Here is a 54,255-nt window from a genome sequence, read left to right on the forward strand (position 1 = left end):
GAGGTCAGAGTGAGCCCCATGCCTCACACCGGCCCCTCCCATGCTGAGAGAGGTCAGAGTGAGCCCCATGCCTCACACCGCCCCCTCCCACGGTGAGAGAGGTCAGCGTGAGCCCTTGCCTCACACCGGCCCCTCCCACGCTGAGAGAGGTCAGAGTGAGCCCCATGCCTCACACCAGCCCCTCCCACGCTGAGAGAGGTCAGAGTGAGCCCCATGCCTCACACCAGCCCCTCCCACGCTGAGAGAGGTCAGCGTGAGCCCTTGCCTCACACCGGCCCCTCCCACAGTGAGAGAGGTCAGAGTGAGCCCCATGCCTCACACCGGCCCCTCCCACGCTGAGAGAGGTCAGAGTGAGCCCCATGCCTCACACCGCCCCCTCCCACAGTGAGAGAGGTCAGCGTGAGCCCTTGCCTCACACCGGCCCCTCCCACGCTGAGAGAGGTCAGAGTGAGCCCCATGCCTCACACCGGCCCCTCCCACGCTGAGAGAGGTCAGCGTGAGCCCTTGCCTCACACCGGCCCCTCCCACGCTGAGAGAGGTCAGCGTGAGCCCCTTGCCTCGCACCGTCCCCTCCCTCGCTGACAGAGGTCAGCCTGAGCCCCTTGCCTCACACCGGCCCCTCCCTCGCTGACAGAGGTCAGCCTGAGCCCCTTGTGTCACACCGGCCCCTCCCACGCTGAGAGAGGTCAGCGTGAGCCCTTGCCTCACACCGGCCCCTCCCACGCTGAGAGAGGTCAGCGTGAGCCCCTTGCCTCACACCGGCCCCTCCCACGCTGAGAGAGGTCAGCGTGAGCCCTTGCCTCACACCGGCCCCTCCCACGCTGAGAGAGGTCAGCGTGAGCCCCTTGCCTCACACCGGCCCCTCCCACGCTGAGAGAGGTCAGCGTGAGCCCTTGCCTCACACCGGCCCCTCCCACGCTGAGAGAGGTCAGCGTGAGCCCCTTGCCTCACACCGGCCCCTCCCACGCTGAGAGAGGTCAGCGTGAGCCCTTGCCTCACACCGGCCCCTCCCACGCTGAGAGAGGTCAGCGTGAGCCCCTTGCCTCACACCGGCCCCTCCCACGCTGAGAGAGGTCAGTGTGAGCCCTTGCCTCACACCGGCCCCTCCCACGCTGAGAGAGGTCAGCGTGAGCCCCTGCCTCAACAGGCCACCGTGAGGGAGGAGCAGGGTCGCACGTGGGCTGCTGGGAGGCAGGCAGGGACTTGGGCCTGGGAGGTCGCGGTGGGGCGAGAGCTGGGCCTGGAGACACCCCTCTGAGGCAACAGCGGGGCCTACAGACTCTGTTCTCCAGCCGGAGCTGGGACTGTTCAGGTACTGGGAGGCGGGATGTGGGTCTGAAGAGCTTGGTTGCCGAAACTTCGGTGTCTACAAACGCAGGTGGGAACTGAGCCAAAAAAGCTTGTTTCCTGGGAGGTGGGAGATGCAGCCAAGAGAAACAGCTGTGCCTGCAGAGGCCGCCATGTGGGAGGCTGAGGCCGGGCCTCCTCAAATCGGCCTCTCCAGAGCCACTTGCAGCCTCCCGGCGTCCTCTCCGGGCCCAGCTCTTCCTCCCGGCTGTGTCTCCAGGCCTGACTCTGGCCTCCCAACAACGTCTTTGGACTCAGCTCCTGCCCAGCTCCCAGCGGCCCTGGTAGGCCCACCACTTCCCGAAGCCAAGCTCCCCAGGCCCAGCTCAGGCCTCACGGTGGCCTCTCCAGGCTCAGCTCCTGCCCTCCGATGGCAAGGTCGGTGGGCTCCTCTAGGCCCAGCTTGGGCCTCCCGGCGGCCTCTGCAGGCCCAAATCGTCCTGAAGTCGGCCTCTCCAGGCCCAGCTCCGGCCTCCCGGCGGCCTCTGCAGGCCCAAGTCGTCGTCAAGTCGGCCTGGAATTGGGCCTGGAAGAGCAGCAAGTCGGCCTTCCCGGGCCCAGCTCCGTCCTCTCGGCGGCCTCTCCAGGTGCAAAACTTCCTCGAGTCAGCCTCTCCAGGCCCAGCTCCTCCTGCCTCCCAGTGGCCTCTTTCAGCCCAGACCAGCTCATGGCTCTTGGCGGCCTTCCCAGGCCCCGCTTTTGACTTTTGGTGGCCTCTTCAGGCCCAGAACTTGACCTCCAGTGGGCCTTTGCAGGCCCGGCCTCCTGCCTCTCGAAGGCCTGCATGGGCCTGGACTCACAGCGGACTCACAGCGGACTCTCCATGCCCAGCTAGCCCTTGCCTCATTGCGGCCTCCCGAGTCCAAAGCTCCTGCCTCTCGGCCGCTTCGGCAGGCCCAGCTCCCGCCTGCCAGCGGCCTCTTTAGGCCCAGCTCATTCCTCACAACGGCCTTCCCAGGCCCCGTTTTTCCCTTCCGGCAGCCTCTTGGCCTCTAATTTGTTTATCTTTTGTGTATAAATCCCAAAATATTGAATTTTGGAATATTTCCACCATTATGTAAATATTTTGGTAGGTGATTTATTTGGGGTGAGTTTCTGCACCAAGCCCGAATTTTTTATTTTATTTTACTGATTATTTGGTGTTAAACAGGTTTAATGACGGTCATGGCAACTTTTTGGCACAATGAAAAATATCGCCCATGATCAACGTGTTCTGTTCTGGGGAAGGGGGCAAAGGCAGGGTGAATCACTTTCTTAAAAAGTATAGCTCAAGGTGGGAGTGCAGAGGGAATGGGGAGAAAACCCTCCCGCTGCCTGTGTCGAAGTGCAGGAGCCCCCACCCCCATACTCACCTGAGTCCAGCCCCCCTCTGCCCCCCGGGTGGCTCAGCCCAGCTCCTGCCTAGGAGAGCCTTAGTGTTGGGAGGGACCCTGATGACTGAGGAGCCTGGTAGCTCCAGGTTGCCCACACTTTCAGGTCTCTTGCCCCAGAAGGTGGCAGGATCCATTGGGAGGAAACAGGTCGCCTTGGAAGGCGTCCGTGGGTCCCCATCCCCAGGGGTAGGGGCCATAGGGGGCCCGCTCTGCTGCCTTGACCATACTCCTGGGCTTTGAAGGATCCTGGGCCCAGTAAGAAGGAGGTGGGTGCCAAGGTTGAGGAGGAAGCATCCGAGTATGTGTAGGGGGAGGACAGGGTGGGAGCATAGACTTTGCCAAAAGCTGCAGGTGGATCGGGGGACCCTGGGGGCTCAGGATCCAGCAAGGGGCGGCAGGAGTAAAGGAGGAAGGAATGACAGGTGCAAGTACCTTCCCACCAAAGCCCTTGTTGCCCTCTGGCTCCTCCCCAGAGTTGTCCCCACTCTCAAGTCAGTCACCCACTCCTTGAACTTGAGATCAGTGTCAGTGGTGCTAAAGCCATCATCAGCCATGACATCATCACCCCCTCCTCCTCATGGATGACCGTGTGCTCCTCGTCACTCGCCATGTCCTCACTGGCCATCTGCTGGGAATGAGCATCTCAAGTGGGCAGCAGCAGGGCTGCCCACTGGTCACCTCCCTCACCAGGGGCTGCAAAGTGGCCTGGAGCTCCATACTGAGTAGAAGGCTTTGGGCCAGAGTATGATGCAGTGCCAGACACCACCTGTGTCAGTTCCTGTAGTGCCTGACGGTCTATTTCCCTGCCGTCCAGGCTGTGTACCCCCCTGTGGGAGAAGGCTTGGGCCAGGCTGAGCCAGGTTCCCTGACTGTGTGCAGCCGTTCTGCCCCACAGAAGCTGCTCCTTGGTATCCGAGCTCTGGAGTGTTTAGGTTGCAACTGACAGGAGTTCAGAGGACACCCCAGGGGCAGTGGCAGTGCCCGTCTCTGATATGCTCCGCTCCCACGAGCCCTTGTTACACTCCTGCTAGCCCCTGGCTTGTGGGCTTGGCCTCTGAGCTGGACTTCTTTCGGTCCTTGTTGCAAGTGGGCCACCTTCACCTGGAAGGCCAGGTCGTGGTATTTCTGCGTCTCATTGGGCCCCAGGGTGTACCACCGCTCGCTCAGCATCTGGCTGACGGTCCGGATATCCTGGTTGGAGTGACCCTGGTGCGCCCTGCCAGGGCCTGGTGCCGCTTGCTGAAGATCAAGACCGCCACTCATGGGCCACCGGATGTGGTCCTTGTCCCATTTGTTGGGGCTGCGTCCATCCTTCTCAGAAGATGAGTCCTGTTCCTTGCGCAGGGCACTGAGGGACTGGGCCTGACATCATCTGAGTGGTAGAGGCAACTGGGTGTCAGGAGACATGATGGAGAGGAAAGCATCATCATGGTCATTCTCTGTCTCACTGTCCAGCAGGGACTCCCCTGAGGGGCCCAGGGCTCCTCCGTGGTGGGAGGTGAGCTTTCACCAGGTTCCACCACCCCCAAAGTGTGTGGGGTTGCGGGCCCTGGGCTTTCAGGGCAGGTGGCTCCAGGGGGCCGCCCAGGGTCAACACTCCCTGTCCCACCTGGTGGATGCTCATGAGCAACAGCTGCCAACTTGGCAGGTTGTTTTCTCTGGTTGGAGGCCACTGAGTGACTGGCAGGTTGCTGGGCCTCGTGCGGCTGCAGGGAGGGGTGAGGAAGGGGATGGAGTACCAGGGGAACATGGCCACAGAGTGACCTTCCACATTCCTCCACACGAACATGCTGACGCCACGGGAGGCCTCACTGAACGCAGGCCTGGGGGCCGAGTACTTGGTCCGGGCAGGGGGTTCCTGGCAGGGGCTCACAACTCGCCCCCTCCTTAGCCAAGGTGGCTTGGGCCCAGAGAAGGGGGGGTTGGAGAGGAGCAGAAGGCCAGCCCTCAAGTTTTGTTTTGTTTGTTTTGGTTTTTGTTTTTGAAATGTAGTTTGACTCTTGTCACCCAGGCTGGAGTGCAGTGGCACGATCTCAGTGGCCTTCATACCTGGCTAATTTTTTGTATTTTTACTGGAGGTGGGGTTTTGCCATGTTGGCCAGGCTGGTCTTGACCTCCCGACCTCAGGTGATCCACCCACCTCAGCCTCCCAAAATGGGATTACAGGCATGAGCCACTGCTCCCAACTTCATTCATTTTTACTTGAAAAACTCCGTTAAGTATTTTTTTAAGGTAGACCTAGTGGTCCTGAATGCCCTCAGCTTTGTTTGTCGAGGAAGCACGTTATTTGTTTTTTCTTTCTGAAGGACAGCTTTGTCAGACATAGTATTAGTTGCTGGCAGTTTTTTTCTTTCAGCACTTTGAATGTAGTATTCGATTCTGTCCTGACCTGCAAAGTTTCTTTAACTTTTGACTATTTGATTATATTGTGACTTGGTGAGTATCTATTTGGTTTGAACCTCTTTAGGAATCTTTAAGCTTCATGGATTTAGATGTCTAAATCTTTCCCATGATTTAGGCAGTTTTCAGCCATTCTTTAAATAAACTTTCTTCTCCTTTCTCTACTTTCCTTCCCAAACTCCCATAAACTGACAATGGTTTGCCTAATGGTGTCTTGTTGGCTTTCTTTTCTCTGTCTTTTTTTCCTTTCCTTTTCTTTTTTTTTTGAGACAGAGTCATGCTCTGTCACCCAGGCTGGAGTGCAATGTGTGGTCTCGGCTCACTAGGGTTAGGGTTAGGGTTAGGGTTAGGGTGAGGGGTTAGGGTTAGGGTTAGGGTTAGGGTTTTAAGGTTAGGGTTAGGGTTAGGGTTTTAGGGTTAGGGTTAGGGTTAGGGTTAGGGTGTTAGGGTTAGGGTGTTAGGGTTAGGGTTCGGGTTAGGGTTATTGGTTAGAGTTAGGGTTAGGGTTAGGGTTCGGGTTAGGGGTTAGGTGTTAGCGTTTAGGGTTAAGGTTAGGGTTATTGCTTAGGGTTAGGCTTCGGGTTTGGGTTCTGGTTGGGGTTGTGGTTTGGGTTCGGGTTAGGGGTTAGGGTTAGGGGTTACGGTTTAGGGTTAGGGTTAGGGTTTTTGGTTAGGGTTAGGGTTAGTGTTTAGGGTTAGGGTTAGGGTTAGGGGTTAGGGGTAGGGTTAGGGGTAGGGTTAGGGGTAGGGTTAGGGGTAGGGTTTGGTGTTAGTGTTAGGGGTTAGGGGTTAGGGTTAGTGTAGGGGTTAGGAGTTAGGGGTTAGGGTTAGGGTTTTGTGTTAGGTTTAGGGTTAGTGAACGGTTAGGGTTAGGGTTAAGGTTAGGGTTAAGACGTTAGGGTTAGGGTTAGATTACCATTTCTAACCTGTTTTATTTTGTTTTTTTTCTGAGACAGGGTCTCCCTCTGTTGTCCAAGGCTGGAGTGTAGTAATGCTATTGCAGCTGACTGCAGCCTCAACCTTCCAGGCTGAAGCGATCCTCCTACCTCAACCTCCCACGTGGCTGAGACTACAGGTGCTTGCCACTATGCCCAACTAATATTTGGAATTTTCATATACGTGGATTCCAGAGGGGTGACAGCGAACCGTGAGTAAGCATGGATTTTGGTATATGCAGAGATGGGGTGCTGGAACTAATTCTGTATACTGAGGGACGACGACTGTATATGTTTTTACAATTACGCTGTAGGATACATTCTGTTGCATAGCCTTGAAAATAATAATTTTTAACTGAGTGGAATAATAATAATAATATTGCTAAAAGTAGCAGCTGGCCAGGTGTGGTGGCTCACACTGGTCATCGCAACACTTTGGGAGGCTGAGGCAGGAGGATGGCTTGAGGCCAAGAGTTTGCGATAGGCCTTGGAAACGCAGGGGGAGTCACCATCCCTACAGAAAAACACATGAATTAGCCTAGTGTGGTGGCATGTTCCTGTAGACCCAGCTACTTGGGAGGCTGAGGTGGGAGGATCACTTGAGCCCAGGGAGGCTGAGACTGCAGTGAGTCATGATCAGGCCTCTGCACTCCAGCCTGGGTGACAGAGTGAGACCCTGTCTCAAAACAACAAAAAAGTAGCCACTAACATCAACTGAACTTTTATACCAGGTGCCTATTGATACCATAGTTTAATTTCTTAGAACTGTTTCTTATTTCACTTAGCAACTCTGTCTTCAGTTACTCCCAGATTTTTACTGTGTGTGTCCAGATGACCTTTTGTTTAGATTGAATTGTCTCCCCAGAAGTAAGATTACTGTGAGTCATGGTGAATGGACATTCTCATTACCCTTGATGTAAGTTGACAGGGTTTTGAGTGCCTCCCAGCTATAATCTTAGCACTTTGGGAGGCCAAGAGAGGAGGATTGCTTGAGGCCAAGAGTTGGAGGAGGCAGTATGGCAGTATGGTGAGACCCTGTCTCCACTATTTTAAAAAATTGACAGGCTTTACCCGGGAAGGCTTATACACAATTTAAACACCCCTCATAGTATAAGAAAGTGCCCATTTCACTGCACCTTTGCCAGCACAGGGTATTATAATTTAGTAAGTCATTTTTTGTTTGATTATTTTAAATAGATAAAAGACCTCATGTTACTTTACTTGTCACATTTCAACATCTTTCCTTAGCTTATTAGCTCTATCTCTTTTCTGTCTGTAAATGGTTGTTGTTGTTGTTTTGTTCTTTGAGACAGGGTCTTGCTCTGTCACCAGGCTGGACTGTAGCGGCATAATCATGCCTCGCTGCAGCCTTGACCTCCCAGGCTCAAACTTCAGCATTCCGAGTAGCTGGGACTACAAGTGTGCACCACCACTCCCAGCTAACTTTTTTCTTTTTTTTTGGATAGAGACAGGGTCTCGCTGTGTTGTCCAGACCGGTCTCTAGCTCCTGGCCTTAAGCAATCTTCCTGCATTAGCTTCTCAAATGGCTGGAATTTCAGGCATGAGCCACCATGCCTGGCCTGGGCTAGTCCCATATTCTCTAGAGTTCTCTTTACTTTGTGCTAGCCAATCTCTCATTGTGCTGTTCACCTGTTATAATGAATAATTCTCTGTATTAAATTTTACCACTTTAAACTTTTGAGTGGTTTATGCTTCCTGATTGGACTCTGACTAATATGTTAGGAAGGGTCCCAGGAGGTAAACCCACACAGATGGGATTTGGGCATAGGTTTGGTTTCCCAGGGGGCAGTGCTGAGCTCTTTGCCAGTGGGAAATGGGATGCTGGTGATTTCCAGTAGGTGACCTCACAGTGACTCAAGCTACCACTTACTGTTGATTGTGACAAAATGCCAGCTGAGGCACATGCCTTGGGAGCTAAGTGGTTTCTGCCCTTGACCACTGTGAAGACTGTTTTGGGAAGGGTCGCTTTGGATGCACTTGAGCAGGGGTCCCCAACCCCTGAGCCATGGAGTCGTAAGGAGCCACACAGCAGGAGGTGAGTGGTGTCGAGTGAGGGAGTGAGGGAAGCTTCGTCTGTATTTACAGGCACTCCCCTTTGCTCACATTCCCGCCTGAGCTCCGCCTTCTCAGATGAGCAGCAGCATTAGATTCTCATAGGAGAACGCACCCTGTTGTGAACCGTGCATGTGAGGGATCTAGGTTGCGCTGTCCTTATGAGAGTCTAATACCTATTGATCTGTCACTTTCTCCCATCACGCTCAGGTGGGACCATCCAGTTTCAGGAAAACAAGCTTAACACGCCCACTGATTTGACATTATGGTGAGTTCTATAATTATTTTATTATATATTACAGTGTAATAATGGAAATAAAGTGCCTAATAAATGTAAATGTGCTTACATCTTTTGGCCCAGCTCCTACCTCCCGGCAGCCTCTCCAGGCCCAGAACTTTCTCCAGTCAGTCTCTACAGACCAAGCTCATGACTCACAATGGCCTATTTAGGCCCATACCCTACGTCACGGCAGTCTCCGCAGATGAGGCTACTGCCTCACAACAGCCTCCACAGGCACAGCTCCATCGGATATTGGATATATCCAATATCCACAGCCCACAGCTTCCTCAAGCCAAGCTCCCCAGGCCCAGGTCAGGCCTCACGGTGGCCTCTCCAGGATGAGCTCCTGCCCTCCGATGGCACCTGCAGGCCCCAAATGGTCTCCGGTCGGTGGGCTCCTCCACGCCAAGCTTGGGCCTCCCGGCGACCTCTGCAGGCCCAAGTTGTCCTGAAGTTGGCATCTCCCGGCCGTGCCTCCCAGCAAGTAAGCAAGCTCTTTTGGCTCAACTCCTGCCCAGCTCCCAACCGCCTTTGTGGGCCCCGAACTTTCTCCAGCCAAGTTCTTTGGGCCTAATTCCTGCCGCCCGGTGGCCTGTACGGGCCCAGCAATGGTTGGAGAACAGCCTATGCAGGTCCCCGCTCTTGCCTCCCAGGGGCCTCTCCAGGCCCAGCTCTTGACCCCACGGCAGCCTCTCAGGGCCAAGTCCCTGCCTGCCTCCCAGCAGCCCGCGTGCGGCCCAGCTCCTCCCTCACGGTGGCCTGTTGATGCCCATGCCTCTGGCACCCTGCCCAGAGGCATGAGCCCCTGCCTCACACCGGCCCCTCCCACGCTGAGAGAGGTCAGCGTGAGCCCTTGCCTCACACCGGCCCCTCCCACGCTGAGAGAGGTCAGAGTGAGCCCCATGCCTCACACCGGCCCCTCCCACGCTGAGAGAGGTCAGCGTGAGCCCCTTGCCTCACACCGGCCCCTCCCACGCTGAGAGAGGTCAGAGTGAGCCCTTGCCTCACACCGGCCCCTCCCATGCTGAGAGAGGTCAGAGTGAGCCCTTGCCTCACACCGGCCCCTCCCACGCTGAGAGAGGTCAGAGTGAGCCCTTGCCTCACACCGGCCCCTCCCACGCTGAGAGAGGTCAGAGTGAGCCCTTGCCTCACACCGGCCCCTCCCACGCTGAGAGAGGTCAGCGTTAGCCCCTTGCCTCACACCGGCCCCTCCCACGCTGAGAGAGGTCGTGAGCCCTTGCCTCACACCGGCCCCTCCCATGCTGAGAGAGGTCAGAGTGAGCCCCTTGCCTCACACCGGCCCCTCCCACGCTGAGAGACGTCAGCCTGAGCCCTTGCCTCACACCGGCCCCTCCCACGCTGAGAGAGGTCAGCGTGAGCCCCTTGCCTCACACCGGCCCCTCCCACGCTGAGAGAGGTCAGCGTGAGCCCTTGCCTCACACCGGCCCCTCCCACGCTGAGAGAGGTCAGAGTGAGCCCCATGCCTCACACCGGCCCCTCCCACGCTGAGAGAGGTCAGCGTGAGCCCTTGCCTCACACCGGCCCCTCCCACGCTGAGAGAGGTCAGCGTGAGCCCTTGCCTCACACCGGCCCCTCCCACGCTGAGAGAGGTCAGCGTGAGCCCCTTGCCTCACACCGGCCCCTCCCACGCTGAGAGAGGTCAGCGTGAGCCCTTGCCTCACACCGGCCCCTCCCACGCTGAGAGAGGTCAGCGTGAGCCCTTGCCTCACACCGGCCCCTCCCACGCTGAGAGAGGTCAGAGTGAGCCCCATGCCTCACACCGGCCCCTCCCATGCTGAGAGAGGTCAGAGTGAGCCCCATGCCTCACACCGCCCCCTCCCACGGTGAGAGAGGTCAGCGTGAGCCCTTGCCTCACACCGGCCCCTCCCACAGTGAGAGAGGTCAGAGTGAGCCCCATGCCTCACACCGGCCCCTCCCACGCTGAGAGAGGTCAGAGTGAGCCCCATGCCTCACACCGCCCCCTCCCACAGTGAGAGAGGTCAGCGTGAGCCCTTGCCTCACACCGGCCCCTCCCACGCTGAGAGAGGTCAGAGTGAGCCCCATGCCTCACACCGGCCCCTCCCACGCTGAGAGAGGTCAGCGTGAGCCCTTGCCTCACACCGGCCCCTCCCACGCTGAGAGAGGTCAGCGTGAGCCCCTTGCCTCGCACCGTCCCCTCCCTCGCTGACAGAGGTCAGCCTGAGCCCCTTGCCTCACACCGGCCCCTCCCTCGCTGACAGAGGTCAGCCTGAGCCCCTTGTGTCACACCGGCCCCTCCCACGCTGAGAGAGGTCAGCGTGAGCCCTTGCCTCACACCGGCCCCTCCCACGCTGAGAGAGGTCAGCGTGAGCCCTTGCCTCACACCGGCCCCTCCCACGTTGAGAGAGGTCAGAGTGAGCCCCATGCCTCACACCGCCCCCTCCCACGCTGAGAGAGGTCAGCGTGAGCCCTTGCCTCACACCGGCCCCTCCCACACTGAGAGAGGTCAGAGTGAGCCCCATGCCTCACACCGGCCCCTCCCACGCTGAGAGAGGTCAGCGTGAGCCCTTGCCTCACACCGGCCCCTCCCACGCTGAGAGAGGTCAGCGTGAGCCCCTTGCCTCGCACCGTCCCCTCCCTCGCTGACAGAGGTCAGCCTGAGCCCCTTGCCTCACACCGGCCCCTCCCTCGCTGACAGATGTCAGCCTGAGCCCCTTGTGTCACACCGGCCCCTCCCACGCTGAGAGAGGTCAGCGTGAGCCCTTGCCTCACACCGGCCCCTCCCACGCTGAGAGAGGTCAGCGTGAGCCCCTTGCCTCACACCGGCCCCTCCCACGCTGAGAGAGGTCAGCGTGAGCCCTTGCCTCACACCGGCCCCTCCCACGCTGAGAGAGGTCAGCGTGAGCCCCTTGCCTCACACCGGCCCCTCCCACGCTGAGAGAGGTCAGCGTGAGCCCTTGCCTCACACCGGCCCCTCCCACGCTGAGAGAGGTCAGCGTGAGCCCCTTGCCTCACACCGGCCCCTCCCACGCTGAGAGAGGTCAGTGTGAGCCCTTGCCTCACACCGGCCCCTCCCATGCTGAGCGAGGTCAGCGTGAGCCCCTGCCTCAACAGGCCACCGTGAGGGAGGAGCAGGGTCGCACGTGGGCTGCTGGGAGGCAGGCAGGGACTTGGGCCTGGGAGGTCGCGGTGGGGCGAGAGCTGGGCCTGGAAACACCCCTCTGAGGCAACAGCGGGGCCTACAGACTCTGTTCTCCAGCCGGAGCTGGGACTGTTCAGGTACTGGGAGGCGGGATGTGGGTCTGAAGAGCTTGGTTGCCGAAACTTCGGTGTCTACAAACGCAGGTGGGAACTGAGCCAAAAAAGCTTGTTTCCTGGGAGGTGGGAGATGCAGCCAAGAGAAACAGCTGTGCCTGCAGAGGCCGCCATGTGGGAGGCTGAGGCCGGGCCTCCTCAAATCGGCCTCTCCAGAGCCACTTGCAGCCTCCCGGCGTCCTCTCCGGGCCCAGCTCTTCCTCCCGGCTGTGTCTCCAGGCCTGACTCTGGCCTCCCAACAACGTCTTTGGACTCAGCTCCTGCCCAGCTCCCAGCGGCCCTGGTAGGCCCACCACTTCCCGAAGCCAAGCTCCCCAGGCCCAGCTCAGGCCTCACGGTGGCCTCTCCAGGCTCAGCTCCTGCCCTCCGATGGCAAGGTCGGTGGGCTCCTCTAGGCCCAGCTTGGGCCTCCCGGCGGCCTCTGCAGGCCCAAATCGTCCTGAAGTCGGCCTCTCCAGGCCCAGCTCCGGCCTCCCGGCGGCCTCTGCAGGCCCAAGTCGTCGTCAAGTCGGCCTGGAATTGGGCCTGGAAGAGCAGCAAGTCGGCCTTCCCGGGCCCAGCTCCGTCCTCTCGGCGGCCTCTCCAGGTGCAAAACTTCCTCGAGTCAGCCTCTCCAGGCCCAGCTCCTCCTGCCTCCCAGTGGCCTCTTTCAGCCCAGACCAGCTCATGGCTCTTGGCGGCCTTCCCAGGCCCCGCTTTTGACTTTTGGTGGCCTCTTCAGGCCCAGAACTTGACCTCCAGTGGGCCTTTGCAGGCCCGGCCTCCTGCCTCTCGAAGGCCTGCATGGGCCTGGACTCACAGCGGACTCACAGCGGACTCTCCATGCCCAGCTAGCCCTTGCCTCATTGCGGCCTCCCGAGTCCAAAGCTCCTGCCTCTCGGCCGCTTCGGCAGGCCCAGCTCCCGCCTGCCAGCGGCCTCTTTAGGCCCAGCTCATTCCTCACAACGGCCTTCCCAGGCCCCGTTTTTCCCTTCCGGCAGCCTCTTGGCCTCTAATTTGTTTATCTTTTGTGTATAAATCCCAAAATATTGAATTTTGGAATATTTCCACCATTATGTAAATATTTTGGTAGGTGATTTATTTGGGGTGAGTTTCTGCACCAAGCCCGAATTTTTTATTTTATTTTACTGATTATTTGGTGTTAAACAGGTTTAATGACGGTCATGGCAACTTTTTGGCACAATGAAAAATATCGCCCATGATCAACGTGTTCTGTTCTGGGGAAGGGGGCAAAGGCAGGGTGAATCACTTTCTTAAAAAGTATAGCTCAAGGTGGGAGTGCAGAGGGAATGGGGAGAAAACCCTCCCGCTGCCTGTGTCGAAGTGCAGGAGCCCCCACCCCCATACTCACCTGAGTCCAGCCCCCCTCTGCCCCCCGGGTGGCTCAGCCCAGCTCCTGCCTAGGAGAGCCTTAGTGTTGGGAGGGACCCTGATGACTGAGGAGCCTGGTAGCTCCAGGTTGCCCACACTTTCAGGTCTCTTGCCCCAGAAGGTGGCAGGATCCATTGGGAGGAAACAGGTCGCCTTGGAAGGCGTCCGTGGGTCCCCATCCCCAGGGGTAGGGGCCATAGGGGGCCCGCTCTGCTGCCTTGACCATACTCCTGGGCTTTGAAGGATCCTGGGCCCAGTAAGAAGGAGGTGGGTGCCAAGGTTGAGGAGGAAGCATCCGAGTATGTGTAGGGGGAGGACAGGGTGGGAGCATAGACTTTGCCAAAAGCTGCAGGTGGATCGGGGGACCCTGGGGGCTCAGGATCCAGCAAGGGGCGGCAGGAGTAAAGGAGGAAGGAATGACAGGTGCAAGTACCTTCCCACCAAAGCCCTTGTTGCCCTCTGGCTCCTCCCCAGAGTTGTCCCCACTCTCAAGTCAGTCACCCACTCCTTGAACTTGAGATCAGTGTCAGTGGTGCTAAAGCCATCATCAGCCATGACATCATCACCCCCTCCTCCTCATGGATGACCGTGTGCTCCTCGTCACTCGCCATGTCCTCACTGGCCATCTGCTGGGAATGAGCATCTCAAGTGGGCAGCAGCAGGGCTGCCCACTGGTCACCTCCCTCACCAGGGGCTGCAAAGTGGCCTGGAGCTCCATACTGAGTAGAAGGCTTTGGGCCAGAGTATGATGCAGTGCCAGACACCACCTGTGTCAGTTCCTGTAGTGCCTGACGGTCTATTTCCCTGCCGTCCAGGCTGTGTACCCCCCTGTGGGAGAAGGCTTGGGCCAGGCTGAGCCAGGTTCCCTGACTGTGTGCAGCCGTTCTGCCCCACAGAAGCTGCTCCTTGGTATCCGAGCTCTGGAGTGTTTAGGTTGCAACTGACAGGAGTTCAGAGGACACCCCAGGGGCAGTGGCAGTGCCCGTCTCTGATATGCTCCGCTCCCACGAGCCCTTGTTACACTCCTGCTAGCCCCTGGCTTGTGGGCTTGGCCTCTGAGCTGGACTTCTTTCGGTCCTTGTTGCAAGTGGGCCACCTTCACCTGGAAGGCCAGGTCGTGGTATTTCTGCGTCCCATTGGGCCCCAGGGTGTACCACCGCTCGCTCAGCATCTGGCTGACGGTCCGGATATCCTGGTTGGAGTGACCCTGGTGCGCCCTGCCAGGGCCTGGTGCCGCTTGCTGAAGATCATGACCGCCACTCATGGGCCACCGGATGTGGTCCTTGTCCCATTTGTTGGGGCTGCGTCCATCCTTCTCAGAAGATGAGTCCTGTTCCTTGCGCAGGGCACTGAGGGACTGGGCCTGACATCATCTGAGTGGTAGAGGCAACTGGGTGTCAGGAGACATGATGGAGAGGAAAGCATCATCATGGTCATTCTCTGTCTCACTGTCCAGCAGGGACTCCCCTGAGGGGCCCAGGGCTCCTCCGTGGTGGGAGGTGAGCTTTCACCAGGTTCCACCACCCCCAAAGTGTGTGGGGTTGCGGGCCCTGGGCTTTCAGGGCAGGTGGCTCCAGGGGGCCGCCCAGGGTCAACACTCCCTGTCCCACCTGGTGGATGCTCATGAGCAACAGCTGCCAACTTGGCAGGTTGTTTTCTCTGGTTGGAGGCCACTGAGTGACTGGCAGGTTGCTGGGCCTCGTGTGGCTGCAGGGAGGGGTGAGGAAGGGGATGGAGTACCAGGGGAACATGGCCACAGAGTGACCTTCCACATTCCTCCACACGAACATGCTGACGCCACGGGAGGCCTCACTGAACGCAGGCCTGGGGGCCGAGTACTTGGTCCGGGCAGGGGGTTCCTGGCAGGGGCTCACAACTCGCCCCCTCCTTAGCCAAGGTGGCTTGGGCCCAGAGAAGGGGGGGTTGGAGAGGAGCAGAAGGCCAGCCCTCAAGTTTTGTTTTGTTTGTTTTGGTTTTTGTTTTTGAAATGTAGTTTGACTCTTGTCACCCAGGCTGGAGTGCAGTGGCACGATCTCAGTGGCCTTCATACCTGGCTAATTTTTTGTATTTTTACTGGAGGTGGGGTTTTGCCATGTTGGCCAGGCTGGTCTTGACCTCCCGACCTCAGGTGATCCACCCACCTCAGCCTCCCAAAATGGGATTACAGGCATGAGCCACTGCTCCCAACTTCATTCATTTTTACTTGAAAAACTCCGTTAAGTATTTTTTTAAGGTAGACCTAGTGGTCCTGAATGCCCTCAGCTTTGTTTGTCGAGGAAGCACGTTATTTGTTTTTTCTTTCTGAAGGACAGCTTTGTCAGACATAGTATTAGTTGCTGGCAGTTTTTTTCTTTCAGCACTTTGAATGTAGTATTCGATTCTGTCCTGACCTGCAAAGTTTCTTTAACTTTTGACTATTTGATTATATTGTGACTTGGTGAGTATCTATTTGGTTTGAACCTCTTTAGGAATCTTTAAGCTTCATGGATTTAGATGTCTAAATCTTTCCCATGATTTAGGCAGTTTTCAGCCATTCTTTAAATAAACTTTCTTCTCCTTTCTCTACTTTCCTTCCCAAACTCCCATAAACTGACAATGGTTTGCCTAATGGTGTCTTGTTGGCTTTCTTTTCTCTGTCTTTTTTTCCTTTTCTTTTCTTTTTTTTTGAGACAGAGTCATGCTCTGTCACCCAGGCTGGAGTGCAATGTGTGGTCTCGGCTCACTAGGGTTAGGGTTAGGGTTAGGGTTAGGGGTTAGGGTTAGGGTTAGGGTTAGGGTTTTAAGGTTAGGGTTAGGGTTTTAGGGTTAGGGTTAGGGTTAGGGTTAGGGTGTTAGGGTTAGGGTGTTAGGGTTAGGGTTCGGGTTAGGGTTATTGGTTAGAGTTAGGGTTAGGGTTAGGGTTCGGGTTAGGGGTTAGGTGTTAGCGTTTAGGGTTAAGGTTAGGGTTATTGCTTAGGGTTAGGCTTCGGGTTTGGGTTCTGGTTGGGGTTGTGGTTTGGGTTCGGGTTAGGGGTTAGGGTTAGGGGTTACGGTTTAGGGTTAGGGTTAGGGTTTTTGGTTAGGGTTAGGGTTAGGGTTTAGGGTTAGGGTTAGGGTTAGGGGTTAGGGGTAGGGTTAGGGGTAGGGTTAGGGGTAGGGTTAGGGTTAGGGTTTGGTGTTAGTGTTAGGGGTTAGGGGTTAGGGTTAGTGTAGGGGTTAGGAGTTAGGGTTAGGGTTAGGGTTAGGGTTAGGGTTAGGGTTAGTGTTAGGGTTATGGTTAGGGTTAGGGTTAGGGTTTTAGGGTTAGGGTTAGGGTTAGGGTTAGGGTGTTAGGGTTAGGGTGTTAGGGTTAGGGTTAGGGTTAGGGTTATTGGTTAGAGTTAGGGTTAGGGTTAGGGTTCGGGTTAGGGGTTAGGTGTTAGCGTTTAGGGTTAAGGTTAGGGTTATTGCTTAGGGTTAGGCTTCGGGTTTGGGTTCTGGTTGGGGTTGTGGTTTGGGTTCGGGTTAGGGGTTAGGGTTAGGGGTTACGGTTTAGGGTTAGGGTTAGGGTTTTTGGTTAGGGTTAGGGTTAGTGTTTAGGGTTAGGGTTAGGGTTAGGGGTTAGGGGTAGGGTTAGGGGTAGGGTTAGGGGTAGGGTTAGGGTTAGGGTTTGGTGTTAGTGTTAGGGGTTAGGGGTTAGGGTTAGTGTAGGGGTTAGGAGTTAGGGGTTAGGGTTAGGGTTTTGTGTTAGGTTTAGGGTTAGTGAACGGTTAGGGTTAGGGTTAAGGTTAGGGTTAAGACGTTAGGGTTAGGGTTAGATTACCATTTCTAACCTGTTTTATTTTGTTTTTTTTCTGAGACAGGGTCTCCCTCTGTTGTCCAAGGCTGGAGTGTAGTAATGCTATTGCAGCTGACTGCAGCCTCAACCTTCCAGGCTGAAGCGATCCTCCTACCTCAACCTCCCACGTGGCTGAGACTACAGGTGCTTGCCACTATGCCCAACTAATATTTGGAATTTTCATATACGTGGATTCCAGAGGGGTGACAGCGAACCGTGAGTAAGCATGGATTTTGGTATATGCAGAGATGGGGTGCTGGAACTAATTCTGTATACTGAGGGACGACGACTGTATATGTTTTTACAATTACGCTGTAGGATACATTCTGTTGCATAGCCTTGAAAATAATAATTTTTAACTGAGTGGAATAATAATAATAATATTGCTAAAAGTAGCAGCTGGCCAGGTGTGGTGGCTCACACTGGTCATCGCAACACTTTGGGAGGCTGAGGCAGGAGGATGGCTTGAGGCCAAGAGTTTGCGATAGGCCTTGGAAACGCAGGGGGAGTCACCATCCCTACAGAAAAACACATGAATTAGCCTAGTGTGGTGGCATGTTCCTGTAGACCCAGCTACTTGGGAGGCTGAGGTGGGAGGATCACTTGAGCCCAGGGAGGCTGAGACTGCAGTGAGTCATGATCAGGCCTCTGCACTCCAGCCTGGGTGACAGAGTGAGACCCTGTCTCAAAACAACAAAAAAGTAGCCACTAACATCAACTGAACTTTTATACCAGGTGCCTATTGATACCATAGTTTAATTTCTTAGAACTGTTTCTTATTTCACTTAGCAACTCTGTCTTCAGTTACTCCCAGATTTTTACTGTGTGTGTCCAGATGACCTTTTGTTTAGATTGAATTGTCTCCCCAGAAGTAAGATTACTGTGAGTCATGGTGAATGGACATTCTCATTACCCTTGATGTAAGTTGACAGGGTTTTGAGTGCCTCCCAGCTATAATCTTAGCACTTTGGGAGGCCAAGAGAGGAGGATTGCTTGAGGCCAAGAGTTGGAGGAGGCAGTATGGCAGTATGGTGAGACCCTGTCTCCACTATTTTAAAAAATTGACAGGCTTTACCCGGGAAGGCTTATACACAATTTAAACACCCCTCATAGTATAAGAAAGTGCCCATTTCACTGCACCTTTGCCAGCACAGGGTATTATAATTTAGTAAGTCATTTTTTGTTTGATTATTTTAAATAGATAAAAGACCTCATGTTACTTTACTTGTCACATTTCAACATCTTTCCTTAGCTTATTAGCTCTATCTCTTTTCTGTCTGTAAATGGTTGTTGTTGTTGTTTTGTTCTTTGAGACAGGGTCTTGCTCTGTCACCAGGCTGGACTGTAGCGGCATAATCATGCCTCGCTGCAGCCTTGACCTCCCAGGCTCAAACTTCAGCATTCCGAGTAGCTGGGACTACAAGTGTGCACCACCACTCCCAGCTAACTTTTTTCTTTTTTTTTGGATAGAGACAGGGTCTCGCTGTGTTGTCCAGACCGGTCTCTAGCTCCTGGCCTTAAGCAATCTTCCTGCATTAGCTTCTCAAATGGCTGGAATTTCAGGCATGAGCCACCATGCCTGGCCTGGGCTAGTCCCATATTCTCTAGAGTTCTCTTTACTTTGTGCTAGCCAATCTCTCATTGTGCTGTTCACCTGTTATAATGAATAATTCTCTGTATTAAATTTTACCACTTTAAACTTTTGAGTGGTTTATGCTTCCTGATTGGACTCTGACTAATATGTTAGGAAGGGTCCCAGGAGGTAAACCCACACAGATGGGATTTGGGCATAGGTTTGGTTTCCCAGGGGGCAGTGCTGAGCTCTTTGCCAGTGGGAAATGGGATGCTGGTGATTTCCAGTAGGTGACCTCACAGTGACTCAAGCTACCACTTACTGTTGATTGTGACAAAATGCCAGCTGAGGCACATGCCTTGGGAGCTAAGTGGTTTCTGCCCTTGACCACTGTGAAGACTGTTTTGGGAAGGGTCGCTTTGGATGCACTTGAGCAGGGGTCCCCAACCCCTGAGCCATGGAGTCGTAAGGAGCCACACAGCAGGAGGTGAGTGGTGTCGAGTGAGGGAGTGAGGGAAGCTTCGTCTGTATTTACAGGCACTCCCCTTTGCTCACATTCCCGCCTGAGCTCCGCCTTCTCAGATGAGCAGCAGCATTAGATTCTCATAGGAGAACGCACCCTGTTGTGAACCGTGCATGTGAGGGATCTAGGTTGCGCTGTCCTTATGAGAGTCTAATACCTATTGATCTGTCACTTTCTCCCATCACGCTCAGGTGGGACCATCCAGTTTCAGGAAAACAAGCTTAACACGCCCACTGATTTGACATTATGGTGAGTTCTATAATTATTTTATTATATATTACAGTGTAATAATGGAAATAAAGTGCCTAATAAATGTAAATGTGCTTACATCTTTTGGCCCAGCTCCTACCTCCCGGCAGCCTCTCCAGGCCCAGAACTTTCTCCAGTCAGTCTCTACAGACCAAGCTCATGACTCACAATGGCCTATTTAGGCCCATACCCTACGTCACGGCAGTCTCCTCAGATGAGGCTACTGCCTGACAACAGCCTCCACAGGCACAGCTCCATCGTTACAATGGCCTCTTTAGACCCAGCTCCTGCCTCCCAGCCTTCTCTCCAGGCCCTGAACTTTCTCCGTAAGTTGAGGTAGCTGGGACTGTAGGTATACATGATGATACTTGGGTAATTTTTAAATTGTTTTGTAGACATGGGGTCTCACTTTGTTGGCCAGGCTGGTTTCAAACTAATGGCCTCAAGTGACCCTTCCACCCCTGCCTCCCATCCTCGAGGTATTTGCCACCACAAGGAGCACTTGTTCAATTTTCTAAAAAAGAAATTTCTAAAGTAAGGCTGTGGGATGATGGCAGGAAGATAAAAGAAAAACAGAAGAATAAGTTAAAATGACTTATTCACACATATTCTTTTGACAGCAAGAAGAACTTTTAGTATATACATTCCTTACAAACAAACAAAAGGCAGGTAAACAATGTTGTATAGGAACTTCAACACGCACTGTACAGTATTCCCACTTTGCTGACATAAGTTATGGAAATTTCGTAGTTTACTTGAGTGTCGCTACCAGTATTTTGCTTCTCTGATGATTTTTATCAACTTCCTCATCTGTTAACTTCTCTCCAAGGTATGTCATGTCACGACATACTGCCGCTGCACGAACATGGCCAGTGTCTTCCTATTCAACATGTAGAATGCTTTCCTAATTTCTCTTTTTACTCTCTGTCTTTGTGTTCTGCATTTTCCTTACTTTTATTGTCAGAAACTCCAGAAAGTCAATCGTACTAATTTATCACGATTTGCTTTATTAATTTATACTTTGCTTATATGGAATTTTGCCCAGCAGACCTCATTACAGTTTCTAACCTGTTTTATTTATTTATTTTTTTTTTCTGAGACAGGGTCTCCCTCTGTTGTCCAAGGCTGGAGTGTAGCAGCGCTATCGCAGCTGACTGCAGCCTCAACCTTCCAGGCTGAAGCGATCCTCCTACCTCAACCTCCCACGTGGCTGAGACTACAGGTGCTTGCCACTATGCCCAACTAATATTTGGAATTTTCGTATACGTGGATTCCAGAGGGGTGACAGCGAAACGTGAGTAAGCATGGATTTTGGTATATGCAGAGATGGGGGGCTGGAACTGATTCTGTATACTGAGGGACGACGACTGTATATGTTTTTACAATTACGCTGTAGGATACATACTGTTGCATAGCCTTGAAAATAATAATTTTTAATTGAGTGGAATAATAATAATATTGCTAAAAGTAGCAGCTGGCCAGGTGTGGTGGCTCACACTGGTAATCGCAACACTTTGGGAGGCTGAGGCAGGAGGATGGCTTGAGGCCAAGAGTTTGCGATAGGCCTTGGAAACGCAGGGGGAGTCACCATCCCTACAGAAAAACACATGAATTAGCCTAGTGTGGTGGCATGTTCCTGTAGTCCCAGCTACTTGGGAGGCTGAGGTGGGAGGATCACTTGAGCCCAGGGAGGCTGAGACTGCAGTGAGTCATGATCAGGCCTCTGCACTCCAGCCTGGGTGACAGAGTGAGACCCCGTCTCAAAACAACAAAAAAGTAGCAGCTAACATCAACTGACCTTTTACCAGGTGCCTACTGATACCATAGTTTAATTTCTTAGAACTGTTTCTTATTTCACTTAGCAACTCTGTCTTCAGTTACTCCCAGATTTTTACTGTGTGTGTACAGATGACCTTTTGTTTGGATTGAATTGTCTCCCCAGAAGTAAGATTACTGTGAGTCATGGTGAATGGACATTCTCATTACCCTTGATGTAAATCGACAGGGTTTTGGGTGCCTCCCAGCTATAATCTTAGCACTTTGGGAGGCTAAGAGAGGAGGATTGCTTGAGGCCAAGAGTTGGAGGAGGCAGTATGGCAGTATGGTGAGACCCTGTCTCCATTATTTTAAAAAATTGACAGGCTTTACCCGGGAAGGCTTATACACAATTTAAACACCCCTCATAGTATAAGAAAGTGCCCATTTCACTGCACCTTTGCCAGCACAGGGTATTATAATTTAGTAAGTCATTTTTTGTTTGATTATTTTAAATAGACAAAAGACCTCATGTTACTCTACTTGTCACATTTCAACATCTTTCCTCAGCTTATTAGCTCTATTTCTTTTCTGTCTGTAAATGGTTGTTGTTGTTTTGTTCTTTGAGACAGGGTCTTGCTCTGTCACCAGGCTGGACTGTAGCGGCATAATCATGCCTCGCTGCAGCCTTGACCTCCCAGGCTCAAACTTCAGCATTCCGAGTAGCTGGGACTACAAGTGTGCACCACCACTCCCAGCTAACTTTTTTCTTCTTTTGGATAGAGACAGGGTCTCACTGTGTTGTCCAGACCGGTCTCTAGCTCCTGGCCTTAAGCAATCCTCCTGCATTAGCTTCTCAAATGGCTGGAATTTCAGGCATGAGCCACCATGCCTGGCCTGGGCTAGTCCCATATTCTCTAGAGTTCTCTTTACTTTGTGCTAGCCAATCTCTCATTGTGCTGTTCACCTGTTATAATGAATAATTCTCCATATTAAATTTTACCACTTTAAACTTTTGAGTGGTTTATGCTTCCTGATTGGACTCTGACTAATATGTTAGGAAGGGTCCCAGGAGGTAAACCCACACAGATGGGATTTGGGCATAGGTTTGGTTTCCCAGGGGGCAGTGCTGAGCTCTTTGCCAGTGGGAAATGGGATGCTGGTGATTTCCAGTAGGTGACCTCACAGTGACTCAAGCTACCTCTTACTGTTGATTGTGATGAAATGCCAGCTGAGGCACATGCCTTGGGAGCTAAGTGGTTGCTGCCCTTGACCACTGTGAAGACTGTTTTGGGAAGGGTCGCTTTGGATGCACTTGAGCAGGGGTCCCCAACCCCTGAGCCATGGAGCCGTAGGGAGCCACACAGCAGGAGGTGAGTGGTGTCGAGTGAGGGAGTGAGGGAAGCTTCGTCTGTATTTACAGCCACTCCCCTTTGCTCACATTCCCGCCTGAGCTCCGCCTTCTCAGATGAGCAGCAGCATTAGATTCTCATAGGAGAACGCACCCTGTTGTGAACCGTGCATGTGAGGGATCTAGGTTGCGCTGTCCTTATGAGAATCTAATACCTATTGATCTGTCACTTTCTCCCATCACGCTCAGGTGGGACCATCCAGTTTCAGGAAAACAAGCTTAACACGCCCACTGATTCGACATTATGGTGAGTTCTATAATTATTTTATTATATATTGGATATATAATAAATATATATATTTTTATTATATATATTAATATGTTAAATATATTAATGTTAAATATATTATTATATATTGTAATAATGGAAATAAAGTCCCTAATAAATGTAAGTGTGCTTACATCTTTTGGCCCAGCTCCTACCTCCCGGCAGCCTCTCCAGGCCCAGAACTTTCTCCAGTCAGTCTCTACAGACCAAGCTCATGACTCACAATGGCCTATTTAGGCCCATACCCTACGTCACGGCAGTCTCCGCAGATGAGGCTACTGCCTCACAACAGCCTCCACAGGCACAGCTCCATCGGATATTGGATATATCCAATATCCACAGCCCACAGCTTCCTCAAGCCAAGCTCCCCAGGCCCAGGTCAGGCCTCACGGTGGCCTCTCCAGGATGAGCTCCTGCCCTCCGATGGCACCTGCAGGCCCCAAATGGTCTCCGGTCGGTGGGCTCCTCCACGCCAAGCTTGGGCCTCCCGGCGACCTCTGCAGGCCCAAGTTGTCCTGAAGTTGGCATCTCCCGGCCGTGCCTCCCAGCAAGTAAGCAAGCTCTTTTGGCTCAACTCCTGCCCAGCTCCCAACCGCCTTTGTGGGCCCCGAACTTTCTCCAGCCAAGTTCTTTGGGCCTAATTCCTGCCGCCCGGTGGCCTGTACGGGCCCAGCAATGGTTGGAGAACAGCCTATGCAGGTCCCCGCTCTTGCCTCCCAGGGGCCTCTCCAGGCCCAGCTCTTGACCCCACGGCAGCCTCTCAGGGCCAAGTCCCTGCCTGCCTCCCAGCAGCCCGCGTGCGGCCCAGCTCCTCCCTCACGGTGGCCTGTTGATGCCCATGCCTCTGGCACCCTGCCCAGAGGCATGAGCCCCTGCCTCACACCGGCCCCTCCCACGCTGAGAGAGGTCAGCGTGAGCCCTTGCCTCACACCGGCCCCTCCCACGCTGAGAGAGGTCAGAGTGAGCCCCATGCCTCACACCGGCCCCTCCCACGCTGAGAGAGGTCAGCGTGAGCCCCTTGCCTCACACCGGCCCCTCCCACGCTGAGAGAGGTCAGAGTGAGCCCTTGCCTCACACCGGCCCCTCCCATGCTGAGAGAGGTCAGAGTGAGCCCTTGCCTCACACCGGCCCCTCCCACGCTGAGAGAGGTCAGAGTGAGCCCTTGCCTCACACCGGCCCCTCCCACGCTGAGAGAGGTCAGCGTTAGCCCCTTGCCTCACACCGGCCCCTCCCACGCTGAGAGAGGTCGTGAGCCCTTGCCTCACACCGGCCCCTCCCATGCTGAGAGAGGTCAGAGTGAGCCCCTTGCCTCACACCGGCCCCTCCCACGCTGAGAGACGTCAGCCTGAGCCCTTGCCTCACACCGGCCCCTCCCACGCTGAGAGAGGTCAGCGTGAGCCCCTTGCCTCACACCGGCCCCTCCCACGCTGAGAGAGGTCAGCGTGAGCCCTTGCCTCACACCGGCCCCTCCCACGCTGAGAGAAGTCAGAGTGAGCCCCATGCCTCACACCGGCCCCTCCCACGCTGAGAGAGGTCAGCGTGAGCCCTTGCCTCACACCGGCCCCTCCCACGCTGAGAGAGGTCAGCGTGAGCCCTTGCCTCACACCGGCCCCTCCCACGCTGAGAGAGGTCAGCGTGAGCCCCTTGCCTCACACCGGCCCCTCCCACGCTGAGAGAGGTCAGCGTGAGCCCTTGCCTCACACCGGCCCCTCCCACGCTGAGAGAGGTCAGCGTGAGCCCTTGCCTCACACCGGCCCCTCCCACGCTGAGAGAGGTCAGAGTGAGCCCCATGCCTCACACCGGCCCCTCCCATGCTGAGAGAGGTCAGAGCGAGCCCCATGCCTCACACCGCCCCCTCCCACGGTGAGAGAGGTCAGCGTGAGCCCTTGCCTCACACCGGCCCCTCCCACGCTGAGAGAGGTCAGAGTGAGCCCCATGCCTCACACCAGCCCCTCCCACGCTGAGAGAGGTCAGAGTGAGCCCCATGCCTCACACCAGCCCCTCCCACGCTGAGAGAGGTCAGCGTGAGCCCTTGCCTCACACCGGCCCCTCCCACAGTGAGAGAGGTCAGAGTGAGCCCCATGCCTCACACCGGCCCCTCCCACGCTGAGAGAGGTCAGAGTGAGCCCCATGCCTCACACCGCCCCCTCCCACAGTGAGAGAGGTCAGCGTGAGCCCTTGCCTCACACCGGCCCCTCCCACGCTGAGAGAGGTCAGAGTGAGCCCCATGCCTCACACCGGCCCCTCCCACGCTGAGAGAGGTCAGCGTGAGCCCTTGCCTCACACCAGCCCCTCCCACGCTGAGAGAGGTCAGCGTGAGCCCCTTGCCTCGCACCCTCCCCTCCCTCGCTGACAGAGGTCAGCCTGAGCCCCTTGCCTCACACCGGCCCCTCCCTCGCTGACAGAGGTCAGCCTGAGCCCCTTGTGTCACACCGGCCCCTCCCACGCTGAGAGAGGTCAGCGTGAGCCCTTGCCTCACACCGGCCCCTCCCACGCTGAGAGAGGTCAGCGTGAGCCCTTGCCTCACACCGGCCCCTCCCACGCTGAGAGAGGTCAGCGTGAGCCCCTTGCCTCACACCGGCCCCTCCCACGCTGAGAGAGGTCAGCGTGAGCCCTTGCCTCACACCGGCCCCTCCCACGCTGAGAGAGGTCAGCGTGAGCCCCTTGCCTCACACCGGCCCCTCCCACGCTGAGAGAGGTCAGCGTGAGCCCTTGCCTCACACCGGCCCCTCCCACGCTGAGAGAGGTCAGCGTGAGCCCCTTGCCTCACACCGGCCCCTCCCACGCTGAGAGAGGTCAGCGTGAGCCCTTGCCTCACACCGGCCCCTCCCACGCTGAGAGAGGTCAGCGTGAGCCCCTTGCCTCACACCGGCCCCTCCCACGCTGAGAGAGGTCAGTGTGAGCCCTTGCCTCACACCGGCCCCTCCCACGCTGAGAGAGGTCAGCGTGAGCCCCTGCCTCAACAGGCCACCGTGAGGGAGGAGCAGGGTCGCACGTGGGCTGCTGGGAGGCAGGCAGGGACTTGGGCCTGGGAGGTCGCGGTGGGGCGAGAGCTGGGCCTGGAGACACCCCTCTGAGGCAACAGCGGGGCCTACAGACTCTGTTCTCCAGCCGGAGCTGGGACTGTTCAGGTACTGGGAGGCGGGATGTGGGTCTGAAGAGCTTGGTTGCCGAAACTTCGGTGTCTACAAACGCAGGTGGGAACTGAGCCAAAAAAGCTTGTTTCCTGGGAGGTGGGAGATGCAGCCAAGAGAAACAGCTGTGCCTGCAGAGGCCGCCATGTGGGAGGCTGAGGCCGGGCCTCCTCAAATCGGCCTCTCCAGAGCCACTTGCAGCCTCCCGGCGTCCTCTCCGGGCCCAGCTCTTCCTCCCGGCTGTGTCTCCAGGCCTGACTCTGGCCTCCCAACAACGTCTTTGGACTCAGCTCCTGCCCAGCTCCCAGCGGCCCTGGTAGGCCCACCACTTCCCGAAGCCAAGCTCCCCAGGCCCAGCTCAGGCCTCACGGTGGCCTCTCCAGGCTCAGCTCCTGCCCTCCGATGGCAAGGTCGGTGGGCTCCTCTAGGCCCAGCTTGGGCCTCCCGGCGGCCTCTGCAGGCCCAAATCGTCCTGAAGTCGGCCTCTCCAGGCCCAGCTCCGGCCTCCCGGCGGCCTCTGCAGGCCCAAGTCGTCGTCAAGTCGGCCTGGAATTGGGCCTGGAAGAGCAGCAAGTCGGCCTTCCCGGGCCCAGCTCCGTCCTCTCGGCGGCCTCTCCAGGTGCAAAACTTCCTCGAGTCAGCCTCTCCAGGCCCAGCTCCTCCTGCCTCCCAGTGGCCTCTTTCAGCCCAGACCAGCTCATGGCTCTTGGCGGCCTTCCCAGGCCCCGCTTTTGACTTTTGGTGGCCTCTTCAGGCCCAGAACTTGACCTCCAGTGGGCCTTTGCAGGCCCGGCCTCCTGCCTCTCGAAGGCCTGCATGGGCCTGGACTCACAGCGGACTCACAGCGGACTCTCCATGCCCAGCTAGCCCTTGCCTCATTGCGGCCTCCCGAGTCCAAAGCTCCTGCCTCTCGGCCGCTTCGGCAGGCCCAGCTCCCGCCTGCCAGCGGCCTCTTTAGGCCCAGCTCATTCCTCACAACGGCCTTCCCAGGCCCCGTTTTTCCCTTCCGGCAGCCTCTTGGCCTCTAATTTGTTTATCTTTTGTGTATAAATCCCAAAATATTGAATTTTGGAATATTTCCACCATTATGTAAATATTTTGGTAGGTGATTTATTTGGGGTGAGTTTCTGCACCAAGCCCGAATTTTTTATTTTATTTTACTGATTATTTGGTGTTAAACAGGTTTAATGACGGTCATGGCAACTTTTTGGCACAATGAAAAATATCGCCCATGATCAACGTGTTCTGTTCTGGGGAAGGGGGCAAAGGCAGGGTGAATCACTTTCTTAAAAAGTATAGCTCAAGGTGGGAGTGCAGAGGGAATGGGGAGAAAACCCTCCCGCTGCCTGTGTCGAAGTGCAGGAGCCCCCACCCCCATACTCACCTGAGTCCAGCCCCCCTCTGCCCCCCGGGTGGCTCAGCCCAGCTCCTGCCTAGGAGAGCCTTAGTGTTGGGAGGGACCCTGATGACTGAGGAGCCTGGTAGCTCCAGGTTGCCCACACTTTCAGGTCTCTTGCCCCAGAAGGTGGCAGGATCCATTGGGAGGAAACAGGTCGCCTTGGAAGGCGTCCGTGGGTCCCCATCCCCAGGGGTAGGGGCCATAGGGGGCCCGCTCTGCTGCCTTGACCATACTCCTGGGCTTTGAAGGATCCTGGGCCCAGTAAGAAGGAGGTGGGTGCCAAGGTTGAGGAGGAAGCATCCGAGTATGTGTAGGGGGAGGACAGGGTGGGAGCATAGACTTTGCCAAAAGCTGCAGGTGGATCGGGGGACCCTGGGGGCTCAGGATCCAGCAAGGGGCGGCAGGAGTAAAGGAGGAAGGAATGACAGGTGCAAGTACCTTCCCACCAAAGCCCTTGTTGCCCTCTGGCTCCTCCCCAGAGTTGTCCCCACTCTCAAGTCAGTCACCCACTCCTTGAACTTGAGATCAGTGTCAGTGGTGCTAAAGCCATCATCAGCCATGACATCATCACCCCCTCCTCCTCATGGATGACCGTGTGCTCCTCGTCACTCGCCATGTCCTCACTGGCCATCTGCTGGGAATGAGCATCTCAAGTGGGCAGCAGCAGGGCTGCCCACTGGTCACCTCCCTCACCAGGGGCTGCAAAGTGGCCTGGAGCTCCATACTGAGTAGAAGGCTTTGGGCCAGAGTATGATGCAGTGCCAGACACCACCTGTGTCAGTTCCTGTAGTGCCTGACGGTCTATTTCCCTGCCGTCCAGGCTGTGTACCCCCCTGTGGGAGAAGGCTTGGGCCAGGCTGAGCCAGGTTCCCTGACTGTGTGCAGCCGTTCTGCCCCACAGAAGCTGCTCCTTGGTATCCGAGCTCTGGAGTGTTTAGGTTGCAACTGACAGGAGTTCAGAGGACACCCCAGGGGCAGTGGCAGTGCCCGTCTCTGATATGCTCCGCTCCCACGAGCCCTTGTTACACTCCTGCTAGCCCCTGGCTTGTGGGCTTGGCCTCTGAGCTGGACTTCTTTCGGTCCTTGTTGCAAGTGGGCCACCTTCACCTGGAAGGCCAGGTCGTGGTATTTCTGCGTCCCATTGGGCCCCAGGGTGTACCACCGCTCGCTCAGCATCTGGCTGACGGTCCGGATATCCTGGTTGGAGTGACCCTGGTGCGCCCTGCCAGGGCCTGGTGCCGCTTGCTGAAGATCATGACCGCCACTCATGGGCCACCGGATGTGGTCCTTGTCCCATTTGTTGGGGCTGCGTCCATCCTTCTCAGAAGATGAGTCCTGTTCCTTGCGCAGGGCACTGAGGGACTGGGCCTGACATCATCTGAGTGGTAGAGGCAACTGGGTGTCAGGAGACATGATGGAGAGGAAAGCATCATCATGGTCATTCTCTGTCTCACTGTCCAGCAGGGACTCCCCTGAGGGGCCCAGGGCTCCTCCGTGGTGGGAGGTGAGCTTTCACCAGGTTCCACCACCCCCAAAGTGTGTGGGGTTGCGGGCCCTGGGCTTTCAGGGCAGGTGGCTCCAGGGGGCCGCCCAGGGTCAACACTCCCTGTCCCACCTGGTGGATGCTCATGAGCAACAGCTGCCAACTTGGCAGGTTGTTTTCTCTGGTTGGAGGCCACTGAGTGACTGGCAGGTTGCTGGGCCTCGTGTGGCTGCAGGGAGGGGTGAGGAAGGGGATGGAGTACCAGGGGAACATGGCCACAGAGTGACCTTCCACATTCCTCCACACGAACATGCTGACGCCACGGGAGGCCTCACTGAACGCAGGCCTGGGGGCCGAGTACTTGGTCCGGGCAGGGGGTTCCTGGCAGGGGCTCACAACTCGCCCCCTCCTTAGCCAAGGTGGCTTGGGCCCAGAGAAGGGGGGGTTGGAGAGGAGCAGAAGGCCAGCCCTCAAGTTTTGTTTTGTTTGTTTTGGTTTTTGTTTTTGAAATGTAGTTTGACTCTTGTCACCCAGGCTGGAGTGCAGTGGCACGATCTCAGTGGCCTTCATACCTGGCTAATTTTTTGTATTTTTACTGGAGGTGGGGTTTTGCCATGTTGGCCAGGCTGGTCTTGACCTCCCGACCTCAGGTGATCCACCCACCTCAGCCTCCCAAAATGGGATTACAGGCATGAGCCACTGCTCCCAACTTCATTCATTTTTACTTGAAAAACTCCGTTAAGTATTTTTTTAAGGTAGACCTAGTGGTCCTGAATGCCCTCAGCTTTGTTTGTCGAGGAAGCACGTTATTTGTTTTTTCTTTCTGAAGGACAGCTTTGTCAGACATAGTATTAGTTGCTGGCAGTTTTTTTCTTTCAGCACTTTGAATGTAGTATTCGATTCTGTCCTGACCTGCAAAGTTTCTTTAACTTTTGACTATTTGATTATATTGTGACTTGGTGAGTATCTATTTGGTTTGAACCTCTTTAGGAATCTTTAAGCTTCATGGATTTAGATGTCTAAATCTTTCCCATGATTTAGGCAGTTTTCAGCCATTCTTTAAATAAACTTTCTTCTCCTTTCTCTACTTTCCTTCCCAAACTCCCATAAACTGACAATGGTTTGCCTAATGGTGTCTTGTTGGCTTTCTTTTCTCTGTCTTTTTTTCCTTTTCTTTTCTTTTTTTTTGAGACAGAGTCATGCTCTGTCACCCAGGCTGGAGTGCAATGTGTGGTCTCGGCTCACTAGGGTTAGGGTTAGGGTTAGGGTTAGGGGTTAGGGTTAGGGTTAGGGTTAGGGTTTTAAGGTTAGGGTTAGGGTTTTAGGGTTAGGGTTAGGGTTAGGGTTAGGGTGTTAGGGTTAGGGTGTTAGGGTTAGGGTTCGGGTTAGGGTTATTGGTTAGAGTTAGGGTTAGGGTTAGGGTTCGGGTTAGGGGTTAGGTGTTAGCGTTTAGGGTTAAGGTTAGGGTTATTGCTTAGGGTTAGGCTTCGGGTTTGGGTTCTGGTTGGGGTTGTGGTTTGGGTTCGGGTTAGGGGTTAGGGTTAGGGGTTACGGTTTAGGGTTAGGGTTAGGGTTTTTGGTTAGGGTTAGGGTTAGGGTTTAGGGTTAGGGTTAGGGTTAGGGGTTAGGGGTAGGGTTAGGGGTAGGGTTAGGGGTAGGGTTAGGGTTAGGGTTTGGTGTTAGTGTTAGGGGTTAGGGGTTAGGGTTAGTGTAGGGGTTAGGAGTTAGGGTTAGGGTTAGGGTTAGGGTTAGGGTTAGGGTTAGTGTTAGGGTTATGGTTAGGGTTAGGGTTAGGGTTTTAGGGTTAGGGTTAGGGTTAGGGTTAGGGTGTTAGGGTTAGGGTGTTAGGGTTAGGGTTAGGGTTAGGGTTATTGGTTAGAGTTAGGGTTAGGGTTAGGGTTCGGGTTAGGGGTTAGGTGTTAGCGTTTAGGGTTAAGGTTAGGGTTATTGCTTAGGGTTAGGCTTCGGGTTTGGGTTCTGGTTGGGGTTGTGGTTTGGGTTCGGGTTAGGGGTTAGGGTTAGGGGTTACGGTTTAGGGTTAGGGTTAGGGTTTTTGGTTAGGGTTAGGGTTAGTGTTTAGGGTTAGGGTTAGGGTTAGGGGTTAGGGGTAGGGTTAGGGGTAGGGTTAGGGGTAGGGTTAGGGTTAGGGTTTGGTGTTAGTGTTAGGGGTTAGGGGTTAGGGTTAGTGTAGGGGTTAGGAGTTAGGGGTTAGGGTTAGGGTTTTGTGTTAGGTTTAGGGTTAGTGAACGGTTAGGGTTAGGGTTAAGGTTAGGGTTAAGACGTTAGGGTTAGGGTTAGATTACCATTTCTAACCTGTTTTATTTTGTTTTTTTTCTGAGACAGGGTCTCCCTCTGTTGTCCAAGGCTGGAGTGTAGTAATGCTATTGCAGCTGACTGCAGCCTCAACCTTCCAGGCTGAAGCGATCCTCCTACCTCAACCTCCCACGTGGCTGAGACTACAGGTGCTTGCCACTATGCCCAACTAATATTTGGAATTTTCATATACGTGGATTCCAGAGGGGTGACAGCGAACCGTGAGTAAGCATGGATTTTGGTATATGCAGAGATGGGGTGCTGGAACTAATTCTGTATACTGAGGGACGACGACTGTATATGTTTTTACAATTACGCTGTAGGATACATTCTGTTGCATAGCCTTGAAAATAATAATTTTTAACTGAGTGGAATAATAATAATAATATTGCTAAAAGTAGCAGCTGGCCAGGTGTGGTGGCTCACACTGGTCATCGCAACACTTTGGGAGGCTGAGGCAGGAGGATGGCTTGAGGCCAAGAGTTTGCGATAGGCCTTGGAAACGCAGGGGGAGTCACCATCCCTACAGAAAAACACATGAATTAGCCTAGTGTGGTGGCATGTTCCTGTAGACCCAGCTACTTGGGAGGCTGAGGTGGGAGGATCACTTGAGCCCAGGGAGGCTGAGACTGCAGTGAGTCATGATCAGGCCTCTGCACTCCAGCCTGGGTGACAGAGTGAGACCCTGTCTCAAAACAACAAAAAAGTAGCCACTAACATCAACTGAACTTTTATACCAGGTGCCTATTGATACCATAGTTTAATTTCTTAGAACTGTTTCTTATTTCACTTAGCAACTCTGTCTTCAGTTACTCCCAGATTTTTACTGTGTGTGTCCAGATGACCTTTTGTTTAGATTGAATTGTCTCCCCAGAAGTAAGATTACTGTGAGTCATGGTGAATGGACATTCTCATTACCCTTGATGTAAGTTGACAGGGTTTTGAGTGCCTCCCAGCTATAATCTTAGCACTTTGGGAGGCCAAGAGAGGAGGATTGCTTGAGGCCAAGAGTTGGAGGAGGCAGTATGGCAGTATGGTGAGACCCTGTCTCCACTATTTTAAAAAATTGACAGGCTTTACCCGGGAAGGCTTATACACAATTTAAACACCCCTCATAGTATAAGAAAGTGCCCATTTCACTGCACCTTTGCCAGCACAGGGTATTATAATTTAGTAAGTCATTTTTTGTTTGATTATTTTAAATAGATAAAAGACCTCATGTTACTTTACTTGTCACATTTCAACATCTTTCCTTAGCTTATTAGCTCTATCTCTTTTCTGTCTGTAAATGGTTGTTGTTGTTGTTTTGTTCTTTGAGACAGGGTCTTGCTCTGTCACCAGGCTGGACTGTAGCGGCATAATCATGCCTCGCTGCAGCCTTGACCTCCCAGGCTCAAACTTCAGCATTCCGAGTAGCTGGGACTACAAGTGTGCACCACCACTCCCAGCTAACTTTTTTCTTTTTTTTTGGATAGAGACAGGGTCTCGCTGTGTTGTCCAGACCGGTCTCTAGCTCCTGGCCTTAAGCAATCTTCCTGCATTAGCTTCTCAAATGGCTGGAATTTCAGGCATGAGCCACCATGCCTGGCCTGGGCTAGTCCCATATTCTCTAGAGTTCTCTTTACTTTGTGCTAGCCAATCTCTCATTGTGCTGTTCACCTGTTATAATGAATAATTCTCTGTATTAAATTTTACCACTTTAAACTTTTGAGTGGTTTATGCTTCCTGATTGGACTCTGACTAATATGTTAGGAAGGGTCCCAGGAGGTAAACCCACACAGATGGGATTTGGGCATAGGTTTGGTTTCCCAGGGGGCAGTGCTGAGCTCTTTGCCAGTGGGAAATGGGATGCTGGTGATTTCCAGTAGGTGACCTCACAGTGACTCAAGCTACCACTTACTGTTGATTGTGACAAAATGCCAGCTGAGGCACATGCCTTGGGAGCTAAGTGGTTTCTGCCCTTGACCACTGTGAAGACTGTTTTGGGAAGGGTCGCTTTGGATGCACTTGAGCAGGGGTCCCCAACCCCTGAGCCATGGAGTCGTAAGGAGCCACACAGCAGGAGGTGAGTGGTGTCGAGTGAGGGAGTGAGGGAAGCTTCGTCTGTATTTACAGGCACTCCCCTTTGCTCACATTCCCGCCTGAGCTCCGCCTTCTCAGATGAGCAGCAGCATTAGATTCTCATAGGAGAACGCACCCTGTTGTGAACCGTGCATGTGAGGGATCTAGGTTGCGCTGTCCTTATGAGAGTCTAATACCTATTGATCTGTCACTTTCTCCCATCACGCTCAGGTGGGACCATCCAGTTTCAGGAAAACAAGCTTAACACGCCCACTGATTTGACATTATGGTGAGTTCTATAATTATTTTATTATATATTACAGTGTAATAATGGAAATAAAGTGCCTAATAAATGTAAATGTGCTTACATCTTTTGGCCCAGCTCCTACCTCCCGGCAGCCTCTCCAGGCCCAGAACTTTCTCCAGTCAGTCTCTACAGACCAAGCTCATGACTCACAATGGCCTATTTAGGCCCATACCCTACGTCACGGCAGTCTCCTCAGATGAGGCTACTGCCTGACAACAGCCTCCACAGGCACAGCTCCATCGTTACAATGGCCTCTTTAGACCCAGCTCCTGCCTCCCAGCCTTCTCTCCAGGCCCTGAACTTTCTCCGTAAGTTGAGGTAGCTGGGACTGTAGGTATACATGATGATACTTGGGTAATTTTTAAATTGTTTTGTAGACATGGGGTCTCACTTTGTTGGCCAGGCTGGTTTCAAACTAATGGCCTCAAGTGACCCTTCCACCCCTGCCTCCCATCCTCGAGGTATTTGCCACCACAAGGAGCACTTGTTCAATTTTCTAAAAAAGAAATTTCTAAAGTAAGGCTGTGGGATGATGGCAGGAAGATAAAAGAAAAACAGAAGAATAAGTTAAAATGACTTATTCACACATATTCTTTTGACAGCAAGAAGAACTTTTAGTATATACATTCCTTACAAACAAACAAAAGGCAGGTAAACAATGTTGTATAGGAACTTCAACACGCACTGTACAGTATTCCCACTTTGCTGACATAAGTTATGGAAATTTCGTAGTTTACTTGAGTGTCGCTACCAGTATTTTGCTTCTCTGATGATTTTTATCAACTTCCTCATCTGTTAACTTCTCTCCAAGGTATGTCATGTCACGACATACTGCCGCTGCACGAACATGGCCAGTGTCTTCCTATTCAACATGTAGAATGCTTTCCTAATTTCTCTTTTTACTCTCTGTCTTTGTGTTCTGCATTTTCCTTACTTTTATTGTCAGAAACTCCAGAAAGTCAATCGTACTAATTTATCACGATTTGCTTTATTAATTTATACTTTGCTTATATGGAATTTTGCCCAGCAGACCTCATTACAGTTTCTAACCTGTTTTATTTATTTATTTTTTTTTTCTGAGACAGGGTCTCCCTCTGTTGTCCAAGGCTGGAGTGTAGCAGCGCTATCGCAGCTGACTGCAGCCTCAACCTTCCAGGCTGAAGCGATCCTCCTACCTCAACCTCCCACGTGGCTGAGACTACAGGTGCTTGCCACTATGCCCAACTAATATTTGGAATTTTCGTATACGTGGATTCCAGAGGGGTGACAGCGAAACGTGAGTAAGCATGGATTTTGGTATATGCAGAGATGGGGGGCTGGAACTGATTCTGTATACTGAGGGACGACGACTGTATATGTTTTTACAATTACGCTGTAGGATACATACTGTTGCATAGCCTTGAAAATAATAATTTTTAATTGAGTGGAATAATAATAATATTGCTAAAAGTAGCAGCTGGCCAGGTGTGGTGGCTCACACTGGTAATCGCAACACTTTGGGAGGCTGAGGCAGGAGGATGGCTTGAGGCCAAGAGTTTGCGATAGGCCTTGGAAACGCAGGGGGAGTCACCATCCCTACAGAAAAACACATGAATTAGCCTAGTGTGGTGGCATGTTCCTGTAGTCCCAGCTACTTGGGAGGCTGAGGTGGGAGGATCACTTGAGCCCAGGGAGGCTGAGACTGCAGTGAGTCATGATCAGGCCTCTGCACTCCAGCCTGGGTGACAGAGTGAGACCCCGTCTCAAAACAACAAAAAAGTAGCAGCTAACATCAACTGACCTTTTACCAGGTGCCTACTGATACCATAGTTTAATTTCTTAGAACTGTTTCTTATTTCACTTAGCAACTCTGTCTTCAGTTACTCCCAGATTTTTACTGTGTGTGTACAGATGACCTTTTGTTTGGATTGAATTGTCTCCCCAGAAGTAAGATTACTGTGAGTCATGGTGAATGGACATTCTCATTACCCTTGATGTAAATCGACAGGGTTTTGGGTGCCTCCCAGCTATAATCTTAGCACTTTGGGAGGCTAAGAGAGGAGGATTGCTTGAGGCCAAGAGTTGGAGGAGGCAGTATGGCAGTATGGTGAGACCCTGTCTCCATTATTTTAAAAAATTGACAGGCTTTACCCGGGAAGGCTTATACACAATTTAAACACCCCTCATAGTATAAGAAAGTGCCCATTTCACTGCACCTTTGCCAGCACAGGGTATTATAATTTAGTAAGTCATTTTTTGTTTGATTATTTTAAATAGACAAAAGACCTCATGTTACTCTACTTGTCACATTTCAACATCTTTCCTCAGCTTATTAGCTCTATTTCTTTTCTGTCTGTAAATGGTTGTTGTTGTTTTGTTCTTTGAGACAGGGTCTTGCTCTGTCACCAGGCTGGACTGTAGCGGCATAATCATGCCTCGCTGCAGCCTTGACCTCCCAGGCTCAAACTTCAGCATTCCGAGTAGCTGGGACTACAAGTGTGCACCACCACTCCCAGCTAACTTTTTTCTTCTTTTGGATAGAGACAGGGTCTCACTGTGTTGTCCAGACCGGTCTCTAGCTCCTGGCCTTAAGCAATCCTCCTGCATTAGCTTCTCAAATGGCTGGAATTTCAGGCATGAGCCACCATGCCTGGCCTGGGCTAGTCCCATATTCTCTAGAGTTCTCTTTACTTTGTGCTAGCCAATCTCTCATTGTGCTGTTCACCTGTTATAATGAATAATTCTCCATATTAAATTTTACCACTTTAAACTTTTGAGTGGTTTATGCTTCCTGATTGGACTCTGACTAATATGTTAGGAAGGGTCCCAGGAGGTAAACCCACACAGATGGGATTTGGGCATAGGTTTGGTTTCCCAGGGGGCAGTGCTGAGCTCTTTGCCAGTGGGAAATGGGATGCTGGTGATTTCCAGTAGGTGACCTCACAGTGACTCAAGCTACCTCTTACTGTTGATTGTGATGAAATGCCAGCTGAGGCACATGCCTTGGGAGCTAAGTGGTTGCTGCCCTTGACCACTGTGAAGACTGTTTTGGGAAGGGTCGCTTTGGATGCACTTGAGCAGGGGTCCCCAACCCCTGAGCCATGGAGCCGTAGGGAGCCACACAGCAGGAGGTGAGTGGTGTCGAGTGAGGGAGTGAGGGAAGCTTCGTCTGTATTTACAGCCACTCCCCTTTGCTCACATTCCCGCCTGAGCTCCGCCTTCTCAGATGAGCAGCAGCATTAGATTCTCATAGGAGAACGCACCCTGTTGTGAACCGTGCATGTGAGGGATCTAGGTTGCGCTGTCCTTATGAGAATCTAATACCTATTGATCTGTCACTTTCTCCCATCACGCTCAGGTGGGACCATCCAGTTTCAGGAAAACAAGCTTAACACGCCCACTGATTCGACATTATGGTGAGTTCTATAATTATTTTATTATATATTGGATATATAATAAATATATATATTTTTATTATATATATTAATATGTTAAATATATTAATGTTAAATATATTATTATATATTGTAATAATGGAAATAAAGTCCCTAATAAATGTAAGTGTGCTTACATCTTTTGGCCCAGCTCCTACCTCCCGGCAGCCTCTCCAGGCCCAGAACTTTCTCCAGTCAGTCTCTACAGACCAAGCTCATGACTCACAATGGCCTATTTAGGCCCATACCCTACGTCACGGCAGTCTCCGCAGATGAGGCTACTGCCTCACAACAGCCTCCACAGGCACAGCTCCATCGGATATTGGATATATCCAATATCCACAGCCCACAGCTTCCTCAAGCCAAGCTCCCCAGGCCCAGGTCAGGCCTCACGGTGGCCTCTCCAGGATGAGCTCCTGCCCTCCGATGGCACCTGCAGGCCCCAAATGGTCTCCGGTCGGTGGGCTCCTCCACGCCAAGCTTGGGCCTCCCGGCGACCTCTGCAGGCCCAAGTTGTCCTGAAGTTGGCATCTCCCGGCCGTGCCTCCCAGCAAGTAAGCAAGCTCTTTTGGCTCAACTCCTGCCCAGCTCCCAACCGCCTTTGTGGGCCCCGAACTTTCTCCAGCCAAGTTCTTTGGGCCTAATTCCTGCCGCCCGGTGGCCTGTACGGGCCCAGCAATGGTTGGAGAACAGCCTATGCAGGTCCCCGCTCTTGCCTCCCAGGGGCCTCTCCAGGCCCAGCTCTTGACCCCACGGCAGCCTCTCAGGGCCAAGTCCCTGCCTGCCTCCCAGCAGCCCGCGTGCGGCCCAGCTCCTCCCTCACGGTGGCCTGTTGATGCCCATGCCTCTGGCACCCTGCCCAGAGGCATGAGCCCCTGCCTCACACCGGCCCCTCCCACGCTGAGAGAGGTCAGCGTGAGCCCTTGCCTCACACCGGCCCCTCCCACGCTGAGAGAGGTCAGAGTGAGCCCCATGCCTCACACCGGCCCCTCCCACGCTGAGAGAGGTCAGCGTGAGCCCCTTGCCTCACACCGGCCCCTCCCACGCTGAGAGAGGTCAGAGTGAGCCCTTGCCTCACACCGGCCCCTCCCATGCTGAGAGAGGTCAGAGTGAGCCCTTGCCTCACACCGGCCCCTCCCACGCTGAGAGAGGTCAGAGTGAGCCCTTGCCTCACACCGGCCCCTCCCACGCTGAGAGAGGTCAGCGTTAGCCCCTTGCCTCACACCGGCCCCTCCCACGCTGAGAGAGGTCGTGAGCCCTTGCCTCACACCGGCCCCTCCCATGCTGAGAGAGGTCAGAGTGAGCCCCTTGCCTCACACCGGCCCCTCCCACGCTGAGAGACGTCAGCCTGAGCCCTTGCCTCACACCGGCCCCTCCCACGCTGAGAGAGGTCAGCGTGAGCCCCTTGCCTCACACCGGCCCCTCCCACGCTGAGAGAGGTCAGCGTGAGCCCTTGCCTCACACCGGCCCCTCCCACGCTGAGAGAAGTCAGAGTGAGCCCCATGCCTCACACCGGCCCCTCCCACGCTGAGAGAGGTCAGCGTGAGCCCTTGCCTCACACCGGCCCCTCCCACGCTGAGAGAGGTCAGCGTGAGCCCTTGCCTCACACCGGCCCCTCCCACGCTGAGAGAGGTCAGCGTGAGCCCCTTGCCTCACACCGGCCCCTCCCACGCTGAGAGAGGTCAGCGTGAGCCCTTGCCTCACACCGGCCCCTCCCACGCTGAGAGAGGTCAGCGTGAGCCCTTGCCTCACACCGGCCCCTCCCACGCTGAGAGAGGTCAGAGTGAGCCCCATGCCTCACACCGGCCCCTCCCATGCTGAGAGAGGTCAGAGCGAGCCCCATGCCTCACACCGCCCCCTCCCACGGTGAGAGAGGTCAGCGTGAGCCCTTGCCTCACACCGGCCCCTCCCACGCTGAGAGAGGTCAGAGTGAGCCCCATGCCTCACACCAGCCCCTCCCACGCTGAGAGAGGTCAGAGTGAGCCCCATGCCTCACACCAGCCCCTCCCACGCTGAGAGAGGTCAGCGTGAGCCCTTGCCTCACACCGGCCCCTCCCACAGTGAGAGAGGTCAGAGTGAGCCCCATGCCTCACACCGGCCCCTCCCACGCTGAGAGAGGTCAGAGTGAGCCCCATGCCTCACACCGCCCCCTCCCACAGTGAGAGAGGTCAGCGTGAGCCCTTGCCTCACACCGGCCCCTCCCACGCTGAGAGAGGTCAGAGTGAGCCCCATGCCTCACACCGGCCCCTCCCACGCTGAGAGAGGTCAGCGTGAGCCCTTGCCTCACACCAGCCCCTCCCACGCTGAGAGAGGTCAGCGTGAGCCCCTTGCCTCGCACCCTCCCCTCCCTCGCTGACAGAGGTCAGCCTGAGCCCCTTGCCTCACACCGGCCCCTCCCTCGCTGACAGAGGTCAGCCTGAGCCCCTTGTGTCACACCGGCCCCTCCCACGCTGAGAGAGGTCAGCGTGAGCCCTTGCCTCACACCGGCCCCTCCCACGCTGAGAGAGGTCAGCGTGAGCCCTTGCCTCACACCGGCCCCTCCCACGCTGAGAGAGGTCAGCGTGAGCCCCTTGCCTCACACCGGCCCCTCCCACGCTGAGAGAGGTCAGCGTGAGCCCTTGCCTCACACCGGCCCCTCCCACGCTGAGAGAGGTCAGCGTGAGCCCCTTGCCTCACACCGGCCCCTCCCACGCTGAGAGAGGTCAGCGTGAGCCCTTGCCTCACACCGGCCCCTCCCACGCTGAGAGAGGTCAGCGTGAGCCCCTTGCCTCACACCGGCCCCTCCCACGCTGAGAGAGGTCAGCGTGAGCCCTTGCCTCACACCGGCCCCTCCCACGCTGAGAGAGGTCAGCGTGAGCCCCTTGCCTCACACCGGCCCCTCCCACGCTGAGAGAGGTCAGTGTGAGCCCTTGCCTCACACCGGCCCCTCCCACGCTGAGAGAGGTCAGCGTGAGCCCCTGCCTCAACAGGCCACCGTGAGGGAGGAGCAGGGTCGCACGTGGGCTGCTGGGAGGCAGGCAGGGACTTGGGCCTGGGAGGTCGCGGTGGGGCGAGAGCTGGGCCTGGAGACACCCCTCTGAGGCAACAGCGGGGCCTACAGACTCTGTTCTCCAGCCGGAGCTGGGACTGTTCAGGTACTGGGAGGCGGGATGTGGGTCTGAAGAGCTTGGTTGCCGAAACTTCGGTGTCTACAAACGCAGGTGGGAACTGAGCCAAAAAAGCTTGTTTCCTGGGAGGTGGGAGATGCAGCCAAGAGAAACAGCTGTGCCTGCAGAGGCCGCCATGTGGGAGGCTGAGGCCGGGCCTCCTCAAATCGGCCTCTCCAGAGCCACTTGCAGCCTCCCGGCGTCCTCTCCGGGCCCAGCTCTTCCTCCCGGCTGTGTCTCCAGGCCTGACTCTGGCCTCCCAACAACGTCTTTGGACTCAGCTCCTGCCCAGCTCCCAGCGGCCCTGGTAGGCCCACCACTTCCCGAAGCCAAGCTCCCCAGGCCCAGCTCAGGCCTCACGGTGGCCTCTCCAGGCTCAGCTCCTGCCCTCCGATGGCAAGGTCGGTGGGCTCCTCTAGGCCCAGCTTGGGCCTCCCGGCGGCCTCTGCAGGCCCAAATCGTCCTGAAGTCGGCCTCTCCAGGCCCAGCTCCGGCCTCCCGGCGGCCTCTGCAGGCCCAAGTCGTCGTCAAGTCGGCCTGGAATTGGGCCTGGAAGAGCAGCAAGTCGGCCTTCCCGGGCCCAGCTCCGTCCTCTCGGCGGCCTCTCCAGGTGCAAAACTTCCTCGAGTCAGCCTCTCCAGGCCCAGCTCCTCCTGCCTCCCAGTGGCCTCTTTCAGCCCAGACCAGCTCATGGCTCTTGGCGGCCTTCCCAGGCCCCGCTTTTGACTTTTGGTGGCCTCTTCAGGCCCAGAACTTGACCTCCAGTGGGCCTTTGCAGGCCCGGCCTCCTGCCTCTCGAAGGCCTGCATGGGCCTGGACTCACAGCGGACTCACAGCGGACTCTCCATGCCCAGCTAGCCCTTGCCTCATTGCGGCCTCCCGAGTCCAAAGCTCCTGCCTCTCGGCCGCTTCGGCAGGCCCAGCTCCCGCCTGCCAGCGGCCTCTTTAGGCCCAGCTCATTCCTCACAACGGCCTTCCCAGGCCCCGTTTTTCCCTTCCGGCAGCCTCTTGGCCTCTAATTTGTTTATCTTTTGTGTATAAATCCCAAAATATTGAATTTTGGAATATTTCCACCATTATGTAAATATTTTGGTAGGTGATTTATTTGGGGTGAGTTTCTGCACCAAGCCCGAATTTTTTATTTTATTTTACTGATTATTTGGTGTTAAACAGGTTTAATGACGGTCATGGCAACTTTTTGGCACAATGAAAAATATCGCCCATGATCAACGTGTTCTGTTCTGGGGAAGGGGGCAAAGGCAGGGTGAATCACTTTCTTAAAAAGTATAGCTCAAGGTGGGAGTGCAGAGGGAATGGGGAGAAAACCCTCCCGCTGCCTGTGTCGAAGTGCAGGAGCCCCCACCCCCATACTCACCTGAGTCCAGCCCCCCTCTGCCCCCCGGGTGGCTCAGCCCAGCTCCTGCCTAGGAGAGCCTTAGTGTTGGGAGGGACCCTGATGACTGAGGAGCCTGGTAGCTCCAGGTTGCCCACACTTTCAGGTCTCTTGCCCCAGAAGGTGGCAGGATCCATTGGGAGGAAACAGGTCGCCTTGGAAGGCGTCCGTGGGTCCCCATCCCCAGGGGTAGGGGCCATAGGGGGCCCGCTCTGCTGCCTTGACCATACTCCTGGGCTTTGAAGGATCCTGGGCCCAGTAAGAAGGAGGTGGGTGCCAAGGTTGAGGAGGAAGCATCCGAGTATGTGTAGGGGGAGGACAGGGTGGGAGCATAGACTTTGCCAAAAGCTGCAGGTGGATCGGGGGACCCTGGGGGCTCAGGATCCAGCAAGGGGCGGCAGGAGTAAAGGAGGAAGGAATGACAGGTGCAAGTACCTTCCCACCAAAGCCCTTGTTGCCCTCTGGCTCCTCCCCAGAGTTGTCCCCACTCTCAAGTCAGTCACCCACTCCTTGAACTTGAGATCAGTGTCAGTGGTGCTAAAGCCATCATCAGCCATGACATCATCACCCCCTCCTCCTCATGGATGACCGTGTGCTCCTCGTCACTCGCCATGTCCTCACTGGCCATCTGCTGGGAATGAGCATCTCAAGTGGGCAGCAGCAGGGCTGCCCACTGGTCACCTCCCTCACCAGGGGCTGCAAAGTGGCCTGGAGCTCCATACTGAGTAGAAGGCTTTGGGCCAGAGTATGATGCAGTGCCAGACACCACCTGTGTCAGTTCCTGTAGTGCCTGACGGTCTATTTCCCTGCCGTCCAGGCTGTGTACCCCCCTGTGGGAGAAGGCTTGGGCCAGGCTGAGCCAGGTTCCCTGACTGTGTGCAGCCGTTCTGCCCCACAGAAGCTGCTCCTTGGTATCCGAGCTCTGGAGTGTTTAGGTTGCAACTGACAGGAGTTCAGAGGACACCCCAGGGGCAGTGGCAGTGCCCGTCTCTGATATGCTCCGCTCCCACGAGCCCTTGTTACACTCCTGCTAGCCCCTGGCTTGTGGGCTTGGCCTCTGAGCTGGACTTCTTTCGGTCCTTGTTGCAAGTGGGCCACCTTCACCTGGAAGGCCAGGTCGTGGTATTTCTGCGTCTCATTGGGCCCCAGGGTGTACCACCGCTCGCTCAGCATCTGGCTGACGGTCCGGATATCCTGGTTGGAGTGACCCTGGTGCGCCCTGCCAGGGCCTGGTGCCGCTTGCTGAAGATCATGACCGCCACTCATGGGCCACCGGATGTGGTCCTTGTCCCATTTGTTGGGGCTGCGTCCATCCTTCTCAGAAGATGAGTCCTGTTCCTTGCGCAGGGCACTGAGGGACTGGGCCTGACATCATCTGAGTGGTAGAGGCAACTGGGTGTCAGGAGACATGATGGAGAGGAAAGCATCATCATGGTCATTCTCTGTCTCACTGTCCAGCAGGGACTCCCCTGAGGGGCCCAGGGCTCCTCCGTGGTGGGAGGTGAGCTTTCACCAGGTTCCACCACCCCCAAAGTGTGTGGGGTTGCGGGCCCTGGGCTTTCAGGGCAGGTGGCTCCAGGGGGCCGCCCAGGGTCAACACTCCCTGTCCCACCTGGTGGATGCTCATGAGCAACAGCTGCCAACTTGGCAGGTTGTTTTCTCTGGTTGGAGGCCACTGAGTGACTGGCAGGTTGCTGGGCCTCGTGTGGCTGCAGGGAGGGGTGAGGAAGGGGATGGAGTACCAGGGGAACATGGCCACAGAGTGACCTTCCACATTCCTCCACACGAACATGCTGACGCCACGGGAGGCCTCACTGAACGCAGGCCTGGGGGCCGAGTACTTGGTCCGGGCAGGGGGTTCCTGGCAGGGGCTCACAACTCGCCCCCTCCTTAGCCAAGGTGGCTTGGGCCCAGAGAAGGGGGGGTTGGAGAGGAGCAGAAGGCCAGCCCTCAAGTTTTGTTTTGTTTGTTTTGGTTTTTGTTTTTGAAATGTAGTTTGACTCTTGTCACCCAGGCTGGAGTGCAGTGGCACGATCTCAGTGGCCTTCATACCTGGCTAATTTTTTGTATTTTTACTGGAGGTGGGGTTTTGCCATGTTGGCCAGGCTGGTCTTGACCTCCCGACCTCAGGTGATCCACCCACCTCAGCCTCCCAAAATGGGATTACAGGCATGAGCCACTGCTCCCAACTTCATTCATTTTTACTTGAAAAACTCCGTTAAGTATTTTTTTAAGGTAGACCTAGTGGTCCTGAATGCCCTCAGCTTTGTTTGTCGAGGAAGCACGTTATTTGTTTTTTCTTTCTGAAGGACAGCTTTGTCAGACATAGTATTAGTTGCTGGCAGTTTTTTTCTTTCAGCACTTTGAATGTAGTATTCGATTCTGTCCTGACCTGCAAAGTTTCTTTAACTTTTGACTATTTGATTATATTGTGACTTGGTGAGTATCTATTTGGTTTGAACCTCTTTAGGAATCTTTAAGCTTCATGGATTTAGATGTCTAAATCTTTCCCATGATTTAGGCAGTTTTCAGCCATTCTTTAAATAAACTTTCTTCTCCTTTCTCTACTTTCCTTCCCAAACTCCCATAAACTGACAATGGTTTGCCTAATGGTGTCTTGTTGGCTTTCTTTTCTCTGTCTTTTTTTCCTTTTCTTTTCTTTTTTTTTGAGACAGAGTCATGCTCTGTCACCCAGGCTGGAGTGCAATGTGTGGTCTCGGCTCACTAGGGTTAGGGTTAGGGTTAGGGTTAGGGTTAGGGGTTAGGGTTAGGGTTAGGGTTAGGGTTTTAAGGTTAGGGTTAGGGTTAGGGTTTTAGGGTTAGGGTTAGGGTTAGGGTTAGGGTGTTAGGGTTAGGGTGTTAGGGTTAGGGTTCGGGTTAGGGTTAGGGTTAGAGTTAGGGTTAGGGTTAGGGTTCGGGTTAGGGGTTAGGTGTTAGCGTTTAGGGTTAAGGTTAGGGTTATTGCTTAGGGTTAGGCTTCGGGTTTGGGTTCTGGTTGGGGTTGTGGTTTGGGTTCGGGTTAGGGGTTAGGGTTAGGGGTTACGGTTTAGGGTTAGGGTTAGGGTTTTTGGTTAGGGTTAGGGTTAGGGTTAGGGTTAGGGTTAGGGTTAGGGTTAGGGTTAGGGTTAGGGTTAGGGTTAGGGTTAGGGTTAGGGTTAGGGTTAGGGTTAGGGTTAGGGTTAGGGTTAGGGTTAGGGTTAGGGTTAGGGTTAGGGTTAGGGTTAGGGTTAGGGTTAGGGTTAGGGTTAGGGTTAGGGTTAGGGTTAGGGTTAGGGTTAGGGTTAGGGTTAGGGTTAGGGTTAGGGTTAGGGTTAGGGTTAGGGTTAGGGTTAGGGTTAGGGTTAGGGTTAGGGTTAGGGTTAGGGTTAGGGTTAGGGTTAGGGTTAGGGTTAGGGTTAGGGTTAGGGTTAGGGTTAGGGTTAGGGTTAGGGTTAGGGTTAGGGTTAGGGTTAGGGTTAGGGTTAGGGTTAGGGTTAGGGTTAGGGTTAGGGTTAGGGTTAGGGTTAGGGTTAGGGTTAGGGTTAGGGTTAGGGTTAGGGTTAGGGTTAGGGTTAGGGTTAGGGTTAGGGTTAGGGTTAGGGTTAGGGTTAGGGTTAGGGTTAGGGTTAGGGTTAGGGTTAGGGTTAGGGTTAGGGTTAGGGTTAGGGTTAGGGTTAGGGTTAGGGTTAGGGTTAGGGTTAGGGTTAGGGTTAGGGTTAGGGTTAGGGTTAGGGTTAGGGTTAGGGTTAGGGTTAGGGTTAGGGTTAGGGTTAGGGTTAGGGTTAGGGTTAGGGTTAGGGTTAGGGTTAGGGTTAGGGTTAGGGTTAGGGTTAGGGTTAGGGTTAGGGTTAGGGTTAGGGTTAGGGTTAGGGTTAGGGTTAGGGTTAGGGTTAGGGTTAGGGTTAGGGTTAGGGTTAGGGTTAGGGTTAGGGTTAGGGTTAGGGTTAGGGTTAGGGTTAGGGTTAGGGTTAGGGTTAGGGTTAGGGTTAGGGTTAGGGTTAGGGTTAGGGTTAGGGTTAGGGTTAGGGTTAGGGTTAGGGTTAGGGTTAGGGTTAGGGTTAGGGTTAGGGTTAGGGTTAGGGTTAGGGTTAGGGTTAGGGTTAGGGTTAGGGTTAGGGTTAGGGTTAGGGTTAGGGTTAGGGTTAGGGTTAGGGTTAGGGTTAGGGTTAGGGTTAGGGTTAGGGTTAGGGTTAGGGTTAGGGTTAGGGTTAGGGTTAGGGTTAGGGTTAGGGTTAGGGTTAGGGTTAGGGTTAGGGTTAGGGTTAGGGTTAGGGTTAGGGTTAGGGTTAGGGTTAGGGTTAGGGTTAGGGTTAGGGTTAGGGTTAGGGTTAGGGTTAGGGTTAGGGTTAGGGTTAGGGTTAGGGTTAGGGTTAGGGTTAGGGTTAGGGTTAGGGTTAGGGTTAGGGTTAGGGTTAGGGTTAGGGTTAGGGTTAGGGTTAGGGTTAGGGTTAGGGTTAGGGTTAGGGTTAGGGTTAGGGTTAGGGTTAGGGTTAGGGTTAGGGTTAGGGTTAGGGTTAGGGTTAGGGTTAGGGTTAGGGTTAGGGTTAGGGTTAGGGTTAGGGTTAGGGTTAGGGTTAGGGTTAGGGTTAGGGTTAGGGTTAGGGTTAGGGTTAGGGTTAGGGTTAGGGTTAGGGTTAGGGTTAGGGTTAGGGTTAGGGTTAGGGTTAGGGTTAGGGTTAGGGTTAGGGTTAGGGTTAGGGTTAGGGTTAGGGTTAGGGTTAGGGTTAGGGTTAGGGTTAGGGTTAGGGTTAGGGTTAGGGTTAGGGTTAGGGTTAGGGTTAGGGTTAGGGTTAGGGTTAGGGTTAGGGTTAGGGTTAGGGTTAGGGTTAGGGTTAGGGTTAGGGTTAGGGTTAGGGTTAGGGTTAGGGTTAGGGTTAGGGTTAGGGTTAGGGTTAGGGTTAGGGTTAGGGTTAGGGTTAGGGTTAGGGTTAGGGTTAGGGTTAGGGTTAGGGTTAGGGTTAGGGTTAGGGTTAGGGTTAGGGTTAGGGTTAGGGTTAGGGTTAGGGTTAGGGTTAGGGTTAGGGTTAGGGTTAGGGTTAGGGTTAGGGTTAGGGTTAGGGTTAGGGTTAGGGTTAGGGTTAGGGTTAGGGTTAGGGTTAGGGTTAGGGTTAGGGTTAGGGTTAGGGTTAGGGTTAGGGTTAGGGTTAGGGTTAGGGTTAGGGTTAGGGTTAGGGTTAGGGTTAGGGTTAGGGTTAGGGTTAGGGTTAGGGTTAGGGTTAGGGTTAGGGTTAGGGTTAGGGTTAGGGTTAGGGTTAGGGTTAGGGTTAGGGTTAGGGTTAGGGTTAGGGTTAGGGTTAGGGTTAGGGTTAGGGTTAGGGTTAGGGTTAGGGTTAGGGTTAGGGTTAGGGTTAGGGTTAGGGTTAGGGTTAGGGTTAGGGTTAGGGTTAGGGTTAGGGTTAGGGTTAGGGTTAGGGTTAGGGTTAGGGTTAGGGTTAGGGTTAGGGTTAGGGTTAGGGTTAGGGTTAGGGTTAGGGTTAGGGTTAGGGTTAGGGTTAGGGTTAGGGTTAGGGTTAGGGTTAGGGTTAGGGTTAGGGTTAGGGTTAGGGTTAGGGTTAGGGTTAGGGTTAGGGTTAGGGTTAGGGTTAGGGTTAGGGTTAGGGTTAGGGTTAGGGTTAGGGTTAGGGTTAGGGTTAGGGTTAGGGTTAGGGTTAGGGTTAGGGTTAGGGTTAGGGTTAGGGTTAGGGTTAGGGTTAGGGTTAGGGTTAGGGTTAGGGTTAGGGTTAGGGTTAGGGTTAGGGTTAGGGTTAGGGTTAGGGTTAGGGTTAGGGTTAGGGTTAGGGTTAGGGTTAGGGTTAGGGTTAGGGTTAGGGTTAGGGTTAGGGTTAGGGTTAGGGTTAGGGTTAGGGTTAGGGTTAGGGTTAGGGTTAGGGTTAGGGTTAGGGTTAGGGTTAGGGTTAGGGTTAGGGTTAGGGTTAGGGTTAGGGTTAGGGTTAGGGTTAGGGTTAGGGTTAGGGTTAGGGTTAGGGTTAGGGTTAGGGTTAGGGTTAGGGTTAGGGTTAGGGTTAGGGTTAGGGTTAGGGTTAGGGTTAGGGTTAGGGTTAGGGTTAGGGTTAGGGTTAGGGTTAGGGTTAGGGTTAGGGTTAGGGTTAGGGTTAGGGTTAGGGTTAGGGTTAGGGTTAGGGTTAGGGTTAGGGTTAGGGTTAGGGTTAGGGTTAGGGTTAGGGTTAGGGTTAGGGTTAGGGTTAGGGTTAGGGTTAGGGTTAGGGTTAGGGTTAGGGTTAGGGTTAGGGTTAGGGTTAGGGTTAGGGTTAGGGTTAGGGTTAGGGTTAGGGTTAGGGTTAGGGTTAGGGTTAGGGTTAGGGTTAGGGTTAGGGTTAGGGTTAGGGTTAGGGTTAGGGTTAGGGTTAGGGTTAGGGTTAGGGTTAGGGTTAGGGTTAGGGTTAGGGTTAGGGTTAGGGTTAGGGTTAGGGTTAGGGTTAGGGTTAGGGTTAGGGTTAGGGTTAGGGTTAGGGTTAGGGTTAGGGTTAGGGTTAGGGTTAGGGTTAGGGTTAGGGTTAGGGTTAGGGTTAGGGTTAGGGTTAGGGTTAGGGTTAGGGTTAGGGTTAGGGTTAGGGTTAGGGTTAGGGTTAGGGTTAGGGTTAGGGTTAGGGTTAGGGTTAGGGTTAGGGTTAGGGTTAGGGTTAGGGTTAGGGTTAGGGTTAGGGTTAGGGTTAGGGTTAGGGTTAGGGTTAGGGTTAGGGTTAGGGTTAGGGTTAGGGTTAGGGTTAGGGTTAGGGTTAGGGTTAGGGTTAGGGTTAGGGTTAGGGTTAGGGTTAGGGTTAGGGTTAGGGTTAGGGTTAGGGTTAGGGTTAGGGTTAGGGTTAGGGTTAGGGTTAGGGTTAGGGTTAGGGTTAGGGTTAGGGTTAGGGTTAGGGTTAGGGTTAGGGTTAGGGTTAGGGTTAGGGTTAGGGTTAGGGTTAGGGTTAGGGTTAGGGTTAGGGTTAGGGTTAGGGTTAGGGTTAGGGTTAGGGTTAGGGTTAGGGTTAGGGTTAGGGTTAGGGTTAGGGTTAGGGTTAGGGTTAGGGTTAGGGTTAGGGTTAGGGTTAGGGTTAGGGTTAGGGTTAGGGTTAGGGTTAGGGTTAGGGTTAGGGTTAGGGTTAGGGTTAGGGTTAGGGTTAGGGTTAGGGTTAGGGTTAGGGTTAGGGTTAGGGTTAGGGTTAGGGTTAGGGTTAGGGTTAGGGTTAGGGTTAGGGTTAGGGTTAGGGTTAGGGTTAGGGTTAGGGTTAGGGTTAGGGTTAGGGTTAGGGTTAGGGTTAGGGTTAGGGTTAGGGTTAGGGTTAGGGTTAGGGTTAGGGTTAGGGTTAGGGTTAGGGTTAGGGTTAGGGTTAGGGTTAGGGTTAGGGTTAGGGTTAGGGTTAGGGTTAGGGTTAGGGTTAGGGTTAGGGTTAGGGTTAGGGTTAGGGTTAGGGTTAGGGTTAGGGTTAGGGTTAGGGTTAGGGTTAGGGTTAGGGTTAGGGTTAGGGTTAGGGTTAGGGTTAGGGTTAGGGTTAGGGTTAGGGTTAGGGTTAGGGTTAGGGTTAGGGTTAGGGTTAGGGTTAGGGTTAGGGTTAGGGTTAGGGTTAGGGTTAGGGTTAGGGTTAGGGTTAGGGTTAGGGTTAGGGTTAGGGTTAGGGTTAGGGTTAGGGTTAGGGTTAGGGTTAGGGTTAGGGTTAGGGTTAGGGTTAGGGTTAGGGTTAGGGTTAGGGTTAGGGTTAGGGTTAGGGTTAGGGTTAGGGTTAGGGTTAGGGTTAGGGTTAGGGTTAGGGTTAGGGTTAGGGTTAGGGTTAGGGTTAGGGTTAGGGTTAGGGTTAGGGTTAGGGTTAGGGTTAGGGTTAGGGTTAGGTTAGGGTTAGGGTTAGGGTTAGGGTTAGGGTTAGGGTTAGGGTTAGGGTTAGGGTTAGGGTTAGGGTTAGGGTTAGGGTTAGGGTTAGGGTTAGGGTTAGGGTTAGGGTTAGGGTTAGGGTTAGGGTTAGGGTTAGGGTTAGGGTTAGGGTTAGGGTTAGGGTTAGGGTTAGGGTTAGGGTTAGGGTTAGGGTTAGGGTTAGGGTTAGGGTTAGGGTTAGGGTTAGGGTTAGGGTTAGGGTTAGGGTTAGGGTTAGGGTTAGGGTTAGGGTTAGGGTTAGGGTTAGGGTTAGGGTTAGGGTTAGGGTTAGGGTTAGGGTTAGGGTTAGGGTTAGGGTTAGGGTTAGGGTTAGGGTTAGGGTTAGGGTTAGGGTTAGGGTTAGGGTTAGGGTTAGGGTTAGGGTTAGGGTTAGGGTTAGGGTTAGGGTTAGGGTTAGGGTTAGGGTTAGGGTTAGGGTTAGGGTTAGGGTTAGGGTTAGGGTTAGGGTTAGGGTTAGGGTTAGGGTTAGGGTTAGGGTTAGGGTTAGGGTTAGGGTTAGGGTTAGGGTTAGGGTTAGGGTTAGGGTTAGGGTTAGGGTTAGGGTTAGGGTTAGGGTTAGGGTTAGGGTTAGGGTTAGGGTTAGGGTTAGGGTTAGGGTTAGGGTTAGGGTTAGGGTTAGGGTTAGGGTTAGGGTTAGGGTTAGGGTTAGGGTTAGGGTTAGGGTTAGGGTTAGGGTTAGGGTTAGGGTTAGGGTTAGGGTTAGGGTTAGGGTTAGGGTTAGGGTTAGGGTTAGGGTTAGGGTTAGGGTTAGGGTTAGGGTTAGGGTTAGGGTTAGGGTTAGGGTTAGGGTTAGGGTTAGGGTTAGGGTTAGGGTTAGGGTTAGGGTTAGGTTAGGGTTAGGGTTAGGGTTAGGGTTAGGGTTAGGGTTAGGGTTAGGGTTAGGGTTAGGGTTAGGGTTAGGGTTAGGGTTAGGGTTAGGGTTAGGGTTAGGGTTAGGGTTAGGGTTAGGGTTAGGGTTAGGGTTAGGGTTAGGGTTAGGGTTAGGGTTAGGGTTAGGGTTAGGGTTAGGGTTAGGGTTAGGGTTAGGGTTAGGGTTAGGGTTAGGGTTAGGGTTAGGGTTAGGGTTAGGGTTAGGGTTAGGGTTAGGGTTAGGGTTAGGGTTAGGGTTAGGGTTAGGGTTAGGGTTAGGGTTAGGGTTAGGGTTAGGGTTAGGGTTAGGGTTAGGGTTAGGGTTAGGGTTAGGGTTAGGGTTAGGGTTAGGGTTAGGGTTAGGGTTAGGGTTAGGGTTAGGGTTAGGGTTAGGGTTAGGGTTAGGGTTAGGGTTAGGGTTAGGGTTAGGGTTAGGGTTAGGGTTAGGGTTAGGGTTAGGGTTAGGGTTAGGGTTAGGGTTAGGGTTAGGGTTAGGGTTAGGGTTAGGGTTAGGGTTAGGGTTAGGGTTAGGGTTAGGGTTAGGGTTAGGGTTAGGGTTAGGGTTAGGGTTAGGGTTAGGGTTAGGGTTAGGGTTAGGGTTAGGGTTAGGGTTAGGGTTAGGGTTAGGGTTAGGGTTAGGGTTAGGGTTAGGGTTAGGGTTAGGGTTAGGGTTAGGGTTAGGGTTAGGGTTAGGGTTAGGGTTAGGGTTAGGGTTAGGGTTAGGGTTAGGGTTAGGGTTAGGGTTAGGGTTAGGGTTAGGGTTAGGGTTAGGGTTAGGGTTAGGGTTAGGGTTAGGGTTAGGGTTAGGGTTAGGGTTAGGGTTAGGGTTAGGGTTAGGGTTAGGGTTAGGGTTAGGGTTAGGGTTAGGGTTAGGGTTAGGGTTAGGGTTAGGGTTAGGGTTAGGGTTAGGGTTAGGGTTAGGGTTAGGGTTAGGGTTAGGGTTAGGGTTAGGGTTAGGGTTAGGGTTAGGGTTAGGGTTAGGGTTAGGGTTAGGGTTAGGGTTAGGGTTAGGGTTAGGGTTAGGGTTAGGGTTAGGGTTAGGGTTAGGGTTAGGGTTAGGGTTAGGGTTAGGGTTAGGGTTAGGGTTAGGGTTAGGGTTAGGGTTAGGGTTAGGGTTAGGGTTAGGGTTAGGGTTAGGGTTAGGGTTAGGGTTAGGGTTAGGGTTAGGGTTAGGGTTAGGGTTAGGGTTAGGGTTAGGGTTAGGGTTAGGGTTAGGGTTAGGGTTAGGGTTAGGGTTAGGGTTAGGGTTAGGGTTAGGGTTAGGGTTAGGGTTAGGGTTAGGGTTAGGGTTAGGGTTAGGGTTAGGGTTAGGGTTAGGGTTAGGGTTAGGGTTAGGGTTAGGGTTAGGGTTAGGGTTAGGGTTAGGGTTAGGGTTAGGGTTAGGGTTAGGGTTAGGGTTAGGGTTAGGGTTAGGGTTAGGGTTAGGGTTAGGGTTAGGGTTAGGGTTAGGGTTAGGGTTAGGGTTAGGGTTAGGGTTAGGGTTAGGGTTAGGGTTAGGGTTAGGGTTAGGGTTAGGGTTAGGGTTAGGGTTAGGGTTAGGGTTAGGGTTAGGGTTAGGGTTAGGGTTAGGGTTAGGGTTAGGGTTAGGGTTAGGGTTAGGGTTAGGGTTAGGGTTAGGGTTAGGGTTAGGGTTAGGGTTAGGGTTAGGGTTAGGGTTAGGGTTAGGGTTAGGGTTAGGGTTAGGGTTAGGGTTAGGGTTAGGGTTAGGGTTAGGGTTAGGGTTAGGGTTAGGGTTAGGGTTAGGGTTAGGGTTAGGGTTAGGGTTAGGGTTAGGGTTAGGGTTAGGGTTAGGGTTAGGGTTAGGGTTAGGGTTAGGGTTAGGGTTAGGGTTAGGGTTAGGGTTAGGGTTAGGGTTAGGGTTAGGGTTAGGGTTAGGGTTAGGGTTAGGGTTAGGGTTAGGGTTAGGGTTAGGGTTAGGGTTAGGGTTAGGGTTAGGGTTAGGGTTAGGGTTAGGGTTAGGGTTAGGGTTAGGGTTAGGGTTAGGGTTAGGGTTAGGGTTAGGGTTAGGGTTAGGGTTAGGGTTAGGGTTAGGGTTAGGGTTAGGGTTAGGGTTAGGGTTAGGGTTAGGGTTAGGGTTAGGGTTAGGGTTAGGGTTAGGGTTAGGGTTAGGGTTAGGGTTAGGGTTAGGGTTAGGGTTAGGGTTAGGGTTAGGGTTAGGGTTAGGGTTAGGGTTAGGGTTAGGGTTAGGGTTAGGGTTAGGGTTAGGGTTAGGGTTAGGGTTAGGGTTAGGGTTAGGGTTAGGGTTAGGGTTAGGGTTAGGGTTAGGGTTAGGGTTAGGGTTAGGGTTAGGGTTAGGGTTAGGGTTAGGGTTAGGGTTAGGGTTAGGGTTAGGGTTAGGGTTAGGGTTAGGGTTAGGGTTAGGGTTAGGGTTAGGGTTAGGGTTAGGGTTAGGGTTAGGGTTAGGGTTAGGGTTAGGGTTAGGGTTAGGGTTAGGGTTAGGGTTAGGGTTAGGGTTAGGGTTAGGGTTAGGGTTAGGGTTAGGGTTAGGGTTAGGGTTAGGGTTAGGGTTAGGGTTAGGGTTAGGGTTAGGGTTAGGGTTAGGGTTAGGGTTAGGGTTAGGGTTAGGGTTAGGGTTAGGGTTAGGGTTAGGGTTAGGGTTAGGGTTAGGGTTAGGGTTAGGGTTAGGGTTAGGGTTAGGGTTAGGGTTAGGGTTAGGGTTAGGGTTAGGGTTAGGGTTAGGGTTAGGGTTAGGGTTAGGGTTAGGGTTAGGGTTAGGGTTAGGGTTAGGGTTAGGGTTAGGGTTAGGGTTAGGGTTAGGGTTAGGGTTAGGGTTAGGGTTAGGGTTAGGTTAGGGTTAGGGTTAGGGTTAGGGTTAGGGTTAGGGTTAGGGTTAGGGTTAGGGTTAGGGTTAGGGTTAGGGTTAGGGTTAGGGTTAGGGTTAGGGTTAGGGTTAGGGTTAGGGTTAGGGTTAGGGTTAGGGTTAGGGTTAGGGTTAGGGTTAGGGTTAGGGTTAGGGTTAGGGTTAGGGTTAGGGTTAGGGTTAGGGTTAGGGTTAGGGTTAGGGTTAGGGTTAGGGTTAGGGTTAGGGTTAGGGTTAGGGTTAGGGTTAGGGTTAGGGTTAGGGTTAGGGTTAGGGTTAGGGTTAGGGTTAGGGTTAGGGTTAGGGTTAGGGTTAGGGTTAGGGTTAGGGTTAGGGTTAGGGTTAGGGTTAGGGTTAGGGTTAGGGTTAGGGTTAGGGTTAGGGTTAGGGTTAGGGTTAGGGTTAGGTTAGGGTTAGGGTTAGGGTTAGGGTTAGGGTTAGGGTTAGGGTTAGGGTTAGGGTTAGGGTTAGGGTTAGGGTTAGGGTTAGGGTTAGGGTTAGGGTTAGGGTTAGGGTTAGGGTTAGGGTTAGGGTTAGGGTTAGGGTTAGGGTTAGGGTTAGGGTTAGGGTTAGGGTTAGGGTTAGGGTTAGGGTTAGGGTTAGGGTTAGGGTTAGGGTTAGGGTTAGGGTTAGGGTTAGGGTTAGGGTTAGGGTTAGGGTTAGGGTTAGGGTTAGGGTTAGGGTTAGGGTTAGGGTTAGGGTTAGGGTTAGGGTTAGGGTTAGGGTTAGGGTTAGGGTTAGGGTTAGGGTTAGGGTTAGGGTTAGGGTTAGGGTTAGGGTTAGGGTTAGGGTTAGGGTTAGGGTTAGGGTTAGGGTTAGGGTTAGGGTTAGGGTTAGGGTTAGGGTTAGGGTTAGGGTTAGGGTTAGGGTTAGGGTTAGGGTTAGGGTTAGGGTTAGGGTTAGGGTTAGGGTTAGGGTTAGGGTTAGGGTTAGGGTTAGGGTTAGGGTTAGGGTTAGGGTTAGGGTTAGGGTTAGGGTTAGGGTTAGGGTTAGGGTTAGGGTTAGGGTTAGGGTTAGGGTTAGGGTTAGGGTTAGGGTTAGGGTTAGGGTTAGGGTTAGGGTTAGGGTTAGGGTTAGGGTTAGGGTTAGGGTTAGGGTTAGGGTTAGGGTTAGGGTTAGGGTTAGGGTTAGGGTTAGGGTTAGGGTTAGGGTTAGGGTTAGGGTTAGGGTTAGGGTTAGGGTTAGGGTTAGGGTTAGGGTTAGGGTTAGGGTTAGGGTTAGGGTTAGGGTTAGGGTTAGGGTTAGGGTTAGGGTTAGGGTTAGGGTTAGGGTTAGGGTTAGGGTTAGGGTTAGGGTTAGGGTTAGGGTTAGGGTTAGGGTTAGGGTTAGGGTTAGGGTTAGGGTTAGGGTTAGGGTTAGGGTTAGGGTTAGGGTTAGGGTTAGGGTTAGGGTTAGGGTTAGGGTTAGGGTTAGGGTTAGGGTTAGGGTTAGGGTTAGGGTTAGGGTTAGGGTTAGGGTTAGGGTTAGGGTTAGGGTTAGGGTTAGGGTTA

The 54,255-nt window shown here is 53.7% G+C and overlaps 4 protein-coding genes and 1 long non-coding RNA gene across 6 annotated transcripts; all 5 read left to right on the forward strand.

Moving 5' to 3' along the window:
* The first annotated feature begins 995 nt into the window (after window positions 1–995).
* On the forward strand, window positions 996–2,409 carry LOC134808328 (putative uncharacterized protein FLJ44672). The gene has a single exon (XM_063793180.1). It carries the CDS (start codon window positions 1,422–1,424, stop codon window positions 2,271–2,273), a length of 852 nt encoding a protein of 283 aa, XP_063649250.1. The 5' UTR covers window positions 996–1,421; the 3' UTR covers window positions 2,274–2,409.
* A 3,868-nt stretch (window positions 2,410–6,277) lies between these two features.
* On the forward strand, window positions 6,278–39,030 carry LOC112207500 (uncharacterized). 2 transcript variants are annotated; one of them, XR_010151063.1, is made up of 13 exons: window positions 6,278–8,111; window positions 8,339–8,396; window positions 16,895–17,089; window positions 19,157–19,214; window positions 19,308–19,540; window positions 20,318–20,508; window positions 22,570–22,627; window positions 31,008–31,202; window positions 33,270–33,327; window positions 33,421–33,653; window positions 34,431–34,621; window positions 36,683–36,740; window positions 36,910–39,030. It is a non-coding gene; the product is annotated as an uncharacterized LOC112207500 (long non-coding RNA). The 2 variants fall into 2 exon arrangements; XR_010151064.1 differs by lacking the exons at window positions 6,278–8,111; window positions 8,339–8,396; window positions 16,895–17,089 and adding an exon at window positions 17,096–18,929 and having other exon boundaries at window positions 36,910–39,029.
* Window positions 11,593–12,763, forward strand: LOC134808330 (putative uncharacterized protein FLJ44672). Its single transcript, XM_063793183.1, has one exon. The coding sequence runs from the start codon at window positions 11,776–11,778 to the stop codon at window positions 12,625–12,627; it is 852 nt and encodes a 283-aa protein (XP_063649253.1). The 5' UTR covers window positions 11,593–11,775; the 3' UTR covers window positions 12,628–12,763.
* LOC112207984 (putative uncharacterized protein FLJ44672) lies at window positions 25,468–26,876 on the forward strand. Its single transcript, XM_063793182.1, has one exon. The coding sequence runs from the start codon at window positions 25,889–25,891 to the stop codon at window positions 26,738–26,740; it is 852 nt and encodes a 283-aa protein (XP_063649252.1). The 5' UTR covers window positions 25,468–25,888; the 3' UTR covers window positions 26,741–26,876.
* A 549-nt stretch (window positions 39,031–39,579) lies between the features above and the next one.
* LOC134806939 (putative uncharacterized protein FLJ44672) lies at window positions 39,580–40,989 on the forward strand. The gene has a single exon (XM_063793184.1). It carries the CDS (start codon window positions 40,002–40,004, stop codon window positions 40,851–40,853), a length of 852 nt encoding a protein of 283 aa, XP_063649254.1. The 5' UTR covers window positions 39,580–40,001; the 3' UTR covers window positions 40,854–40,989.
* Window positions 40,990–54,255: the final 13,266 nt, after the last annotated feature.

Source organism: Pan troglodytes, chromosome 15, assembly GCF_028858775.2.
Source record: "Pan troglodytes isolate AG18354 chromosome 15, NHGRI_mPanTro3-v2.0_pri, whole genome shotgun sequence".
Lineage (NCBI taxonomy): Eukaryota > Metazoa > Chordata > Mammalia > Primates > Hominidae > Pan > Pan troglodytes.

Coding starts and splice junctions, on each gene's coding strand:
- LOC112207984 (XM_063793182.1), top strand. CDS start 25,889: ATGCAGCCAAGAGAAACAGCTGTGCCTGCAGAGGCCGCCATGTGGGAG.
- LOC134808328 (XM_063793180.1), top strand. CDS start 1,422: ATGCAGCCAAGAGAAACAGCTGTGCCTGCAGAGGCCGCCATGTGGGAG.
- LOC134808330 (XM_063793183.1), top strand. CDS start 11,776: ATGCAGCCAAGAGAAACAGCTGTGCCTGCAGAGGCCGCCATGTGGGAG.
- LOC134806939 (XM_063793184.1), top strand. CDS start 40,002: ATGCAGCCAAGAGAAACAGCTGTGCCTGCAGAGGCCGCCATGTGGGAG.